The sequence below is a fragment of the Cibotium barometz genome, chromosome 41, assembly GCF_041138505.1.
Source record: "Cibotium barometz isolate CiBa-2024 chromosome 41, ASM4113850v1, whole genome shotgun sequence".
NCBI classification, from domain to species: domain Eukaryota; kingdom Viridiplantae; phylum Streptophyta; class Polypodiopsida; order Cyatheales; family Cibotiaceae; genus Cibotium; species Cibotium barometz.
Genome location: NC_141086.1, coordinates 18,700,395 through 18,772,483, shown reverse-complemented (window position 1 = coordinate 18,772,483; position 72,089 = coordinate 18,700,395). Strand labels below are relative to the sequence as shown.

The 72,089-nt window shown below is 37.2% G+C and overlaps 1 long non-coding RNA gene and 1 pseudogene across 1 annotated transcript; both read right to left on the bottom strand.

The window, feature by feature from the left end:
* Positions 1-21,626: 21,626 nt before the first annotated feature.
* Positions 21,627-23,050, bottom strand: LOC147614740 (uncharacterized). Its single transcript, XR_015262963.1, has 3 exons — positions 22,803-23,050; positions 22,607-22,708; positions 21,627-22,058 (listed from the first exon to the last, which is right to left on the bottom strand). It is a non-coding gene; the product is annotated as an uncharacterized LOC147614740 (long non-coding RNA).
* A 23,637-nt stretch (positions 23,051-46,687) lies between these two features.
* Positions 46,688-47,450, bottom strand: LOC147614739 (uncharacterized; annotated as a pseudogene).
* Between the last annotated feature and the right edge of the window lie 24,639 nt (positions 47,451-72,089).

The window sequence follows — 72,089 nt, the reverse complement described above, 5'->3', positions numbered from 1 at the left end:
AGAACATACCCAAGCTTCAATGGGGAGCTTGGCTTAGTAAGCCAAGCTCTTTGTGAGCTTGAAAAATGGCGTTTTCTGAGGCGGGCTGCTGCAGTTCGCCGCCCCTCTTCTGGTGCTCTTTGGTGTGCTTGAAAAGTTGCTTTCACTCCCAATTGACTTGGAGACTCAATGCCCTTTGCTCATGTTGAGATTCCATGGCTAGGGTTTGCAAGAAAGCTCCCAAACAGAAAAACGTTTTTGATTAACAACTGCTAATCAAGATTAGTGAATTTTTCCCAATTTGGTCCACTCATTCAAAAAAATTAGGTCCATGTGCTCAGATTTGAACCACAAACTCTACCTTAGCCATATCCCCTTCCCCCATGAATCAAATGAAGCAGAAATTTCACGAAATGAGAAGAAGAAAAGAAAAATTAAAAATCATAGATCAAAAGCCATTGAAAGAAAGTAACAGGGGTGGGTTAGTCCCTCACCAAGGGAGTGGCTCATGAAGGAGTCACCACTTAGCATCTCACGGGAGAAGCTCACCATTGATTCTTGGAACAGATAACATTATCATGAATGACCCATAATCCCATTTACATTGGTATTTATACTCCACCCAAGAGTTCACACCTACTTACTAGTTGTCCATGGCCTTGGGCCCATAATGCTTTCTTACATATACACATGTAGATATAAATATATATATATACATATATATATATAGATGTACATATAGATATATATATATATATACATATGTACATGTACATATATATATATATATATATACATATGTACATGTACATATATATATATATATATATATATATATATATGTGTGTGTGTGTGTGTATAAAGGAGCTTGTGACACACAAGAAAATAATGTTGCACCAACATGTGGAAGAAGGATACACTACAAGGCGGAAGAATATTATAACACATAGTGACACAATTCCACAGAGATATATCTTTCTTGATTGTGCACCTTACAGAAACTTTCTAAGGATCCAATTAAATTGTGAATAGTACCTAGCTTCTATTTTAACATATTTTTATTAAATTTATTTTATTAAATAAATAATTAACATGATTCTCTATCAAGTACTTTTAGTTTACAAATTATATAGATTATTGATCTATATAATTGTTGAGTCAACCATCAATTATCAACAATATTACCAACTTATTACTTTAATCAATCAATAAAAAACTCAAATAGCGAGCAATTAATCCTTGTATTAAAAGAAACCTGAGTACACTTTTTTCATCTTTTTTCAATAATATTTTTTTCTAAAATCAAAAAATTGATTAAAATTTTATTCAAATTATTATACTAGCTTTTTAACTATATAATCAAGAATAACTCATAAACCTTACATAATATTTTTAGTCGTTGAGTAAGACTTTAGTATTACTTAAACATTAATTAAAGCTTTTAATTACTAAATTAATAGCTCTTTATCATTATGATTCTAAAAATTCTTTGAAATTTAGCGAAATAGTAATTGCAATGGCATGAATGATACTACAAACTACATATTTTGCAACATAAGCTCTCGAATTTTACTTTTGTTGAAAATTATGTAATTGGTAGTACAAAGAAACCATCAAATTATAATTTCACTAATTTACTAAGAACTTTCACAATCAATATGATAAGGGACTAATAATCGAGCAATAAAAAACTAAAATTAGTAAATAAAAAGCTAATATTTCTCCACCAATCAATATAAAAATTAACAATTAGTTTTAATTTTAAAGATATTATGCTAGTTAACTTTCTCAATTTAGAGTGGATGCTTGTCAACTTTCTTAATTTTAGAAAAGAAATACTTCCAAATGAAAATGATAAAGAAAGTGAACAAAGGTCTTTTTTAGTCCAAGGATTAATCACTCACTAATTGAGTTTTTTAGTAATTTAATCAAGAAATAGCTTAACAATGATATTATTGATTATTTGGTGATTTTATCCAAGAATTAAGTGGATAAATGTTATACTTAGTAGTAAATTAAAATAAAATTATTACTTAAAACTAACTCGTTAATTATTAATTAATTCTTCATTACTCTCAATTAAGTAATAAAATAATAAATCATAAGTGTAAATATATTACTAACAGAAAATCTTAGAAACTTGTATTTTCTCTCTTCAAAAGTCCTTGCGTAATATCATTAATATTAGACTAAATAAGAAAGATAAATCTCATATAATCTCTAAATTCTAATGCAATTAATATATACCTAGAACATGTCTAAATTAACCTTATAAAAAAGCAATTTATAACCTCATGCTAGTCATCCACCAGACAATAAACCCCATCAACTCTATCATGCATAGTATGGACTAGATACTACGACATCCCCATTAATGTCATCAATGCCCAATATTGGGTATAGAACTTGGTATCAATATATACGCTCCCACACACACACACCCCATGCGCGCACACACATAAGAGCATACATTCATATAAAGGTCTGTGTACTTAGTTTCTCTCAGAGCTTCGGAGATACACGGAAGACTCAGCCACTAAAGATTATAACAAATAGAAGAAATTATAACAACAACAAAAAAAATTTGATAAGACATATACACCACTAAAAATAGAAAGAATTAACACCATATCAACTAGGTGCAACTTTGCAATGAACTAGCAATGATCACTCAAGGCATGGAGTGATAATATGGATGTAGAAGCACCATCCATGAGCAAGGCGAAGGACAAGATTGCTGTGAAAGCTTGTTAGCTTGTAATTTGGATTAGTATGTGTTAATATATATATATATATCGACAACCACTTGGCCTACCTCTACCTGTATCTGAGTAGTAGAAGGCCTTCTCATTTGAATTTCCAAACGATAAACCTCTCCCAATATTCATGTCCTCAATGAATAAGAAGAGAAATAAATTATTAAAAATCAAGAAAGTTATCTTGAACTCCAATGGAGGTCTAAAGCTAGCTATATTCTTTTCCAAGACCATACAAGGTCACGAACACCATATCATCATCATTCATTGGTGATCTAATAGAGACAAGGGCATCTACAAGTCTTGAGTAATCATCCTCTAGTCACATTAGGTAGTATATATATATATATTTATATATACATATGCATATGCATATGTATACATATGCATATGTATATATATATATACATATACATATATATATATATATATACATATATATATATATATATACATGTATACATATATATGTATACATATATATACATATATATATATACATATACATGTATATGTATACATATACATATATATATATACATGTATATATATACATGCATATGTATACATATATATATATGTATACATATATGTATATATATATATATATATATGTATACATATGTACATGTATATATATATATATATATATATATATATATATATATATATATATATATATATATATATATATACATATATATGTTTACATATGCATATATGTACATGTCTGTATATATATATTTATATATATATATATATATATATATATATATATATATATATATATATATACATGTATACATATGCATATATGTATATGTATGTATACATGTATATACATATACATGTATACATATTCATATATGTACATGTATATATGTATGTATATATACATGTATATACAATATATACATATATACATGTATATATATTAATATATATATACATGTATATATTAATATATATGTATTTATATATTTATATTTTTATATTTATATATATATATATATATGTACATTTATATAGATACATATATATACGCGTATATATATATATATATATATATATATATATATATATATATATATATATATATATATATATATATATATATATATATTACATGCGTATATATATATATATATATTACATGCGTATATATATATATATATATATATATATATATATATATACATATACATATATATATACATGTGTGTGTATATATATATATACATACATATACATATGTATATATATACATATACTTATGTATATAGATACATATATACATAGATATATACATATGTATATACATACATATATACATATGCATATATATACATATATACACATAATTATATACACATAATTATTTTCAAATCAAAAAATTATTTTTCAATAATTATTTTTTCTAAAATCCAAAAATTTGATTTAATTTCACTCGCGATTATGATACTAACTTTTTAACCATACAATCAAGAATAACTCATAAACCTTACATGATTTTTATATTCGTAGACTAGGAATTTAGTATTTCTTAGATATTAATTAAAGTTTTTCATTACTAAACTAATAGCTCTTTATCATTATGATTCTAAAAAATTCTTTGAAATTTAGAGAAATAGTAATTGCAATGGCATGGATTATACTACAAATCACATAATTTACAACATAAGCTTTTCAATTTTACTGGCACAATATCAACTGGCCGCAACTCGGACGAAAACTTCACAATGTGAAATCTGTATGTCCGCTAATACGACTGAATTATATACCTAGATAAATCCAACACATATATATATTGGTAGACATATGTGTGTAGAATGTATATATGTATATACAAAATGTATGTATATATATATATATATATCAGAAGACACCAGCTTCCAAGAATGCTAAAAAGAAGAAGCAGGAGGCCACAAGGCTAAGTCAAGAAAAGGATTCACATAAACAAAGTGGTAGAAAAAGCTTGGCCAAGTAGTAGGAAACCTCATGCAAGCCTAGTTGCAGGAACAAGGCCAAGTAGCAGCAAAGCTTGGGATCTCCAAAGTAACTACACCACAAGGGAAACAACACAAGCACAAAATCGGGTGGTCGAAATGCTCCCAGGTGAATCTATAGCCACTAGTGTGAAGAAGAGTGGGGTTGCTTGCTATCTTGCTTAAGAAGGCGGAGACGCTGCCAGGGACCAACAACAACATAGATATGCAGCAATCAAACAAGTCTTAGATATGCAGCAGGAGCAGCAGGTAGAGAAGCACACAAAACTGCGTGAATCATTTTACTAGAAGGGATGACAAAACAAAACAAGTCTTAGATTCTGAAGGCGATGATGCGCACTAGTGCCACAATCTAAACCAAAATGGGCAAAAGTCCATGAAAGCTACAAGTCCACCGAGAGGCTAATCATATGAGATCTATCGACAGAGCATTTTCAAGCGCAAAAGCGTCTGGCAGGTGAATCCCATAAAACACCTCAGCGAGAAATCATGAGCAAGTCCGAGACGACAAAACCAACCAGCTCCACTATTGCAAAGAGCTTAGAGAAACAGTGTCGCTCCCTCCTGCCCAATCTAGCCCTAGTAGTTCCTTAGATTGAAGAAATCAGAACTAGCTAAGAAGGTCTCAGGCCACACCCATCACGGTCACCTTTTCAGACCACAGGACGTTTGATACACTCTCTCTCCCTCTCTCTCTCTCTCTCTCTCTCTCTCTCTCTCTCCCCCTCACACACACACACACACACAATTTCATCCTCCAAGGATATGATATGATGACGCAGAAGCATCTCTCTCTTACACACACACTCTCTCTCTCTCTCTCTCTCTCTCTCTCTCTCTCTCTCTCTCTCTCTCAGCTTCAGAAGGATCATGAAGATATGGATCAATGCATCAAACCACATCAAATGCATCATCCTAGGCATTAGAGACAAGCATCCAACACACTTGAGCGGTCACCCTAGATAGGCACCTCGGGTGCCAGATCAAGGACATTCTCTATTTATGGGAGTACTCTACCACATGACATGGACATAGATAGTATGCCATATATGATGACACATGACTCCACACCATCAATGGCTTTGAGTGCCTTTATACAAGCAAAGGCATTGATATACTTTGTTATGCTTGAGTGTGCATTTTCTTTCCACATCCTAACTTTTATTCTCATGGGTTGTTACATATAGTACGTTTAGTCTCAAACACCCTTTGGGTTTTTCGTAGACCTATATATATGCATACATATATATACACACAAATATGTGTGTGCCTCAAACAAGATTTATATCTAGTGATGTTTGTCTTCTTCTTTTTCCTTTTCTTTGCTTATAATATGTTAATCTCCTTTTCTTTGTTAGTACTCATTTATGATAGCTCTTCAAGTGTTAACTTTCCCTTTTATGTTTGGTTTCTTCTCACCCTTGGTAAATGATGCCACCGCAGAAGACTAGCTCAAACTCTTTAAAATTCAAAGGCTTTGCAAATGATGATGAATAAATTGAAAAGAATGGTGACAATAGAGACCTCACAACAATCAATCTTGAAAAAACTTAGATTACCGTCTTCCACATCAAATCGGGTTGCATCTAGCCTATCTTTCTCATATAGGGAGAGCCGAAGGGGAGATTATTTCATCTTATGTTGTGTACCGCACGATTACTATTGTAGGATCGATTTTTTCCATGAGACTAGCTACCTGATGTACACTTGGCAAGAGCATATACATATCTAGTCACCATAGAGAGACAATGTTTCCAAGCCTATTTCCAAGAACCCTACAACACCTGATGACTATTGGATACCTTGGTGTGCCTAGCAGCGATAATTGGGGCTCCCTTCTAGGGACCTAATCTTAGTGAGGCAACCTAGAAGAGCATTAAGAGACTCCAAGTGATGATGCACTCTTATGTACCCCTCTACAATGTTTTGCCTTCCTCTACATCCCTACACACATTTTCTACTCCTCTAGTCTTCTCTCCAACTGTTCACACCTCTACCCCTTCTATATCTTCTACATCTCTACACACCAACTTCCCTCCTCAATGACTTCTATACACCTCTTCACACATTATGTACCTCTACATCTCTACACACCAATTTCACTCCTCTATAACTTCTATACACCTCTTTACACATGATGTACCTCTACATATCTACATACCAATTGCACTTCTCTACAACTTTGCAATGATGGCAAATAAACCAACATATTGTTTATGGATTTAACATTAAACATAATTACGATATTAATACCAACACACATCGAACCGACTTGATGACAAGGATTATTTTGATAAGTAATAATAAATCCAAATTCTCTAATTTTCTAAGTAAATATATGATGATGATATCCTAATCTAGATTGATCTATTATATGAGCAGAAGCATCAATTTGCCATTGAGAAAATTAAAAAAATCTAATTTTTTGAATTGTTGGGTTCCAGATTTTATTCATTCTGCACCCTGCTATTCAAATTATTACCTGACCATATAGTCACGTAACTGAACCTCATCGTTATTCACGAGTCTTGGCATTGGCACCAACACAGCTAGAACATGTTGTGCTCGTCGAGGCTGAGGCCGAGAGATCCAAAAGAACAATCATGATCCTAGAAAGGATACGAATCATCTGGAGAATGGTGGAGAGGAGGCTACTAAGTAAGAGAGAGAATTTCTTTACTGAAATGTGCTACAACACTTTGCACAACATGCCAGTTGACGGAATGGGAAAATTTCCAACCTATAGAGTTTCCATAGCATTTTGCATAAACTTTGCACATCTTTCTAGCTCTCTTTCCAGCACATGAACAAAGCTTTGAAGTTCTTTAGCCTTTGTCTCTAGAAGCTTATCTCTACTTTCCATTAAATTGGTATATTCTTCATGATTCACTTCCAGATTCTAGATCTCCTCTTTATATTCATCCAGCTTGTCAAATTCTTCTTTTAACTCTTTGGATCCAACAGATTTCTTTTCAAGAGCATTAACCCTCTCAATATCTTGAGCTCACTGGTCTTTAAGTTTCTACATCTCTTTTTTCCAATTCTTGATTTGCTAACTTTAAAGGTGTCACTTTATTTTTTAACTGCTCTGCATTATGATGATAAGTTTTAGCCTATTCTTTATAAATAGTACACTCTCTTTGAGCCCGGCTAAGCTGTTCATCCTACTCATGACAAGGATGCAGCTCAATACAGTGAATTAAAAAGGATTTCTAGTGTTTCAAGAGATTCAACCAACAATACTCACACATGGCTCCCAATGCAAGATTGCAAGAACACAGTAGTAGAGTAAGCTTTCCATAGCTTGTCGTAGTATATCGTGACGTTGAATAGAGGTGTCTTAAGATCATCCCCTTCCAACAAATTACAATTCTAGAAGGAAAGCCCATCTTCAAAACGTTATCCTTTCTACCCTGCTGACCTTTTGCCAGACAGACGTTGATCCACCATGTTGCAATTCTGGAAGATAGCTAGTGCGTTGTTATCTCCATCATCAGCACATCAAAGCGAGCTTCCCCTCAAACCTCATGCGATGGATTTGAATTTAATCTTTCTAATGGCTTTGTCTAGTGGTGCAACACTCCCTTATCCAACCACGTGACATTGAAACTAGTGTTGATATCCAAAACTATTGTCAACTTTTCCAATTCCACCATGGCTTTAGAGAGAGTTTGCGAGTTGTGAGAGCTGTGTGAGGGGAAACAAAAAAGAGCAAAAAGGCAATGAACTTTGTGGAAGCACTTGGCAAGAATGCAAATATGTTTGTGTGTAAGTGCCCTTGTTCGTGAGAAAGGTCACGACAACGGATATTTTAAAAATTGACCAAAATAGGGTTTCAATCCGAACCCATTAACTAGCTTCCAGAGTTTCACACTATATAGTGATGTCAGCTCAAATGTGCCCATACCAAATTTTACGGATATGCAGTAAGGTCTAATCCACTTTGGCTTGAGCTTACCCAGATGCGGACACATTCTAGAATTGAATAATAAAACTGGATCACACACATCAAAAATCTTGAACTTTGTATTTTGGTCCACAAAGAACTTCCAATGCCTCTGGATGACGTGAGCATTCCAAATACTCTGGAGTCTCTACTTCCCCAACGCCGATAACTGCTCCAAACGATGCGTGGCTGATTCCTTCGGAGAAACTCTGAGTCACTGCTAACCAAAAACTAGATGAATTCCATCAACATAACTGCTTCCAGAACATACACTAATGAAAGAGGAGTGTGACATGTTGCCACTTTATAAGCTGTCCAAAATTCCCATAGTGTCGAATATAACCTATGAACCCAATGTATTCGATTTTGATTAACTATTTTCTTCAAGATTTTATATAACACTTGGTTTGTGGATTCAACGTGACCATTTTCCTATGAATAATAAATTATATATTTTTTGTGAATTATCATATGATACTCTGACACTCTTAATGACCGCATTCAAGAAATGTCCACCTTGATCACTGACCAGTTCAATTACAACCAAATCTGGTCATTATCATCTTATACAAGAATTCTACTACAAGTAGCCTTGTTATCTCAGATAGATTTGGCTTCAACCCACTTTGTGCGTAATCAGTAGCCTCTAACATGTATTTATTTCTGGTTCTTTGAGCTAGGGGCTTGAAAGGTCCTACAAAATCCAGTCTCCATTTCAGAATTGCTTCCAACGACAATATCATATTTTGCATCATTATATCCGTAGCATTCGCTTATCATATTTTGCATCATTAATTGCAACATCTATGCATCCACAAAAACATGAAATAACCTCTCCCAATCCAGAGATTACACTATTCGTGCTGCTGCTAACATCATTGTGAGATGCCGGAATGCTTGCTCACATTTATCATTCCATATGTTTTGAGCATTCTTCTTTGTGAGCATGTACAGTAGTGGACATGCCACATGTGCTAAATAACGAATGAGCCTTGTGTGCCATTTAATTTTTCCAAGAAACCTACTCAATTCTTTCATGTTGCACAGAGCTTAAAGCTTGACTATGACGATCACTTTCTAGGGATCCACCACTTATCCTTCCTCTGAATTTAACTTCTTCTGCAAACCCCGAACAAACCATTCTCCCATAAGCATCTCAGTTGGTCAATCCGCCGACGAGACCACACAACTCTGAAGAGTTTTAAAATTTATCTTCTATCGGCAACGTTTTCTACTGCAAGCAACATAGTTTCTCCATCACTTGCAAGTAACATAGTTTCTCCATCACTTGCATAAGGATGTCTTACCCTTCCGGAATCAGTGCAGAAATGCATCATACAACTCCTCATATGTTGAAAATGCATTGGAGCCATACTGCACATGCCAATTAGACGCGCCTACCCATCAAAAGTACCACTAAATGTATTACGCTTCTGAGCAAATATAACTGTAAGCAACATGCGATTAGCCAACCACAAATTTTACCATGTGTGTATCCGAATCCTCCTCCTCCTCCATACCATGGAGCTTTGGATATTTGAGCGATACTCATTGAGCCATCACGTGTAATGATAAAGGTAATGATGTACCTACAAGACCGCCTGGGCCAAGAAAATCGTCCCAAGAGCAACTGGAGTCGAAGCCTTCGGATGATGTGTCAAGGATAGATCCACACTTAGTCTGATTGTTAGACAACAGAGAAGACACTCTACACACTCACACAAACACACGCACACCCAATCGTACAAGAGCTCAAAGAGCGAGGGAGACGAAGTTGCGAAGCTAGAAGGTACTCCATGATAATGATCACAAATGTGGAGTACAAGAGTACTATAGCTTAACACACGAGTGTGTTCACATGAGAAAAAAGGTAAAAAGTGTCGGTGTGTATGAAACTCGCGGCGGGTGCCCGGGGGACTAGGACCTTTGACACACTTGTTGATACCATCAATGCATATTAAAACATTTAAACATCTTGGAGTCCACCAGACCCCTTTCAGACTAGGAAATGTCCAGGCTGGTGACATCCTCCCCAGCTTCTTAAAAGTTGTCCGCAACTTTAAGCTTCAAGCCATATATTCAAGATATAATCATGTCCCATCGATTGGGCGAGACGAGACAATCTCAAAAATCCAATATAACTGAAGAATCCATGTCCCAAAGAAATGGGCGAGACTAAATAAGTCTCGCCCATTTATCTTGGGCGAGACTAAATAAGTCTCGCCCATTATGGAGACTAAATAAGTCTCCATAATACCAATATCAAAATCATGTCCCAAGATAAATGGGCGAGACAAAAACAGTCCCATAAGTCCAGATATCATAATCATGTCCCAAGATAAATGGGCGAGACAAATCAGTCCCATAAGTCCAAATATCATAATCCATGTCCCAAGTAAATGGGCGAGATAAAACAATCCCATAAGTCCACATATCATAATCCATGTCCCAAGTAAATGGGCGAGACAAAATAAGTCTCCTGCCAACAAGACATCGGTCCACATGACCCTTGGCATAGACATAAGTCCCGTCATGTCCACTTTACCACTTGCACTCCGTGTTGGTACTCTGACCACACACCTTGGATGAGAGGTGGACTCAAGTAACAAGATAAAACAATCACTCGTAGGCATAGATAACCTGGTGTTCCATAAGCATTTCTGCTACCAATAGTTTGTAGGCATTTCGGCCACCAACTCACACTACCCTCTCAAGTGCCCATGTTCCCTTCCATCTGCTCTCTATTGTTCCACCCACACATGGTAGAAACAATCTTCAAGAGAGCACGTAGGACAAGAGAACACTACACAGGGTATGTTGTGCTTGTCACTACTCTTTGAAGTGCCCATGTTCCCTTCCATCTGCTCTCTATTGTTCCACCCTCACATGGTAGAAACAATCTTCAAGAGAGCATGTAGGACAAGAGAACACTACACAGGGTATGTGAATCATGAGTTCCATAAGTCCAATGCATCCCAAATAAAGGGAGCCAAAAGGAATAATCCATCCCAATAAAAGGGAGTCATAAACATAATCCATAAACCTGAGGATGGATCCAAACCCCTAGAAAAGAAGTCCAAGAATCCATAGACCTGTATACCATAATCCTTGTATACCATAACTCTTACCACATACTCTGTGCTAACCACACACCTTGGAGTAGAGGTGGACTTTATCCATGAAAGCATCATATCCATGAGATATCCAAAGATTTCTTCTCTATAAACTCGGACAGATTCGTCCATAGAAATTGCTTGTGAAGCCCAATATCTATACAAATCTCGTCCAAGAAAGAAATCTCCATGGATATAATCCATCCCAATAAAGGGAGCCATGAAAAGAATTCATCCCATTAAAGGGAGCCATAAACAATGTTTCCCTGAAACCATCTCAAGGTAAACAACAACACCTTTCTCCTTGCATAGCTATACAAGGGTTAGTGAACATCAAAAACACTTCATAGCAAAAGCACTAATTTTGCAAACTCAAAGTATACTTAGCTTTTCTTTGCCAAGTTGGTCATGAAGCCAGAAGAAATATCTCGTCACCATATCCTTAAGATATCCTAAGATATATCTCCATATAGCTTGCCTGTAAGCTTGATAATATAATCCACAATATCCATATGGAAAGAGTGCTAAACGTGTGAACGTAAAGCCAACTCCATACTTCCAAGATAAATTTTGTGAATTCATAAATCCTTAGACCAAGCTGTCTATTGCTCATGCTGTTGCTTCATAGGCTCTGAAGTGGCTGGCCATGCTTAATAGCAATGATGGTAAGTGTGGATGATGGTAAGTGTGGTCCCCACTCGAGATCTTTTCTCTTCCTTATTGATAGAAGGAAGCCTCCACTTCCAAGAAAGCCTATGCTCTGATACCAATGAAACTCGCGGCGGGTGCCCGAGGGACTAGGGCCTTTGACACACTTGTTGATACCATCAATGCATATTAAAACATTTAAATATCCTGGAGTCCACCAGACCCCTTTCAGACTAGGAAATGTCCAGGCTAGTGACAGTGCATGACTGTTCATAATAGCGAATTCCAAGACTAACAAACCTCTCTGAAGTGAATGGTGTGAACATATAAAGGGTGTAGCAGATTACCCTAGTAGAGGTAATATGTTCAAAGCTTTTCGGAAAGCCTTAAACTTTTCCCTGAAAAGGGACTTGGTAAACCCATCTGCCACATTGGCCTGTGTAGGCACACAAGTCAAGGCAATCTCTTGGAGCCTTTCCTTGTCATAATGATAATGCACCTCAATGTGCTTTGTTCGCGCATAAAATACCGGATTCTGTGCGACTCCTTATGCGCTCTAACTATCAGTGAAAGTGGTGGTAGAAGACGGATGTCTAACACCAAGATCTACCAATAGACGGCGGAGCCATACACACTCCACAATAGCTGTGAATGTTGGTGATCCCCTTGATTGCAAGCATAGAGAGTACTCTCAATCAAACTATTCTAGAACAGACAAAAGAGCAAGTATGTATGAATCTTTTGATACCAAGCATGTGGAGCCTGTTTCAAGCCACAGAGTGCTTTACACAATCAGCATACCTTATGCTTTGCATGTATCTCAAGCCAAGAGGCTGAGATACATAAACCTCTTCCTGCAAATTACCATTCAAAAAAGCAATTTAGACATCCAACTGATGTACATTTCAACCTTTATGCGCAGCCAATGCAACAAGAGTGCGAATAGTCGTCATACGTGAACAACGAGCCTTCTCATCATAGTCAATCCCTTTTCTCTGGGCATACCCTTTGGCGACTAGACGAGCCTTGTAACAATCAATGGAGCATTCAAGCTTCTGTTTCAATTTATACACCCATTTTATGCCGATAGCACGCTTGCCGGCAGCCAAGTCACGTAACTCCCATGTAGCATTTTTCTCAATTGAATCCTACTCCGAATGAATGGCTGAAATCTGATTGTCATCCTCCAATGAATCAAAATGAGAAGGTTAGTTCTCATTACATGCAATAGCAAAAAGAACTGTGTCAAGAAAATGAGATGCATGTCGAGGCAGCTCGTGTCCAACCTCGCATAAGTGGAGTCAGCTTCCTGTCCCGTAAGGTGGCACGGAGCCAGCGAGCGAAAAACACAGTTAGGTGCATCACCCAAGGCATCCAGATCAAAGTGTGGCGAATCTCGAGATGGGGAATGTCAGACTGCCGAATCTACTAACTATCCGTAGCAGCATAAGGTTGATTCCAAGCCAAAGCAAGCTTAGCTGATACAGCACCTGTACCAAATAATGACAGCAATGTATCAAAGACGTGTGGGGCATCAATTGATGGCTGCAACCGTGACATGAAAGCATAGGTTGAGATGCATATTCATCAAAGATGACATATTTGGATACAATAAGCTTCCGAGTGGACGAAACATAGAGCCTATATCCCTTGTTTGTCACTGCTATACCACACAAAAATACATTTCATTGCCTTTGCTACAAGTTTATGTCCATGTTGTGCTTGTACATGCATGTAAGCCAGACATCCGAAAACACAAATATGAGTGATTATAGGGATTCTGCCATTCCAAGCCTCATAAGATGTCATAGATTTCAAAGCTTTAATCAGACAGCGATTCAACACATAGTTGGCGCACATTATCGCTCCAAGCCAAAATCTAGAAGACAAATCCTTGCTTTTAAGCCATTTTCATAAGCATTCGATTTCGACGTTCGACCACGCCATTCTACTGTAGTGTAAAAGGAGTAGTACACTAATGAGAAATGCAATGGGAATGCAAAAAAGTTGTAAACTCATGTGACAAGTATTCCCTCCTCAATCGGTCTGCAATGTCAAGACTTATCTTTCAAAACATACACCCAATAGAAACTAGTGTAATCTTCAATGAAAGTCGTGAAATACAGATGTCCACCGAAAGATAATGCCCTCATAGGGCCACAAAGATCACTATGTACAAGCTACAATGGCCGAGTACCTCACACAGTGCCATCTTTTCGAAAAGGACTGATAGTGCATCTTTTCCAATGTACATCCCTCACATACACGCTTGTGTGGAATCTACATAGGTGGCAACTCATGAACCATAGCCTGACGTTATAACCGCCTAAGAGAATGAAAATTCAGGTGACCAAACCCAGCATGCCATGGCTCAGTGTCACACATAACAACTGATGTGGAAGCAATCAAAGCATCAGTAGGAGAATCGCTACTCCCGTCATAAATGTCAAGCTTGTATAGACCATTGCGCAATGTACTAGATAGCAGAAGCACATCGAAATCAATTCTATCATAAATGGAGCAGCAATCATCAAAAAACTGGATTTTGAGACCAAGGTTTGCAAGTCCTGAGACAGAAATTAGATTCTTGCAAATGCCAGGTACATACAAGGTGTCAACAAGAGTATATGTGGCTCCACTGCATGATGTTAGTTCCACATTGCCAATGCCTTTAATGACATAGGATGCATTATTAGCACACAAAACTGTATCACCTAATGGAGCATCTCTCAAGGTGGCAAACACCTGTTTTCACTAAGTGATGTGCTTTGTAGCACCCGAATCAAATAACCAATCAACATCCGACAATGACAAACAAGACAGATAAATCACCACATTTGATTGTTAAGGCATCACTGATGTTTTTGAACATTTTACACAAAAAAGAAATGGGCAAACTCAAGTATATTTGACAATAAGTAGCTTAAAGTGACTCAAGAGTTTCTCAAATGTCTGCTCAAAAGATGCACGCAAAATCAATGGACGCAAAATCTACAAGTTAAAATCTATTGACGTGAAAACAGCAAGTCAGAAGCTAACGTGGCATCAGCAGGTTAGCAGGTTAGCAGGCCAGAAGCTAACATGGCGAAAGCAATTCAACAAATGTGGCACCAGCAGATCAGAAGTAGATCGGAAGCTGACATGGCGTCAGCAAGTTAAAAATCGACATAGAATCAACAAGTCGGAAGCTAAAGGCAAGATCGTCAGGTAAGAGTCAACTGTCGAATAGACGCGGAACTGACTCACGGATGGATGCTAAATCAGTTTTGGCGAGCAAAATTTGAATCAGTTGACAGACAGAAATCGACAGACGGAATCAAGATCGACCGACGAAATCAACTATCAGAAGCTGAAACCCAAACGTCGGATGCCAAAGGTTGTAGCGGAATGTTGAATTCGTTCAAAGTCGAAATACCGAACACAAAGTGCCGAAGTAAAAAGCCAACTCTTGAAAATCGACTGTTGAATGGATAAACCAAGCCAACAAAGTAAAGCCGACCAAAGAAGTAAACCTGAACAACTGCTGAATGCGAAATATTGAAGCCTGGAAGACTGATCTACTGATGCAAAAACCACAATCAAATACTAAGCCGAGGCCTAAAAGTTGACGTCGAATACATTAAAGTTGACATCGAATGCTTTAATGCAAAATACCCCACGCCGACGACGAGCTAAATGCGAAATGCCGAGTGCCGACCACTGACTTAATGCGGAATACTGAAGTCTAATGCATTAATGTGGAATGCCTGAAGCGAAATGGCTGAATGCAGAAAGTCAAACGCTGTGAACGGCTGACTAGGCAAAGCCGACTCACATAATTAATGGACGCAAAAGTTCGATGCCGAGAGCTGAAAGCCGAACGTTGAATACTAATTTGTTGACCATGCCAAGCTAATGAATATAGTTGATTGGCTGACCAAGAAGAATCAACGAACTCAAACAATAGCAACAACAATAGCAAAAAAACAGTGAATACTATAATCCGATGTCAATCTTCTGAAAGCTATAGTGCTTGTGTGCGGGGTTGCGCAGAGTGTACGGCAACAGAAAGAGAAGCTGACCAATGTACAGTAGAAAGCAAAAACCCTAGAACTGTGTGAAAAGTACGATAACTTACCCAAAAGTTGTGCGACGGCGAAGACAAAAGGATGTATAGCGCGATGAGACTGAAGAAGACTAGCAATGTACACTTGCTTCACCTCTGCAAAGACTAACGCTGAGGAGCTGTTGGCTTCACAACCAAGCTCTGAAAAACACCATGCTGATAACATTGCTTTGATACCAATGTTGGATGAGAAAGAAGATGCTCTGCACACACGCGCACATACACAGTAGTCGTACAAGAGCTCAAAGAGTAAAGGGAGACGAAGCTGCGAAGCTGGAACGTACTCAATGTTAATTGACCCTTGGCCTCCCCCTTGAGCCCCTTAAACAAGCCACCTTCACTATGCCTCCCCATTGACCCCCTTAAGCAAACTGCCTTCACAATGAGCCACTTTGCTTTTTTTTAGTCCCCCCTTCCCCACATTGTTTACATATCTTTGCAAACCTACACACATCTTCTATAAATCTTTGCACACCTTTTGTGTCCCTAACCATCATTGCATGCCTCCTCACACCTATACACCTCCAAAAATCTTCTATACACCTCTAAAAATCTTACATATCCCTCTAAAATGTTTTGCCCTCCTTCTCAGACCTATACACATTTTCTACTCATGTAGTCTTTGTTCACACCTCTACACCACCTTCTATACATCTTTTCACACATTATGTACCTCTACATCTCTACACCAATTACACTCCTCTATAATGTTGCATATCTCCACACCTTTTACACACATCACTACACCATTTAACACCCTTTTTCCACCTTCAATAATCGTATACACTAGTGCTCATCTTTTTCACTCCTTTACATTTAAGTTCACCCGATACACTAGTGCTTGTCTTCTTCGCTCCTTTACATTTAAGTTCACCACTTTTTGTTAATAATTACAATAACTTTATAAGAGATATCTCTTTCCTTTCTTCGCCTCACCTTTGAACCTCTTCCTGCCTTCCTTGCATATGCCTATACACATTTTCACACCTTTTGAACACCTTTACACATCTACACTTGTTTGCTCTCAACTACACCTTCCATGCACCTTTATCACCCTCCACTTATTCACACATTTCATACAAAATAGTAAACCTCATTACACCTTTTGCATCTCTACATATCCTTCACTTCCTTCGACAATTATGTACCGCTCTCTTTATCCACCACAAGCCCTCGCTTCTGCACACCTCTTCCTCCTCTACAAACCTCTGCACCTCTACATACCTCTTTCATCTCACCTCCCACCTCTATCCTCAATTCCTACATTTATGTGTACTCTCTTTAATACTCACTTAATCTCGACTCTTTCTTCTATATAGCTATACATAATTTGCTTCTACATCTCTGCTCTTTTCTCTATATATACCTAGATGAATCCAAGAACATGCCCAAATTCACCTTTTAGTAGGAACATGCATGTTATATACTCATGGTAATCCATTAATCAACATTGCTTCTATTCCCAGTGCTCTCTAACACTAAATCTCCAAGCCACAAAGGCCACCTAGCTCCATTACAACTATAGAAACAAAGCCAACTGTGAAGCATCAACAATCTAATGATCTTGACTCCCCAAGAAAAGGAATGTCAAGAAAACGTCAAAGAAAGCATCAAAGAGAGTCGAAGAAAGGAATTGAGTTGGTAGAATCTTCCACTCAAACTAGCACACACAAGAGCACACCTTCTACCCATTATTATCCATGCGTGTCACCTACATATTTCACTACGAGTATCACATTTTTTTCACCTTGCATCTCGTGGTGTTACGTCTCGAGGCTAACCAAGGTTAAGACCTTTAGGTTAGGTTAACCTTAGCTTAGGGATAAGACATATTAAGTGACTTAAGCTTTGATACCAAAGTAATTAGGATAGATCTCAAAGTGATTAATTAAAAACTTTATTAAATAAACATTTAAGCACAATGCTAAATTACCACAACCAACACCACCACCACCACTCTCTAGACCAAAGATGCCTCAGTTAACCACAACCCCCCCCACCCCTTCAAGCAACCAAGGGATATTTAAATACAAAGCTTGCGGGTGCCCAACAAACCATAATATTTGCAATCCACCTACCGGACCACTTGGACAATTTCGACACTCTTTACAGAGTCCAAGGCCAACGGATTTGGCCATAGTGTTTTCAAAGGACTTCCACAAGCTCTCCAAAATTTGCAACTTGTCTTTAAGAGTCCTCCACAAGGTTATGGGCACAGTCTTGATCTCAATAAACTATAAAATAGTCGTTGAGCAAGAGAGCTGCCATGCACAGTTGGCTTGGCTACCTCTACAACAAAGTCGTGTAAGAGGCCTGCCATGCACAGTTGACTACCTCCACAGTGATCGTGTGAAGGGTTGGACGAGCCAAAACAATGAACAAAATGTGATCGACTTCTCCAAGAGATGAAGGGAGAGCCATCCCTTTCAAAACGTGGAGAGAGCAGATCATGACAACAACACATCCCCCATTCCCATATACAAGACATTAAAACTATAGACATATTCTACACTCTAACCACAAACGTATATTTTTACAATACTGGTGTTGATATCCCCTACCTTGAATGCAACTTCCAGCCTGCAATTCAGCCATACCAAAATCCACGAGATCTCTATTTGTTCAACTATGTGGATGTCTATTCATTTTCCATTTCTTTCACTAACTTAAAGTTCACCTACATGAAAAAAGGAGGTATAGCAACTGCATTTGAAGGCCCATTTTTTTTAACCCCTATGTACTCTTTAACTATCCCATCTGTAAATTTTTACTCCGTTCGTCCTTCTGGCTGTGGTAGCTGAGAAAATAGATTAATGGGACCATGTAAACATGCTGATTGGCAGTGTCCTCCAAAGGGCTTGTTTCTTCTACCAAAGCTTTTATCTACTGTGCCAGGGCTAAAATAATGACACACCTTGCTATAAAGCAAACCAGCTCCTACTCAGTCTCATGCATGATAGCCTAGAGGCCTAGATTAAGTCCATGTCAGGGGAGATCTCAATGTTCTTAATCTTCTAGAGTAAGATCTTTTCCTTCATATGTTTAATTGAGATTATTTAAACACTTTCTATCAATTTTGCAAGAGGCAATTTTCATCCCTTTGAGACGAGTTTGAAGGACCAAGGCAAACCTGACAAACGAACATCCAGTTGGATCTTCTATCTAGATCTATTCATGCAGATTAACCTTGGGACTAGTCGTGTCCAACAATCTTGAGCACATGATATCTGCAAATCACAAAGACTTATTATATCAAATACATGCCTTCAGAAGGATACAAAGGTACTGAGGGAACATGGGCAAGATTCTACCCCCGCACCACCACCACGGCCCCGCACCACCACGATACCACCACCTCCTAAAAAAGCCCTCCACTCAACATCCTGGGTGTTGCAAAGAGAACAACATTCCAGATCATTCATTTGCGACCAGTGGAAAATAGATATTATAATCAAGACAAAAATAAATAAAAAGACCTTCAAATCACAGATCTTTCAATTTTTCACTAAAAGAAAACTCTTGTACAATCACACAAGTGTCTTTAGGCAGCAATGACCTGTTATTGTAAAGTGCAAGGGAGAAAAAATAAGCCTACAATAGTCTGAGAAATTTCTTTGTGACAAGTGACTGATTTACTTGGCCATAATTTATGGCGGTCCCCCTCTTTATTAGAGATCCAAACGACTTCTATGTTCTGAATGTGTGGTGGCACAGGCTTCAATATTCTCATGAAAATCAAGGCGCGAATTTGAGCTCTCTCAGGGTGTTATCGATCCTCGACACATTCCTTGCAGGAAAACAAATTGTACTTTGGAATATTCATGGGATAGATAATGCCATGTCTGTCACGTAGGTTTCCAACTCACTCCGCACTAGACTCAATTAGGGAGTTTGACAGCCAAGTAGATTTCTAAGGCCAGATGCACAAAGGCATTAAGGAAATTCAAATAATAACAGATGCGGAATCTATACAATAATTTTAACTCAAGTAACACAAATCATCGGCTCCGATATCAGGCTATATGCTCACCTTGCTGTTTTAAAAAATGATTAGTAAATTAAAGATGAAAAAACTAAAAGCCTCTCCCAACAAAAAAAGCGCCCACTGCCATGACTACTCAATATCTATATTTGAACTGAGTATTAGGATCTAGATGAATAGTAGCCTTGAGATTCATACAGAGTCATCCAAGAGGATGCAAGGCTCCGAAGTACATAGATTTAAAAACAATGCCGCTTTCAAAACAATTAAGAAAGCTTCTAGCTTGTATTTCTTTTCAAAAGAAATAAAAACACTAAAAAGGTCCCACTTATAGCATGCATAGACAGATGAATAGAAGCCTTGAGATTCTACTCCCAAGTCATCCAAGAGGATGCAAGGCTTCAAAGTACATACATTTAAAAACAATGCCGCTTTCAAAACAATTAAGAAAGCTTCTAGATTATATTTCTTTTCAAAAGAAAGAACACCACAAAAAAAGATGCCACTTATAGCATGCATAGACAAAATTCCCCACACATATTCACAACAGCCAAGAGAACACAGTAAATTGCAATGTTTGCTCCGCAATGTTGGCTCCTTTCTATCCATTACCACATTTAAAAAATCTTTCTTTGAACTTCCATCTGCTTACATAACTTCATGCTTATGAAAGATCCCACTGACACATGCTAATATTCCGTATTGGCATTTATATATAGGATGCATTCATTACAATTTATTAGAGCTATAAGCATTATACAATGTCTACAATTAGCCTACCTAGATGTTTGGAAAGCCAAATGTGTTAATTAGCACTACTAATGATTGTGAGGAAAGAAATAAAAAGGCTCACCCACTTTTTGTAATCCTGGTTGGGTCCTCTAGAATTACAAATGACTTGGGGACACCACAGAGAGAGCTCGGGAGACATGTTCACTATCCTACACTCTGTTCTACCAGAGGATGGAGTCATTGGATCTTCTTATCACACAAACAAGAACCTTGTATCATCCACATGACTACTTATATAGTACTCTCATATTGGTTCCTTGTATCATCCACATGACTCTACTTATATTGTATCATCCACATGACTACTTATATTGTACTCTCATTGACAAGTGTACACTAGTTTCTTTTTTTCTTTTTTGAAGTTCAATCCATGACTCGATATTTTTCAAAAGACGATATTGTAACTTAGTTTGTTAAAATCTCACTCTCTCTCTCTTGCTACTGTAGGCATTTATATCACCAAGATAAACATCATGGCTACCTTACAGCACAATGCGACCATACGACAAGCTCCATATCACTCCCATGAAGGGAGAAGGCTTTGTATTTCCCTCCAATGAAGGGAGGAGGCTTTGTTTTTTTGTTTCTTACAGCTTTGTAATAATTTCGTGGAGGTCCCATGGGTCGTTTATCGGCTCCCAGAGGACGATAATACATTCTTCTTCTTCTTCTTCTCATGCATGAGAGAGAGAGAGAGAGAGAGTACGCGAACATGTGAAAACAGATATACACTGCAAGCGTCCACACATTGTAGAAGGGAAAACCGTCAAAAAACACGTGATAGATTCTCTCTCTCTCTCTCTCTCTCTCGCAGGTACAATGTTGTTACTTTTACTAGTACTATACATTACATGGCGGTTTAAAATTCCCTCTCCAATTGGAAATTTTGTTTTATCCAAATAAGAAAACAATATAAGAACTTGGGCTCCAAATTCCCAAAAAATACACCATTATAGGTAGGTTGCACCTAAAATCATCTCAAGTGCCGTTGACATGGTCACTAAACCTTTCTTTTTTATTAAGCTCCCATTAAAATAGGAAATCATATATGTATGTATGCATGCATGCATGTATTGTATGTGAGAATATATGTGTGTATGAGGATAGGTATGTATGTATGAATGTATACATCTGTATGTATGTATGTATACATGTGTATGTATGTATATGTATGTATGTATGTATGTATGCGTATCTGTATATGTATGTCTGCATGTACGTATACGTGTGTGTGTGTGTGTATGTATGTACGTACCAAAAAAGGGACAAGAAAACTTACTCTGTGGCAAGCGATCAACTTGAACTGCTTCCAAAAGCCTGTCAGGAGTCATATTGGAGTCTCATGCACTGCTTGAGCCCACTTTGGCACAGCTACAAGTGACTTGTATTCAAAAAAGAGGAAACAGAGAGTTTGGAAACCGATCTGGAGAAAAACTTGAACATCACAAACAAGAGGAGGGAGGGCACGAGAATACATGTCCAGGATCGGAGCTGAAGATGCACTCGCAGCAGAGAAACGACAGAAACCCTAATTTGCAGAGAGAACCCCATGCTGCGATTGGGGAGGCCTTTGCCCTGAAAAGCGTGGCCGCCATCGTCATCCTCATCTGACAGAGGCGATAGCAGTTCGCCCAACATTTAGGGTTTGCAGGTTGAGAATAAAACGCAATCGGGATTTCGGCTTAGGTTTTGTTATTATATGACACACACCCTCAACAAGGGTAAAGTCTCACAAGTTGCAAATAAAAATATAAATAAAAAGGACACTGCTTGGTACAAATAAAAATCTAGCATTACCAAAAAAAAAAATTTGAAAAAAAGGTTTAAAAAATGCACGCGAATATTTCCATTCCCAAATGGAACTAGCCTTTGGTTTGGAAGGGCACAAGTAGGTGACCCTTGCTTGTTGCTCGAGCATGAAGTTTTTGCTTATAGGTATATGATATACATATGTATCTGCATATACAAGTGTACGACTGCGTGCGTGTGTATGCACATATGCGTGTATTTGTATATGCTTGTCTATATTTGTATGCACGTGTGCATATGCGTGTATTCGTGTGTGTGTGTGTGTGTGTGTGCATATGTGTCTGTGTGATTCTCTCACATAGACACATATATGTGTGTGTGTGTGTTTCACATGCATTCTCTCTATGTCTATCACGTGCACAGACACAACCCTCTCTCATACGTATGTGTCACTATGTGTACGCGTACGTATGTGTGTATAAATGTGTAAACTATAGACTTGAATCAAATTGACAAGATTGAGCATAAAATAAAATATGAGATAGAGTAAACATCACCATCTACACATTATTGGGTGCACAGACACAACCCTCTTTTATACATGTGTCACTATGTGTACACATACGTATGTGTGTATAAATGTGTAAACTATAGACTTGAATCAAATTTGACAAGATTGAGCATAAAATATGAGATAGAGTCAACATCACCATCCACACACTATTGGGTGCAATCTCGCCCCTCATGCGCGTAGCTCCCACTTCCATGACATGAGTGCATTGAGAATTATATTCAAAATATAGCCCAAGGAGCTAATAATAGTTATGCGTACAAAATTGAGCTTGCTTTTCTACTTTTACAAAAATAGCTCAAGCAATAGAGCTTGTTCACACACTGAGTATAAATAATCAAAATTATTCTAACATATGTGCTAATAATATATCAACGCCACGCAAAAACGTGCATAAATAATATGTACAATCATTTGGCACATGGCCAACAAAATAACATGAAATAATAATATTTCTGAGATAATATTGACAAGATCCTCCAGTGCGACACACACATTGTTCATCACCTATCTCACAAACGTAAACACATTAGTTGTTCCAATTAATTACCGTAACCATAATTAATTCTAATATGGAACGTTGATAGGCACAAACACAACATACAGTCACCACTTGTGTGTTCTCTTTTGGCAAGAGCATGCCACTCTTCATGAGTGTCCACAGTGTGGTTCATTGAGATATAGGCAAGATGTCCAAGGACAAAGGGTCTTAAGTACGCACTAACCTATGCACATGTCTTGACATTATTTGATTTCCTTAGAAAATTCTTCTCGCATGGCGTGTATTACCACTTGTTACACTTCAATTAGCATAGTACATCAGTTACATAAACCACTTGTTACACTTCAATTAGCATGGCACATCAATGTGTGCGAATATTTCCATTCCCAAATGGAACTAGCAGGGCACAAGTAGGTGACCCTTGCTTGTTGCTCTGCGGCATTAAGTTTATACGTATACGTATATACATACGTATCTGCGTATACAAGTTTTTACTATATATATGTCTTTAGTTTTCTTATTTATACTTATGTACTATATATATAGTACATAAGTATATAAATGTTATATATGTGTGTGTGTGTGTGTGTGTGTAACATTATATTATAATATATTTGTATAAATTTAGTTTATTTATTTAATATCCTTACTTATTATATGTTTACATATTGTTATTATATATACTTTATACTTATTTATTGTATATCTTTGTATTGTATTATTTATTTAAACACTACACTCCTCTCTCTCTCTCTCTCTCTCTCCCTCCCCTTCCCCTTCCCCCCCTCTCTCTCTCTCTCTCCCCTCCCCCATCACACCCCCTTCTCTCTTTCCCCTACCCCAACACTTGGCCTTATATGTGTTATATAAATGTGACATATATATGTTATATTTATATAACATATATATGTCTATTTATAAATGTAAATAAAAATACACACACATACATATATATTTATATTTTATTGAAATCTACTTTTACTTACTCTCTCTCTCTCTCTCTCTCTCTCTCTCTCTCTCTCTCTCTCTCTCTCTCTCTCACACACACACACACACACACACACACACCTGTACACACCCCCACATACAATAATGCAAGCACACACTCTCTCATCCCACATACAATAATGCAAGCATACACTCTCTCACACATAGAAATTCTCTCTCTCTCTCTCTCTCTCTCTCTCTCTCTCTCTCTCTCTCTCTCACGCACACACACACACACACACACACATACACACTCTCCCATGGTACACATACACACACACTCTCTCTCTTTCTTACACACACTCTCCCACGGTACATATCTCTTCCTCACACACACACACACATACACACACCCTCTCTCTCTCTCTCTCTTCCCCCCCTCACACACATACACGAAAATAAATTTAGACACACATACCTATACATAAATATATATGCGTATTTATAAATATAAATAAATTTATATATACACATGTACACAAATCACTTTATTTCATTAAATTTTAATGGATGGGGATACGTGGTGTGGTGTGCTCACTCTTAAATAAATTCATCTTACATGTAATCTCTCTCTCTCTCTCTCTCTCTCTCTCTCTCTCTCTCTCTCTCTCACACACACACACACACACACACACTTATACACTCACACATGCACTAATGTAAACATACACTCTCTCTCACATAGAAATTCTATGTCACTCTCTCCCACATAAAAATTATCTCTCTCTCACACACACGCGCGCACACAAAATTGCTTGCATTCTTATGTTTATAGACACATTCCCACACATGTATGTTGATTTACACATGCACTCATTCACATAAGCACAAATTTGTATTTCAAGATAATTAATTTGGCCATACTTACTTAGTTCTATAAGTATATATATATATATATATATATATATATATATATATATATATATATATATATATATATATATATATATATATGGTTAGTTGCTTGATCATGCATAAAGACACATTCCCACACACATGGGTACATTTACACATGCACTTTTACACACATGTATGAATTTGCTTTTCAAGATAATTAATCTGTCCTTCCTTACTTAGGTTTACAATCGATTTCAAAATTGTACTTACATTCTATCTTTTTTATTAAAACAATGTATTATTACACACACACACACACACTAACCTTCAAAATTATAATTAGGTTGTTCACACATATTTCCACACATACACACACACATTCACTAAATTGCAAACCAAGTAAATAAGTCTACCTATATTAAGCATGATTGTCATTCAGTCGTGCCTTAGTGCTTGTCTCACTTTTTTCATTTATAATACCTAGTCTCACATAAACCAATTAACTATGTTTATACTCTCCTTTGTTTTTTTAATAAGAAATTAAAGAATGATATACATTAAAATCAAATCTGAAGTGTTTTCGACGGTCCTTCATAGTTTCTGGCGCTTCTGACATCTGTGAGACCTTCACGGTGGAAGCATTCATGGCACTTAGATAATAATGCATTTATTTAGCATTATCTCGGGTTAATTAAACTTGCTATAATCATCTCATGATCTACTATTTAAATGGACTATGTGCGTGTCATTTTCATTCTTGCATTGGCCACTGGTTATGTATATGTGTAATTATTGCAATACATAAGCTAGTTTTTCTTACTAATCTAATGGCAAGATCCTTAATTGTGACGCAGGTACTAAAGCAATACAGTTTCTGAAGGCGAAATTTGTAATATTATTTTTCATATGGAAGAGCACGATTCTCTATTTTGTTGAGCTTATAGTTTTATATTTAATACCTTTGTTAATTTTTTTCTAATGCGCTTAACATTTCCATGTTACTAACCATGTCTTATTCTTAATAGTTATTATTACTGATGGTTACTAGTTATTATTACTGATGGTTACTAGTTAATTTAAAGATAAGCATATAACTTTTTTCTAAAGGTCTTTTTTCTCTACATGCTATTATATATTTAGCTCAAACTTTGTTAAAAAGTTTTTACTATTATTCAACTAACACAAATGCTAACCTTTTCGTATTGTAATACTAATGTTTATGGTCCTGTTTCTTTACATTTGTTAACATGCTTTTTTTTTTAAAAATTCATTGTTCAACTAACCCTTTGCTAACCATTATTCAACTAACCCTTTGCTAACCATTGTTCAACTAACCCTAATTGCTAACCATGTATACACTCTCTTACTTATTCTAAGTTAGTCAAGTTTATTTTGATTTCCATGTACACACTTAACCATTCAAGCTTTTGTCAATCTCAATACCACATTTAAAATATTTTTTATTTTTTACACACATTCATACACCTTTTCACACACAAAAGACACACACACTCACACATACACAGTATGATACACCTTACACACACACACACACACACACAAATACACTCATTCATTTCTTACTAACATAAAATTGCTTTTTTCTCTCTATACACATTTACTAATTGTGTGTTACTCACACTTGCACATATATAACACAAACTATTTAATATATTAGTCATTTAAACACTCACATTGACGTAATCATTCTTGAGTTATTACCTTTTAGAAATACTTATTTGAGCACATATTCTCACACTTACTCAATTACACACTCTCTCTCTCTCTCTCTCTCTCTCTCTCTCTCTCTCTCTCTCTCTCTCTCTCTCTCTCTCTCTCTCTCTCTCTCTCTCTCACACACACACACACACACACACACACACACACACACATTGTATTATCTCAATTGTCTTCTTTCTATTGTCTTGCATAGGAAGCTATGCTTCTTTCATAGGATGTTATGCTTCTTACATTTCGTAAAAACATTGTTTATACATATGTGCTCAAGGACATTATTGGACTAAGCAATATGTATTAATTGAAAGAGAGCTTTATATATTTCTTTTGTTGATGATAGGCATAAAGGCTTCCTTTACTATTAAAATGTGACCTCTATAACATGAGGGAAGACATGGTGACACATGTCTTCCCAACTAAACAATTTAATGTTCTAACTTGAGTTTTTTGCTGGATGGTGGAAGGTATAATCTCTTCCACTCATTTTCTTTGTAAATGGTGGCCTGTATGTATGTCAAGGGCAAGCAATTATTAGTCACTCTTCAATGTTTCTTTGCCCATATGCATTACTTTGCTTGAGCTAAAATTTGGTGTAGTGTAATTGTAACCATTAATTGAACAATTCATTTTTGTTTCTCTGATATTCAAATTGCCTTTGATTCCAAAGATTGTGTTTATGTAAATGGGATGGTAAAACTAAAACACACACAAAAGGTTTCCCTTTTAGTCTTTGGCTGGACTAACATAGACTAATCTTTGATGATGTTGGTTGTTCGTTATTTTTCCAGATAGAAAATGGATTGATTCACTTATTAAATTTGGATGAGGTGCTCCCAACTTATCTTTCATTGAACCACCTTTTGTTGCCATTCAAACTATGTTAGCTTGCTATAAAGAACCCAAATTTCATAAGCTTATAAAACTGATGCTGAGATTGTGGCATGTACTAATGATCAACCCTCTATTTTTGACACTGCTTCTTTGAATGATTGGGTTGCTTTACTCTTCAGTTTTAATAATGGCTATAGTAGTGATGCTTTTCTTGCTCTAAGAAAGTTTATTTGTCATCTCCCTGATATTGTTAGTCAAGATGGTAAAGATATTGAAACTTACATCAATACTTTACCTCTGGTTGTTAATAAACTTTTAGCCTTTAACAATCTTCCTTCTTTACCTTTGCCTTTTTCTGAGATTGAATCCCCATCTAATCATCTCATTAATCTTGAACTCCTTGATGAGGAGGAACGTCTTGCTTTCTCTTCCTTTTCAAATACTTTTAGATCCTCTTCCTTAGATAGCCCTCTTGACCCAATTGCAAAATTCATGTCCTTTATCCCTCTTTTTCCTATTAGACAAATTGAGCTAGACTCTGAAAGGCTTTCTCACAAATTGTAGTCTAGAGAAACTCAACGTCAACGTGATCCTTTTTCTATTAACACTCTTATTTTAATCTGTGGACTTAATCCTTCATGTGTTGACCAATGTAAGACTGCTACTTTACAAGCTAGACACTTTATAAGTACTAATCTCGATTTTGACTTAACACTTTTTGCTTTGAAGGCTGTGGATCATTCAAAATACAATAATTGAGCTATCTTTTTTTTGGACAAAATCTCCTAATATTGAATCAGCCCCAAAAAATGCTAAATTTATTAAATCTTATTGGAATATCTTTTGACCTTATACAAAATGTCACTGTAGCTTCAATGGATCTAGCTCAAAATGTTCAACCTGCCGCCACTATTATTTGGGTCGATCATTTGTTTTGATATGTTCTGAACAATGTTGATTCTTTTTTAAAATTTAACTCTGCTGCAACATAATTTTATGCTTTTTTATCTTGGATTTCTTCCTTTCCGCTAGAAGTTTGTACTGGTCTTGTTACTTTTTACTTTTTTCAAGATTTATTACTAGAGGTTGCAAAGAACCTTGATCTAAACCTTCCTCTCACTCCTTATTATGCTGGCACTCCTACTGCTATTCTAATTGAACAAATCCTTAAGCCAGTCACTTCTTTTGAGCCAAAAGAAAAAAACCTTTGCTAAACGATCTTTTTCAACTCCTTCATCTGCAAATTTCTCCAAGGAGTCAACTTAGAAGAGGAGATGGCATGGATCTAGAAGCTCTCTTTCCTCGGTCAACCTCGTTGAACTACTAAAAAACTCAACTTTTAAATGGAAGAGGTTCATTCACTCTCTATTAAATCAAATGGACTTTTTCATTTGGAAAAAATTTGTGTTAAAAAGTTTTGATTTATGCATTTAACGTTTATAAATAAAGCATTTGACTTTATTACTCCTCAATTCATTTTTAGAGAAACTCTAATTCACTTCGATCCCTCTTTATTTAATTCTTTTAATTCAATAAATTTTGGGTGTAAATTTACAAAAAACCTTAAATCCTACCATTATAAACCAAAAGAAGTTTTTAATGAAAATTTTGATATTAATGAAAATTGTATATGTTATTTTTCTAAACAATTTGCTCCCTTCATTATAAATTTTGATAAATTTGGTTCTCATGTTTTAAAAGTTGACATCAATATTTGTAATCATGCCTTTCTTAGAGATAATTTGAGTAAAGGTCTTAATCATATTCCATCTATTATGTTAAATCCTTTTTTAGCCTTTGATGAATTATGGAATGGATGGTTAAATGTTTGTCAAATACTTTAGATAATCCCTTCCAGTGACCATACATTCTTCATTAAAAACTTTTTTAAAAAAATTTTGAGAGAAAATTTCCTAGACATAGATCTAATAAAAAGCCATGGTTTCTAACTTCTAAAATTATGGATGAAATTACTTGGCTTACTCATCATTTGTTTATTTGTGGTTTAGATAAATCTACCCAAACTCCTTCATTCTTGTGTAAAAAAATAATTAGATTGGTAGCCTTAGATAGGTTAAATTCTCATGAATTTATTGATAGTACTCTTAATATAAATGATATTATATTGAATTATCAATCTAAATTAAACCACGTAAATGTTCATGTCTCTCTTTCTTTTAACTTCCCATATTTAACGAGAATGTATAAAATTCATAAGAATTCATTTCATTGGTTAACTAATGCTCATAATTGTTAGATTTAGGGCGGGAGAGTGAATGAGCCATTCATGAGATGAAAGAGAGTTGATAACATTCATATCATTGATCCTATTCAAATGAACAACTACATGAGGCATAAATAGCCTTGAGAGATACATCCCATATGACTGGATACATGAGTGGATTGACATCATTGCTTATGTCATTTGGGAGCTACACACAACCTTAGGCTTGTACATATCCTATGCCCCTTTTGATATATGGCTAAGGGACAATGTTGGGCTTATATTTTAACACCCTCTCAATAGGTTTTGCCTAACAACATGCCTCCTTTAAACAATGAGATAGAGGCCCCCCATAACATAAGGGCGTGTGCTCTCTTCTCTACAACATCAAGGTGTGGAAAAATGGGTGTACACAACAATGATTGGACCACATTTGTGACAAGGTCCATCGTACAACAAGTGTCCCCATAACAATAAAAAGGCTTTAACCAAAACAAGAGTGAACAACATTTTACAATGCGTAGGATTCATCTTCCTTACAAAAACTCTTCACTTTTATAAAGTGACTTTCTTCAACAACAAGGTTGGCCTTGTCTTTCTTCTTGTCTTTGTAGTAGCACTTGTGAGGTGGATGGTTGGCCTTGTCTTTCTTCTTGTCTTTGTAGTAGCACTTGTGAGGTGGATGGTTGTTCTTTCTGCAATGCACACAAGGGTTGTTGGTGAAGCAATCTTTGGTGTGATGATTGTCTTTCCCACATGTAGCACATTTCTTCTTGTTGTTGAAGTTGGTGGTGACGCATAGGCGCCTCCTTGAAGCTCGATGGTGTACTTCTTCTCTCCTTCCTGTAAGGAGTGAATCACACTTTCCAAGGAAGGAATGGGTTCCTTCTCTTTAAGCACAGTGACAATTTGATCAAAGGTTGGAGATATGCTTTTTAACAAGATGGCAATGGCATCGTCTTCAGGTACAGCTCATTTGACATACACAAGTTGAGTCATTAGACTTTTGAGCCTATTGACAAGAGAAGCTACATCTTCATTTCCTTCCATTGCAAGCCCACAGAGTTGGATTTTGAGGCTAATCTTGGAGTGTTTAGCCTTGGCTCCAAAGATTTTCTCTAAAGTATCCCAAGCCTTGCATGCTGTGTCTGCTTCATCTATGTAATGAATGTAGTTATCATCAAGTGCAGTGATAATCATGCTTAATGCTTGCTCATCCCTAGCTTGGTTTGCAACAGTGATAGCCCTAGTAGCACCAGATGTTTCTTCCCCCCGTTCCAAACTAGGTTTAACTAGACTCTCTTCATGAGATGACCTTTGACTTTAGTTTGCCAGGTATGGAAACCTTGGCCATTGAACTTATCAGGGCATTTAGAATGAGAGGCCATAACAAAATTGGATGCCATAGGAATGAAGAAAGAAATTAATTTGTGTTCTTCTCACCTCCCCAAAAAAGGGCTCATGAGAGCACTTGCAAATGTTGATGAAGTTGGAGTGTTGATGTAGCCCTTCAAGTGTTGATGAAGCTTTTGAAAGATTGATGGAGTGCTTCAAGTGCTGATGTAGAAGAGCTTCCTTAGAGAAAATAATCTTTCTTGAAGAAATAGGGCCAAGCAAGTGTTTAATTAACACTTGATTAGTATTAAAAAACACTAAAATGAAGTTTTGGAATGAGCTTTCATGGAAAGCTTCATATCCCGCCTGGTTTTTTTTTTTTGATGTAGCAACCGCGTCGTAGCTCCTTTGGGCTAAGGACTGAGGTAAAGGGCCTTTAGATACAGGGCTTCAAAAGCCCTAAGGCAATGGCAGCAGAGGGAGCCACTACTACAGAGCGCATTTGCAGTACGACCAGCAAGCTAGGAAAAACAATGCACCGGCTTGCTATTCTGCTAATGCCGCGACTGCTGTTCTCGTACGCCAATCATTGACTGTACGAAACGGTGAGCCTAGCGTAATGAGCAACTCTCTAGTTGAAATCACACCCTAAAGCGGCCTGGATTTGCTACTGGGAGTCCTCCACCACTGGCAGGGGGTTGGTGAAAAAAGGTGAGATCCACTATTCAAGGGGAAGAATATCACCCTATTTTTCCTAGGATTTTGCTTTGATACCATGTTAGATTTAGGGCGGGAGAGTGAATGAGCCATTCATGATGAAAGAGAGTTGATAACATTCATATCATTGATCCTATTCAAATGAACAACTACATGAGGCATAAATAGCCTTGAGAGATACATCCCATATGACTGGATACATGAGTGGATTGACATCATTGCTTATGTCATTGGGAACTACACACAACCTTAGGCTTGTACATATCCTATGCCTCTTTTGATATATGGCTAAGGGACAATGTTGGGCTTATATTTTAACATAATTGCATTTTTTCTTCCCTCACTAACTTGATTTTCTCTGGCTTATCGGTACTTAAAAAGGCAATGATTACATACACTGATTTATTACATCATAAACATTTTACCTTCTCTCAAGTGAAGACTAATGCTTTTGGCTTGTTGATAATCATTTTGATTTTCTCCTTAATGTACCTTACAAAATCAATGATATTGCAACATTTGACATAACTTCTTGTTATGAAGCTATTCCACATCATGGTCAAGATAGTATAATTGAAGCTTTGTAAATACTTTGTAAGTGAAGCTTCATTTTGTAATTTCTTGTTATGATGAAGCTATTCCACATCATGGTCAAGATAGTATAATTGAAGCTTTGTAAATACTTTGTAAGTTTGCTCGTAGTCTAGGAGTCACGGCGTAGATACACCAAAGGGTCATACATTCAAGATATGAAGCAATAGTGTCCAAAACTACAACTTGGACGGGCGCTCGTAATGATGTGACGAAGTATTTATGGCGATTTAAGAGCATGTGACAGCAAGATAGGATGAAGTCCTAAGTGATGTACTTCATGGATATATTATGAGAGTAGTCATTGTAATAGCATTAGGCCTTTTACGAGCCTAAAGTGCCCGGCAGACCATAGTTTAAGTGAGTGTGAACACTTATGGCCATGTACATGATTGAATTTCTCTCATAATACAAGGGACCCTCCCATTGTGCAATTGAGTCTTGCTCTTGCTAATCTCTCTCCCTAATGCATGCTAGGGTGTGTGTGTGAGTGAAGTGAGGTGAGAGAAGGGACGAGGACCCGTAGTGCAACGCGGTGGTGTGACAACGCTCGTGGGAGGCGCAGTGGAATCGCTTCTCAAGGAGTTGTAGAGCTTGGAGACCTCAAGGGTTACGAGCTCGGCCATTGGAAAGATCCTCACACGACAGTTGCGGTTCACCAGGTAATCTCTTTTTGGATCTGTTTCAAGGAGGGTTAGGGTGAGCCATAACATTTTTTGCACCGCTGCCGGGAAGCCATTCCTTGGCTTTTTCCATCGTTTTGCCTCTAATCTATGCATTACCCATTGCCCATTATCTTGATTAATGGTTTCCCATGAAAAAGATGTGGATTTGATGGTGATTTATGTGAGATTTGGTGTAGAATAGCTAGCTCTCTTTTTTATTTTTTGAAAAGAATGCTTTTTACTTAATTTTTAGATTAAATTATTTTTTTTTGTGGTTTTTATGTTCTTAGGGCTTGCACATAGTTTGTATTAGGCTAGTTGTATCCATTGCATCAAACAATGCAATAGAATGTAATTTTTAGTGAATGTTAGCTCTCTTTAATGTTAAACAAAGAACTAAGATCATTAATTTTAGTTTAATTGTGTGTTTGTTGTTGAAATTATTTGGATTAGAGTGTTAGCAAGCATTAGGAGTAGCTTAATCTTTCAAAAAAAATTATAAAACCATAAAAAAACCCTTGAATTTGACTAATTTCTCTTCATGGATTGGTTTTTGTCATTAAGGGTGATTAATCTTATTTAAGAGGCTAAAAATTCAAAAAATGTGTTAATTGGGATCGAAACTGATCATATGAGTAGTCGAAATTGGTGTTTTTGAGTGTTTTGAGAGCATCATCTAGATACATCAAAACACCTAATCATATCAAAATTTTCATCAATTAGAGAAAGTTGACTCTCTTTGCTTAATTTTACCTTAAAAGAGGAGATCATATAATTAAGAGTCTAATTAATCTCCTATTTTAGATTAATTTACATAATTGTTGATGCACAAAGATTAGCATTCCCTTGCTCTATCCAATTATGTGCTCAACTGTGTGAATTAATTAGGGATTAGTGGTTAATTAGAGTCCTTGATTAGTATAAAAGAGAAAAAGATTAGTGAAAAGATTAATCTTGGATTAACCCTTAATCATATTTTTACATAACTCATCAAGGCTAATGAGCATTCAATGAGTAGATGTTCATGAGTTGTCAAATTATCCATTTTGGGAGTCATTTATGAAGAGTGTAAAAGGTTGACTTTTTTGATTCCCACTTACCTTTTTGGGAAAATGCCCATATCCTTTTCATTTTAAATTAAAAAATATTCTCCCCCCCCAAAAAGAAAAATTTATATTTTCCACTAGACTAAAAAAAATTCGAATTTAATATTCTGTGAAGTCCAGTTCACAGCGTGAAATTTTTTTCACGCCCAAAAGTTTCATGGCGTGAAAAAAAAAATCGAATTTAATATTCCGTGAAGTTCGGTTCATGGCGTGAAATTTTTTTACAATTTCACGAAAGTAGAGTTCACGTGCCTCAAAAAAAAATTCAAAATTTATAAAACTTGTGAAGTGCGTCGACGTGAAAAGGGGTCCGTCGCGGCTGAAAAAAAAGGACTCTGGAAAACACCCCTGTTTGGAGGCCTGTATCTCCTAAATCGTATATCTGATGAAGGCGCTCTAGGGCTCATCGGAAAGCTTTCATCAAGCTCTTCGACTTTGGACTAGGTTATCCGAAGTCAAAATCGACCATTTTGGTCTCTGATCAGCAACCTCGAAATTCGACCCAAAAATCGAGGTAAAATAGTCCAAAAACCACGAAAAATCACAAAAACCGCACACGAAAACGACGACGAGCCATGTTCGGGCTACTTTTTGAGGGTCTAAATGACAAAATCACGGACGACTCAGGCAAACAAAGTTATAGTACTCCAAAAATACTACAACTCCCTCATACAGAGTTTTTCAAAATTCCTTTTGGAACACCCTCAAAAATGTGCTGCGAAACACGGAAAAAATTCTCAAATTTTTTCCCCGTCTTGAGACAGTGATGGAAAATAGGTTTTAGAACCTCCTCTTCCATCTGGAAAGTTACTAGCATACGTTTTTTCCGAAAAAGTATCTCAAAGGTCGTTCACGTGCGTATAGTGCCTAAGCTAATTAGGGCAAACGGACACCCGTTTGATCCAACGAAGAGTACGCCAAGCCTCTTGAGGTTGTAACGGGTTGTGGGAGAATATAAAAAGCAAAAAGAAAAAACTATGTTTACTTATTAAGCCGCATTTAGGTACTTTGACATGGCCACGATAGAGGGATTGCTAGGGATCACACAAGGACTGAACCCAATGTGGCTGACATCTTCGAGCCATTGAGATCTATGCCGCAAATTCACCTCCCAATACCATTGGCCATGCCTATAACAAGCGTGTCATTAGGTTTTACACCCCCTATCACTTCGATCCCACTGGGCTTTGGTCCCTTACCTAACATTCCCGCAAATCCTATAAGTACCAACCCTTTCCTGAATGTCCACACCCTGGACATATTAACTAGCCTAGGAAGGGGGGTGGCCCAAGGACTCAGTAAGTCTCTTCCAACAAGAGTACTCACATACGGCCTTAGTGATTCATACAAAAATACCTACGTATAAATTTTTAAAATTATGGGCAAATACGATGGAACAACAGACCCTGTGTAATTCATTCAAATGTTTGAACAGAGATGTGAAGCCTTTGGAAATCCCAACTGCCCCACTAAGGTACATACGTTGAACTTATGCTTAGAGGGAAAAGCTAGTCGATGGTTCATCGCATTGATGCCGCGATCAAGACCAACTTCAAAACCTTGAAATCAACCTTTATACATGGCTTTTCCAAACAAGGTGATCGGTGGAGTGCAGCAACAAAACTCTATTCAATTGAGCGTCAACCAAATGAATCTATTAGAGATTTTATCCTTCGGATAAAACTCTTGGACTCATGTTATAAGTCATGGGAAAAATTAAACGATGTTCAATCGAAGAGATGTTTCATGATGGGCTTGAAGAATAACAGCTTACATAACTTGATCATTGTATCCAATCCGGAAACATTCGATCAATGTTGTAAAGAAGCAATACGTTTAGATGACAACATGCTAGAAGATGATCATGCTATGAGGTGTTTCTCATCTAAACCAAGTGAAGCAATGGCAAAAGAAAGATCAATCTTGGAATTGACATTCCCAGAATTTTATGCAGCCTTGCTTAAAACCCTACAGCTAACATCTCTAAGAGAGGATGAAAACCTTCAAAACCAGACATCCTTAATGCCTCTAAAAGTGAGGAACGAAATGCCTTGTGTTGAGTGCAATCACTACGACCATACCAATCCTCACTGTGTATACAAGGCACTTGTTCTTCTATACTACATATATTGTAAAACCTTTGACCATGATATTAAAAAATGTCCCACCTCATCCATAATGGACTCAAAACCTCCATCTCCCGTGCACCAAATAGAAATAGTCCAAAGGAAAGAAACTGTTCAGGAAGCAGTTAATCAAAAACTTCAGTGTTTCTATTGTCGTGGACCTCACAAGGTGGCAGACTGCACAGTTTGGAATACTTCCATGTCCATAGTCACTGACAGCTTGCGACCAATGTGTGAACAATGTGGCATTGAACACATGTTCCAAGATTGCCCAAGATGAGTTGCGTCAATGCAATTCGTCTCACAAATACAACTCTTAACATCTTAAGTGTACAGAACGGGCAATTGTCCACGGTGCCCTTGAATGTGCTTACACGTTTACAAGCTAAGACACGAGAAACAGTCAAAAGGAACGCAAAAGACAATACCTCAACTTGGGTAGAAGAACATGCTTTAAAGTAGAACCCAAATGAAAAAGCAAAACCTTCTAAACCCAAGAAAAACAAGGGACAACAAACTATCGAAACCAAGGTCGAATTAAAAGATAGGGAAAAGGAGCTCGTAGAGGACATAAACCCAAAAGGGGACATAAACACAAAAGAGCCAAAAGCTATACATGATGCAGAAGCATCCACCTCAAAGACCACCACACAAACTCGACACCCATATGTGCGACACAGGATACAAAAACCTAAAAGAAAATTTGATCTCGTCGCATGGGTAAACATAATGAAAAACTGACAAACCAAAGAAAGTCAGAGAATGAAACAAGTTCTAGTACATCACTAAGTGAAGATGAAACAACTCTTCACTCAATGCACCACATAGACCAATCAAGAAACTAGAACCCACCCAACCACCCCAAATGGATAATAATGATCACATGACATATGTGGAACACAAAAAGCAAGCTCAGGAGAGCATGCTTAGCTTGGTTGAATGTCTTACAGGGTCATCGGTTGTGATTGAGCCTCATAATGCCAATCCTAAAACAACAACCAAAATACAAAGCCCAGAGGAGTACCGCTTCCCCTTTCAAGAGAAAGACATACTCTCTATAGAAGAGTCATTTGAAACAGATTTTACAAACTATACGCTTGAGAAAGCACGTGAGGAATTCGATAATTTCCTTACAAGATTAAAACAATCTCTCAAAACCTCATTCAGAGGAATGCTCTTCTCTCATAATAAAGCCAACATCACATCAGCACTTGCACCTTTATTTAAGGGTTCAACCTGGGTTATACCAAGACATAAAGAACTCCATAAAACAGGACTGTGAGGATTCTCAAGTTTCCAAACAGATCTCATTAAGAATTGTCAGAGAGCCTAGTGTGTCAGTGTACGGATTGGGTACTCTTGAAAAAGCTGAGACCTATACAGAGGACGAAAGTGAATGGGAATATGAAACATATTCTCACACTTACTCAATTACACACTCACACACTCTTTCTCTTTTTTTCTCTCTCTTTCTCTATCTCTATCTATTTCTCTATCTCTCTCTATCACACACACACACACGCACACACACACACACACACACATTGTATTATCTCAATTGTCTTCTTTCTATTGCTTGCATAGGAAGCTATGCTTCTTTCATAGGATGTTATGCTTCTTACATTTCGTAAAAACATTATTTACACATATGTGCTCAAGGACATTATTGGACTAAGCAATATGTATTAATTGAAAGAGAGCTTTTTATATTCCTTTTGTTGATAGGCATAAAGGCTTCCTTTACTATTAAAATGTGACCTCTATAACATGAGGGAAGAGGTGGTGACACCTGTCTTCCCAACTAAACAATTTAATGTTTTAACTTGAGTTGTTTGTTGGATGGTAGCAGGTATAATCTCCCCCCCCCCCTCTCTCTCTCTCTCTCTCTCACACACACACACACACACACACACACAAACACGCACGCACGCATGCGTGCGCGTGCACTCTCTCTCTCTCACACACACGCATGCATACACACACACACACACACACAAACACAAACACACACACACACACACACACACACTCTCTCCCTCTTCTCACCTCTCTCTCTCTCTCTCTCTCTCTCTCTCTCTCACACACACACATACACACACACACACACACACACACACACACACCCTCCACATGCACATGTGTAAGTAACCCCAAAATTTCTCGATGAATACATATGATCATAACCTCATCAAATTTTCATAATTTCTTACATCCAGGAGGATCACTACTTCTTTCACTTTCTTTCACCAACTTACATTCAGCATACTCTAATCAACTTTTCAGCACAAATAGACCACACAAATACAAATTTAAAATAACTCTTGCCTTCCCTTAAATAATAAATTTGTAAGCTACCCTCCTCATTCACATAATGTCATTGTAGCCCTGATATTTTAACAATGTTGGCACTTAAGTTCCCAAGCCTTTGAATAAAAATGAGCTCCCTACTACTAACCTCGTGAAGGCTCTAAACATGCTATACAATCATTTATTTCCTCTCCATAATTAACCTTGATTTACATATGGCCGTTTGTAATTTTGTGTAATGCTCCAAATATTGGACTTGAAATAATTTTTAGAAACTTCATATCTTTAGAGTTTAGAATGTATATATGAGTCTAGGATCTCATTTGAAATAATTTTTGGAAAATTCATACCTTTAGAGTTTAGAATGTATATACGAGTCTAGGATCTCAATTATATGTTTTTTAAAATAATAAGAATTGTTTTTTGTGTCCAAGAGTGATTTTTACTATTTTGTGAGTTATTTTTTGAGTAGTTTAGATATATAGAAGAAAGTTTGCATGAGAGATTTGCAAGATAATTTGGATAGAAAATTTTTACTAAAGCACTGATTCACCTATCTATATGCCCAAACTTATCCTCTAAACTTGTACACACGTTATTTATAACTCATTATTTGCATAGTTTTTTATGCTATATTTTTGCTAGTGAGTTTTGGGAGTGAAGATTTTGGCATAAATCCCTCAAGAAAAAAAAAGTACAAACTTCAAAAGGCTATAGAAGTTGTCTTGAGAGAAATTTCCCAATTCCTTACTATTTGGGAGATACACGCTCCTAAACAAGGCCATTTTCCTAGTGATGAAAAAAAAGAGATGTATATTTTTACGTGAGCCTCTCCTTTAGTGGTGGTGGACACACTTGCATGGGCGTCAGGCTATTAAGGGTAGCGTGTACACTTTTTGAAGTGAAAGATTTCAAGGAGGTTGTTTTTAGTAGTTTTCGAGCTTCTTCATGTGGAGATTATTGGGATTATAGTTTTTGGGATTTCTTAATTACATGCTAGATTACGATTAGCGGATTTCTTCAAAGATTTCATGATATTATTTAATTCAATCAAACCTCTATGGAGGAAAATTTAAGGTAGTGCAAGTACGATTATGGGTGAGTGAGAGAGAGAGAGAGAGAGAGAGAGAGAGAGAGAGAGAGAGAGAGAGAGAGCTCAAGAGTGGGCGAGAGATTCGAGCTCCTCCATGGAGTGCGGTTTTCACTATTTTGTATTTCTCTCATAATCAAAGTTTCATGGTGATTATCTATAGAGTGAGGAGGCCCCATTGGATGTGAGTGACAATGCAAGTGAGGAGGCCCCATTGGATGTGATAATTCTATATTTCAATTTGTGCAATTTTTGTGTGATTGTGATCTTGGGTAAATGTGTGCCTTAGATTTTGGAGCTAAAAAAAGTAACTTTTTTACAAATTACAAATTGATACTTTTGTCTCAAAAAAGCCTCTTCAAGTGTAATTATTTCTCCAAGCATGTTTTCTATAAATTTTTATAAGAAATCCATCCTCTCTAGAAAATTTACTCCTCCTTTCTAATTGGACTTATCATATAAAAATATTAGTTTTAGCAAGGTTATCAGTATCAAATGAAAATGCAAACTCCCTAGATAAGAATTTTCTCACTCCTTGAGAAAATTCTTAAATATCTAAAAAAAACGAGTCTCTTTCCATATCGCAACATTGTCCACTTTAAAAGCATTAATCTAATCCTCACAATTTTAAGGAGAGCAATTTATTGTAAATACATCTTCAATAGAAATATTTCCAAGTCTTATAAATAAATATTAGTAATTGATATTTTTCCTAGAAACAAATTATAATATCAAGAGAGAAGAATGCTAAACAAAATATAAATGGGAAAACATAATGAATTGTTTATAGAGACTAGCATATTGATTGTTTGAAAGTTCTCATAACCTGTAAAGTAAGCTCCAAATAAAATTTTACAAGGTTGTAAATAAAAAGATATTTTATTGTGGTGTTTATAAGCATGATATGTTAATAAATATGTGTCACTTTTTTTGTGTGAGAAATACACATGCACAACATGATAATATAGAAGTTAAACACCTCAAATATGTACATATTGAATCATTTTATATTCTTTTGTTGGGGTAATTGACAACAACTAAAGCCTAGGATCCACTAGATGACTATACTAAAACGCAAATGAAGTATCATTGAATCACTAGCTATAAAGGATTTCATTTGAGTACTCTAAATCCACTATAGTTCATGAGTACTCTAAATTTACTATAGTGATTTATGGTGATTAGATTAAGAATTTTTATTACTTCTTGATACTTCAAGATACTCGCTATCTGACTTAGTAACACTTCCTATACTTTTTGCAAGATACTTCAAGATACTCGCTATTTGACTTAGTAACACATGCTATACTTTTTGCATGATGAAAAAAATATAAATTCTAAGTTTAATTTTAAGTGAATATTTGTTAAAGAATAGTTTTGATGAACTTATGCATGCCCACTTATCGAGAATTGCCACTACAAAAGCATCACACTTTTATGAAGGGTATCAAGTTGTTTTGCAAAGTTTGAGGAGGTATGAGAAGCTTATCATGTGTAAATCTATCCATAACTTACAAAGCTTACAACATTCATCCTACACAAATATGTTAATAAATCCTAATGTTTCTACTTCTTAAATACTATTTGCATTGTGCAAGAGGACAACTCTACGAGATTTGCATTGTGTAAGAGGACAATTCTATGAGATTTATTTAATACATTTGCAAGAAAAAGTAAGTGATGCACACCTAGATTTTGTGTGCAGGTTATGCAAAGCCTTGTATGGCTTGAAGTAGGCACCCAGAGCATGGTCAAACAGGATCAAGGAGTATCTTGTTACCATTGGATTTCAGATATCCAATGCAAATTTTTTACTTTTATGCAAAAGACAGATAGATGGATCATGCTATTAGTCATATATGTGGATGACTTGATTATCACTGGTGATAATGATGCTGACATACATGATGTCAGGAGGCTTTTATAGTAGAAATTTGAGATGAAGGATTTGGGTGAGTTGTAGTATTTCTTCTTGGGCATAGATGTGGTGAGACCACCTCATGGCATTTTATTATTGTAGAGGTCGTATGGCTTGGACATGTTGTCCAAGAATGGTATGACAAGGAAGAACAAGAAGAGGCTAAGGCAAGGGCAACCAAATCCAAATCTAAAGAAAAATAAAATGGGCTAACACTCCAAATAAACATGGCTACTCAAACCTTGATAGAAGAAGAGGACCTTGAGATAGAGCGTGCTCGACTCAAAGTTGGACTCTGTATGGAAGGGAAAACAACTAATCTTCTTGCAATGATTGACTCAGGAGCAAGTCACAACTTACTCTCGTACGAAACATGGGTGAAGCTGAAGAAGCGAGAGTTGGAGTCAACATCAGCCAAAGTTAAAAGTGTGCATGCAAGAATAACAGGGGTCTTGGGAAGTTTAAAGGTTAATGTTTCCACTAGAAATAACCCTTGGCCGTGTAAGGTTTTTGTCATGCTTGTAGGTTCCTTGAAGAGGAAATGTTGCTTGGATGAAGTTGAATCTTAACTATAGGTTACAAAGTAAATTGGGAGCAAAGGAATGTACACTTGTCTTTCGGGGGCTGTAGATATACATTACCACTATGGATTGCCTTCGAATCTAGTAACAATCTAAAATCTAAGCAACTATAGCCACTTAAGATGTTACTATGTCTTCTTGCACTAGAAGCACCATAAGTACCCCAGAGCAAAGAGGCCAGAGTATCAAACAAAAACAAGAATCGTGCCTCAGCAAAGCTCTAAGAACCAGTAGCCTCATGCTCATCAATATTGGGTTCCCAAATAATTGTTAAAGGCACATGGATACTATGAAGGGAATAGAAAGATATGGGTACCCAAAAAACAAAACTCTGAAGTAAACCCATCCATACAAAAACCTCCTCATCAACCCCAATCACCCAAACTAAAAAAGGATGTAGGAAGAGTATTCTAGAATGTAATTGTGCTTTAAAAAACTTTAATAATGACATGGTTACTTTTTAAAGGAGCACTAAATAAAGAAAGACCAAGACAAAAACTTTTAATGGAAGAGAACATCTTAAGAAACCAAATAACAAGAACAAAATTGTGGATTTTAGAATCAATTCTCGAACTTAATAAAACAAAGAAATTTCATACTGCTTTGCTAAAAAGAATGATGTAACGATCTAAGGAGCTAAATTGACTTGTAGTTGGATGGAATCTTTGCACCTCTTCCCAGTCTTTACAATTGAGGCTCTCAATCATTATTCTTTGCATGTGGAGGAATTTAAACCTTTGACAAAAAGTAGTATGGTGGATTTAGTGACTTTTTGGTCGAAGCCCGTACTGTAACCATGATCTTCTTCTTGCCTTTCTGTAATGTTATCTAGTTAGTAGCCTTTCTGTAATGTTATCTAGTTAGTAGCCCAATTATTCTTTATCTTCCTTGTCATAGCATCGGATATGCTCCAGCAATTTCCTCCATCTATACATCTCGCGATCTAGATCTGTACTCCACAGATCATCCCCTAAGTGCTTGACACGCCTTTGATCCACCATCTTAACCAAGAAAGGATTAGGCTCTAACTCCATGAGCCCCAATTCCTTGTGCACAATGTGTCTGAGATAATATCTACTCCAGACCCTCCGAACTGAGAAAGGAGCAAGTTCTAACTCCATGAGCCCCAATTCCTTGCGCATAATGTGTCTGAGATAATATTTACTCCAAACCCTCCATCCAGTAAAATGACGGGAGTGAGTGTGACTATTACTTCAGGAATTATTGTGTCTTAATTTGGTTTAGCCACGTTACTATGCTAGCTTTTGGTTATGTGTATTCACTATATCCGTTTATACCACTGGATCCACCAGTATACTTAAGAGCTCCTTCTAATAATTTGATACCAAGCTCAACAAACTCATCGAGTGTTATATTGATTTTCATCTATTTTAAATCTTCCCATAAATCACACTATAAATCTTCCCATAAATCACACTATAATGTTTTCTACCCTTTGTCTAGCATTGATTTAATAGCACCGCTAACTTTGCTTTGCCTTCACGAAGTCTTGATTTGGCATGCTTTGTTCCCTAGTACCGCGGAAGTTTCTTGTACTTTCAGTGTTGCTTTCAAAGTTTCCTCCGTAGCAATCACTACCATCAGAGCATCAACTAGATAGGGTGGGACTGGCTCCCTTTTTTGGGCCTCCCCTACCATCCGTGTCACCTACTATCGTATCTCTTGTTGGTCGTGCCATCATGTAGGTAATTTTTCTTTCAGGTGGGAAATTCCCCCAAACTTTGTAAAATTGTTGTTGCTTGTGGGACCATATCACCACCAAGATAGCTAGGTTTTCTTCCTTTTCATTGTTGAAATCTTGAGTAATGAGTACTACCATGTTTGCCACCGGCTAGGTGCTATTATATGGTGTTGTGCTAGCTATATCTCTTGTTGGTTTTTGATCCATATAGGGAATTCTACCTTGCAGTGTCCCTATCGTCAGCAGTAAAAACACTGATATCTCTACAGTGATAGATTCCCCTGCCTTGACCAAATGGTTGGCGAGGAGCTGGGGCTACTATGGCTCGCTGCCACCACCGATTGCATTGGTACAATCGACTAAGGTATAATGGTTTGGATAGGCACCACATTCTATGGTTGGTTATTCATACAATTTGGAGGTTGCCTTCCAGAGCGGCGATTATAATAGCATTGCTCAGTTGAATGGTTAGTCAAGTTACAAATGGCACAAAAGCACGTTACCGTGCAATCTTCCTTCCAATGTCCAGGCTTAGAACATTTTCCACACCAAACCTTGAGTCAACTTCTAGATCTAGATGACCCCACACTTCCCTAGGCCACTTTGGCCAAAGTTGCTATAAGATGTTCTTCGACTGTCATGCTAGCTTTTCGGCCTCTTCGGTGCTTGTGCTTCTCATCTTTGTTTAGGAAATCATATGATTTGTCATCAGAAGTGGAATTCACCCCACTATCATAACAATGCAGATTTTGACTCTTGTGATTTCTTCTTACTTTTACATTTCTTCTTTTGTATGTAAGTCTGCCACCGCCGCTAGTGCCCGTTTAGAATGTATTGGCGCCTCCACCAGCTCATCAAAGCCGATATTGGCTAAATTTATTGGAGCCAGTGCTTGACATAACTTTGGCTGTAAGCCATGTAGTACAAACCATTCGTCATTGGTAACCTCATTAGATGTGCGGTTGGCTGCATCCTCCCATCTGTGGAGAATGCAAAATTTTGCTACATAATCCTCCATCGGTAACCTTTTCTCTCGAAGTTACTGAAGCTTACAGCACCTCCAAAGACATCTTGGTAGTGCAATACCATTGAAGAAATGCATCACATAATGCTACATAATTGAACAGCAAGTCATGAAAAATGTTCACAAAATCGTGCAAACGACTACTCAAGTCCATTTTGCTAAAAAACATAAAAAAGGGACTACTTTTTAGAGATTGTTTAAAATAAATCACTTTTTATGTGGGTGGGCTTTAAAAAATTAATAAATATTGCTATCTTTTCAGACATTTTAGAATGCATTTGATCACTTAAATCAAGATAACTCTCAAAAAAAGACTTGATTTGGACCAAACCAAAACTATCACATTCCATGAAAATTTGAGTACAAAAAACATTACAATAATTGTAGAAAACAAATACTTCTCCTTGAAACTAAGAGAGATCTTTGACCTTTTGCTTTAATATTGTACAGTTATCTTGCACAAGTGACTAGATTTTTTTAAAATCAAACCCATACACAAGGATTTCTACATCCACTAGATTGAGCGTGTCCACACGGTGACAACTTCTTGCTCTCTTCCCCTTTCTGCTTTATTTCAGCAACTCAGGATCGTACTTGCCTTTCAATGGATCTTCTCCAATTTTTTGATACCAATGTACTTCCATAGCATTTAATACCTCATGCTCTTTGAAAACCTTTGTGAATTTTGCAAGCTAAAATGGATTATCATTTTCATCATTGGTAGCAGGGACTGCGATCATTGTGCCCTCACTTAGCTCATTTACATTTCCTTCCCACATTTCTTTCTCTTGTTGTCAACGCTTTTTGCTCTTCCTGGTACCAAATACATTTCCCTTATTTCTCCATGAACAAGAGATAATAACTTTGTTGAAATTGGCGCATCACTAACACCAACAACTACATCATTGTCACTCCTTTCACTAAGGCCACTCTCGTGCCACACAAATGCATGTTGTAGCTAAAATGTGTCATCCCTAAACTCTTCAACCAACTTCTCTTGCTTTGTAAAAAAACTCTCCCACCATGCCACTAAGCTCGCTGGAAAATACACATGTGTAGCATGTATTGTCTCCTTGATCTCGTTCAAGCATTGCAGAAAATTAATAGAGCGATTTTCTTTCTCAGCTTTTTGTGTCTTGCTTGTGTAGAGAGAAGCATGTACTTCGCTCGTTTAATTTCACGATAAGGAGCAAATAGTAAGAACTTCAAACCCTCTGCCAGCAACCAATCTTCAGAGTTTGAGTAATTTTTGGACCACATGAGAGTATGTTCCTCCCTTTGCTTAATTCTAAATTGATGCTGAAAACTATGATCATTGGGCTTTGCAAATGATGGCATGTTAGTGGCCACGTGGTTGCAAAGCATGTTAGTGGCCACATGGTTGCAAAGCATCTAAAATCATATGTTTCTTCCATGATTTTGATGGAGGGCTTGGGAACATATGCATCCTCTAACAACGTGCAGATCTGTGGAATGTCAAATGCACTTTTCTTTGCCAATTTGATTGAGAACCTAATAAACATCTGGTCAATTTGGTCATGTGTGTGTCGCACCAGCAAAAACCCAAGCTTGACTTTCTTGAATATCTTCTTTTGTACCAGCATATTCAAGTACGCAAGGAGAACTCGGTTTTTGTTTTCTCTGCTAGTGTTATCCAGTTGTAAGCAGAGAAAAGGTGGTAGTTTGCCTTGCCATTCTTCGATGATGTTTTGAATGATGGTGATTGTCAAATTAGGATCATTATGAATGTTAGGAAAATTAACAAAGATCCTTGATGACATGACACCATTGAAAACTAAGGCTCCTACAACATGGAGTTGGATAAAATTTTCCTCCTTGAGATTCTTAGGAGGACACATAAAATGAGGTAACATGGTTTTCTTTTGATCCATGCCATCAATGACAAGGCCTAAATATTTAAAAAGGGCAGATCTAATCGTTAAAATGGCTGACGGAACATCTTCAAGGCCCATTGGACTTCTGGAGAATGTGAAACTCAAACTCTTTACGTTTCGCTACCATCATACATTTGTGGTAATGGACTTCCTGCGCCAACTTGACTCATATGACATAATATTGGGGAGACCCTTCATGAGGGAATCCCAATTGGTGCATGATTGGGCACTAGATCATGTGTATGTGCGTAGGGATTCGTAAATTTTAAAGATAGATATGAGAACATGAAAAGCACATCCCATGGAAAGAAAATTGTTTGGTAATGATTCGGTCACAACGGAGCAGACATCATCTGTACAAATATGCCAAACCACACCGGAAAATTCCAAGGAAGAAGAGGAAATGGAAATGTATGCACCACTTCCTCCTCTGGACTTCAGTGAAAATTGGATACATGTGCTAGCTACCATAGATGTGAAGCAACCCAGGGGGACCCAATATGTGGAATTTGGAAATGTCCCTATGACCTCTGTCTGTATGGATAAGTGGCAAATCATTGATGAAGAATCAAAAGAGGAAGCCTCTAGCATAGAAGGGATCGTAACACGAGAAAGAAGCCGAACTGTTGCGGGATTACCCCTAGTTTGCGAGATGAGGACATCTCGCGTTTTTCAAGTGGGAGAGAATGTAAGATTCCTCCCCAGCCCCTCAAGTTGTCCAGTATCTTTCCCTGTAATCAAATCCCTCTTCACAAATATAAAAGATCTTGTTTCTACCTGTTTTTACCTAGAGAGAGAAAATGTTCTAGAGAGAGGTTATTTAGATTTTAGATATTTTTGGATGGAAAAATATCTCTTCTTATTAAAATAAATTCCCCCGAAACAGAAGTTCAAAAAGATTTTCAGAAGGTGCATTAGAAATCAAAAGGCCTTATCCTAGGGGTCCAGATTTTCGAAAAATTTTAAATTAAGGTTCTGAGGGGCCAATCAGATTCATCCAAATGTATGGAGGAGATAAATAGAAGAAATAAAGAAAATCCCTCCAAAAATGAGTAAATACTCACATAAGATGAAATTATGTATTATAATTGTAGGCTATGCTGAGGAAACTAAGGGTCAAATTCTGAATGAAGCCCATGACAGCCTTATTGCAGGACATCCAGGTTTCATCAAAACCTACATGTCTATGAAGAAAAGCTTCTTTTGGCCTGGTCTAAAAAAGGATGTACTTAATCATGTACGTCAATGTTTGACCTGTCAGAAAGTCAAGGCCGAGAGAGTAAAAATGCATGGGAAGTTACATCCATTAGACATCCCTCAGATGAAGTGGGAATGTATCAGTATGGATTTTATTACTGGATTACCTTCAGTGCAATTAGGTTACAACTCCATCTTCGTGGTAGTTGATAGACTAACCAAAGTTGCCCATCTGATTCCAGTAAAAGAAACCTACATTGCAGTGGATGTGGCCAGAGTGTTCCTCAAGGAAATCTTCAGGTTGCATGGCCTACCCAGGAGAATAGTAAGTGATCGAGATCCCAAGTTCACGTCAAGATTCTAGACTGCATTTTTCGAAGCAGTAGGAACCTTCTTGGATCTCAACACAGCTTACCACTCGGAGACCGATGGTCAAACTGAAAGGGTGAACCAAGTAATCGAAGATATACTTCGGTCATGCTGTGGGCAGGGAACCCAAGAAGTGGCTAAGTTATCTGCACCTAGTCGAATTCGCCTACAACGCTTCTTATCACAATTGGGATGAGCCCTTTCAAAGCTCTATATGGACAAGATTGCTCAACTCCATTAACTTGGTCCGACCCATTGATTAGGGTCGAGATGTCCAGACAGATGTGCTTGATGACATGGAGCAGCAGATGCAGTCAATTCACAAAGATATAAAAGCTGCCCAGGATAGAGAGAAGCAGTATGCAGATAAGAAGAGGACAGATAGAAAATTCAAAGAAGCAGATATGGTCTTCATTCGAGTATGCCCCAAAAGAAGTTCTCTGTCTCTTGGGAAGTACAAGAAGTTATCCCCCAGATATTGTGGACCATATCTGATCACAAAGAAAGTAGGTGACTTAGCCTACGAGCTTCTTCTGCCTCCTCATCTCAAAGTACATAATGTATTTCATGTCAGCCTTCTTAAAAAGTATATACCAAGCCCGAATCATGTGCTTGATGATGAAATCTTAACTTCTTCAACCAAAGGGCAGATGGAACTCCAACCTGAAGAAATCCTTGATGTTCGAGAAAAGGTTCTCAGGAAAAGAATTCTGAGAGAGAATTGTTGGTCAAATGGAAGTTCTATCCTTTTGAAGATGCCACCTAGGAGAAAGAAGCCGAACTGTTGCGGGATTGCTCCCAGTTTGCGAGATGAGGACATCTCACATTTTTCAAGTGGGAGAGAATGTAAGATTCCTCCCTAGCCCCTCAAGATGTAGATCTTGTTTCTACCTGTTTTTACCTAGAGAGAGAAAATATTCTAGAGAGAGGTTATTCAGATTTTAGATATTTTTGGATGGAAAAATATCTCTTCTTATTAAAATAAATTCCCCCGAAATAGAAGTTCAAAAAGATTTTCAGAAGGTGCATTAGAAATCAATTATAATCTGTTCAAAAGGCCTAATCCTAGGGGTCCAGATTTTCAAAAAATTTTAAATTAAGGTTCTGAGGGGCCAATCAGATTCATCCAAATGTAGGGAGGAGATAAATAGAAGAAATAAAGAAAATCCCCCCAAAATTGAGTAAATACTCACATAAGATGAAGAGCGGACTAAGCACCAAAGAAAAAACTAAAAAAAATGATTTTTAGACACCTCAAGAGTGGGGATTCCCCCTCATGAAGGAGGTGCCTATTTCACATGTGTGGTGGAGTTTTAAATTCTCAAATATTGAGATATTTTATCTCTCCTCTCTTAAATTCAAGTCTAGTTCCAAAAAGTAAGCTAAACTGACCCAATGGTCAAAAATTGACCAAACTGATCTGGAAAATTCTAGAATCAGTTTGCTTGGTTAGAAGCTCACTTTTTCCTATAAATAGAAGCCTCCCCCTTTGTAGAAACTTAATAGTGTTTTATGCACTGTTACTCTACTCCTCCCCAGACCCAAAAACTGTGAATTTCTTAATAATTCATTAGTTTTTGACCATTCCCTCTTCTAAAGAATTGGTGGCCACTCTTATTGCAAACAAGAGTAGATCCCTCAAACCATCAAGCCAAAGGAAAGCTCTTAGAAATTCATGTAAGCTAGAAATCCTACTTTTTCTTTATTGTTTTTTAATGGTTTTCTAATTTTTGTTTTCTTTGAAATGTAAAATGATGCTATGCCTTGTTGGAAAGGCTTTCCCCCTCTCTCATTCTTAAATTCAGCCTTTCTTTATCCTAGATAAGTAATCTAATTGTTGGAATTAAATTTTTCATATTATTTCTCTTTTAAAAGTGAAATTTGATTAGTTTAGAAAGCTTTAAACCATTTGGGGATAATTTTTAAGTGACTTAAGGATAGGAAAATTTGAAAAATGGTCAGCCATACAAAGGAGGTTATGGTAAAATTTTCTTAAATTTTGTGAAATAAGTTTTATCTTTTATTATTCAAAAAGAGTAATCCCCACCGTTTGTGTATTCTAAAAGTGTTATTTTCATTCTAGGCATAGAAAAATGCATAGTAGAAATATTTTTATTATAAAAGCGTTATTTCCATTAAAATTAAATTCTATGCATAGAAAGATGCATATTGGTTATTTTTTTTATAAAAGAGTGATTTTCATTAGATTTAAATTCTATGCATAGAAAGATGCATATTGGATATTGTTTTAATTATAAAAGTGTTACTTTCACCAATATTGATTTTATGCATAAATAGATGCATAAAAGAATTTTATTATTATAAAAGTGTTACTTTCATTAATATTGATTTTTATGCATAAATAGATGCATAAAAGATTTTTTTTAATTATAAAAGTGTTACTTTCATCAATATTGATTTTTTATGCATAAATAGATGCATAAAAGAATTTTTTTATTATAAAAGTGTTACTTTCATCAATATTGATTTTTATGCATAAATAGATGCATAAAAGAATTTTTTTATTATAAAAGTGTCACTTTCATCAATATTGATTTTTATGCATAAATAGATGCATAAATAAAATTTTTTATTATAAAAGTGTTACTTTCATCAATATTGATTTTTATGCATAAATAGATGCATAAAAGAATTTTTTTAATTATAAAAGTGTTACTTTCATCAATATTGATTTTTATGCATAAAGAGATGCATCAAAGAATTTTCTTATTATAAAAGTGTTACTTTCATCAAAATTTATTTTTATGCATAAATAGATGCATAAAAGAAATTTTTTATTATAAAAGTGTTAGTTTCATCAAAATTGATTTTTATGCATAAATAGATGCATAAAAAGATTTTCTTTTATATAAAAGTGTTATTTTCATAGAAGTTGGATTTTATGCATAAATAGATGCATACAGAATTTTTTTTAATATCAAAATGAGAGTTCTCTTTAATCATTGTTTAAATCCCATGAATATTGGTAAATGAATAAGTAAATACTCTGTGAAGGAAAATTCTACTGTTTCATATTCTCTAGAATGGTAATGAGAAAATTCAGAAGATCTATCAAAGTCAGAATTTTAGATAAATGATTAATTTATTCCTCATAGGAATACGTGTTTAGTTTTGAATTCAGTTAAGCAAAATACTCAATGAATGAAATTCAGTAAAGTAGTAATTGAAATATTACCCTTTGAGAAAGATAGTTCAGGGAGAACCTTTCCAGACTCGAACCCTGAATCAGACTATGACCACGACTTAATCTCCTTCGTCAGTTTCAAGAAAAGACGATGTGACAAGTTCAGGAAAATTCAATCAAATCACCCATCGAATCTGAAATTAAATTGAGACCTTTGATTTTGATCTGAGGATCAAGATTACAGAATTCGAGGAATTCTGCTTGGGAATCGAGACTGTGATCTAGAAGTCTTGGGATACGGAATTAAGATATACTCATTGTATTCAAAAGAAAATCAAAACTGAAAACTTGCATAGAAATCCTGTTTTCTTAAAGGACTGTCTTACGCTGGAGAGAGCATTTGGTATATGTGTTTTTCTAAGGGAAGTTCGGTTGCAACGTGGCGGGGAGTGTTCAAAGGACGGCTCACGCGGCAAAAGCCTGGGTATGGTGAAAAATGGTGTGCTTCCGGTACGATGGGCGAGGGCCGACGAAGCGGTCCCTGAGTGAAGTGCCAGGACACCTAAGGAGGGTCCTGGAGGGTTCTGACCAGGCAATGCACGGGCTCGTGGTGCTTAGGACACCCATGCGAATGTCGTGAAAATTATATATATGTATGATGACGAGAAAATTATTGTAATCTATTACTGGATCTCGTTGCTGACCTGTTGGTCTCAACAACGGAGAGTCCAGAGTGATACTGTTTTGTGAGAAACAAGGATTGAATGGAAATTTTGAGTTATGACATCTGTAACCAATAATTGTTTGTCAATGGATTGTTTTAAAAGTTAAAGTTTAAAGAGGAGTGTGTGCGTATCTGTATTCTAAAGCAAAAGTTAAGAAAGGCATTCAATTATGGGTGGTGAGTACTTGTCTGGTTCTACCAATTCCAGTGCGGTGGCTAAAACCCATGGGCCGGATGGGGTTAGTAGGCTGGAATCAGTAGAGTTTTAATAATAAAATTGATCAATAGGAATACGCTTAGAACTCGAGTAGTTAATTAAAAGCCTGAAGACTTCTCTGATGAATAGATCAACGGCTGTGCCTGATTCAATTAGGAAAAAAGCATTGATTCCTTCAAGTTAAGTCTGTGTAGTAATAGTTTCCCTTCTATGTGATTTAATCAGATGATGAAGGTTAGCGTTAAGAAAATAAAAATGGTGGAATCGTCCCCGTTTTTTGGGAAGGGGAAATTTTCTCGGTTTCGGTTTTCGGAATGACCACCAGCTTAGTCTCGTACCCGGACATTCGAGGGCGAGGCCCCGAGTGAGAAACCTTGTCTCGCGCATGAGGAAGCTACTTCCGCTGCTACCATCCGAGAATCCGGTGCGCAGAGGGGGCAGTGGGATCTCACAGGTTTACAAAGGCCCAAGTTCTATTTATAGGAGAGGGAGGCTCTAACCAAGACCAACTGATTTCTAGAATTTTCCAGATTTAGTTTGGTTGAATTTGGACTAGATTTGGACCTAGTTTGGTTCCTTTTTTATTCGGTTTGATCCAAGAGAGAGGAGAGATAAAAATATCACATTATTTTTGAGTTTAAAACTCATTCAAGCATGTGAAGTAGGCGCCTCCTTGAAGGGACTCCCCTTCCTTACACATGTGTCAAAATGGAATCATTATACCCAAAATATCTCATTTTTTAAGTAATACTCATAGTTTCTTACTAATAAACCTTGTACATAGTCAACTCTTCATCTTATGTGGGCATTTACTCATTTTTGGGTATTTTTCTTTTACAAATTGGATTTATCTCCTCCCCACACATGGATTGATCTTATTGGCCCATAGGAACCTTAATTGGACCATAATCCAAAAATTTCTGAAAATCTAGACCCTTAGGCTAAGGTCCTTTATACCTATTTCTAATTAATTCCAGTTGCACATTGGAAAGTTCTTTTTGAATTTCTATTTCAAGGGAATTCATTTTAGACACTAGGAGGATTTTTATATCCAAAAATATCTCAATTTTGGATTATCTCTCTCTAGATATTTTCTCTCTCTAGGTTAAAACAGGGTAAAACAGAATCTTTCTTTTATTTCAGAGAGGGGAATAATTATAAGATCAAAAGGGGAGGTTCTTACACCTGTATTAAGAGACTAAGGTTATGTAGAAGGGGAAGAGAAGGGTGTGAGTGTGAATGGTCTTAAGGTCCACTAGCTCACCTATTTAAAGGTGGAGCCATGAGGCAATTTGTAATTGAGCAAGGCCTAGTTGTATGCATAAACAACTTAATAAGCAAGATATTGTTCTTGTATTTTGTGAGTCTCTTTCCTCCACACACTTGATCTATCATGAGCACCACGTTTTCTCAACATGGTATCTAGAGCTTGGCTGATTAGAACCACTTGTGGTGTAGAATAGGTCAAAAATCTTCACTTTTTCTTATCTTCTCTTGTGTGGAGCTCAACCCTTTGCTGGTGGAGGCCTTCTACTAGCTTGTAGAGGCAAGATCTCATGGAGATTTCAACTAATGAAGTGAAGTAGACTCCTGGGCATTTCAATTCGTACGGCCAATTTGAAGTGAAGAAGACTCCACGCTGCGGCATTACCTTCTGTGTGCGCTGGCGCCGTTTTCTGCTGTAGCTTGCGGTCGTACAACCGTTGCCCGCCTGTGAGCCATTATAGGCTATGGGGCTTGAGGGCTTTGGTAGCCCACTCAATGAGGAGTCTACAGCTCAAGTTTGAGCTTCAACAAGGCACGGACGCGCCGGCTACAGAGAAAAAACCAGGTGCCCTTCTTCATCTCCATGCAAGCTTTCCATTAAAGCTTGATAAGTGTGTTTTTCTTGCTCAAATCACCTCCTCCCTTGCTCTAATCACTCAAGCGATGTTTTGAATGAGTGTTGCTGATCCTTCACCTTGATTTTGAAGAGTGGCCAACCACATGAGGTATCCATAAACCTCATTCTCATCAAGCTCCATCATCAACATCAACTTTCAAGCTTTCAAAGCTTTTTAAAATGTGCTTTTAAGCACTAATAGTGTTGTTTAACACTAATTAAGCTGTTAATCCAGTAAAGGAAGGTTATTATAAAGTGTTCTTAAACACTAAGAGTATTATTAAACACTAATGGTGAATCTAATCACCAAAATAAGCATCATTAGATACTAAAAATATGCTCTTAAGTACTAATCATGTATTTTAAACACTAATGGTGGTCTTAATCACCAAACAAAGTGTTGCTTAACACTAATGTGGTTTTAACCATCAAAGGAGGAGGTCTTTAACACTAAGGAGGCTCTTCTTCATCAACATTGGAGGCCGGGCACACAACATAAGTGCCACATTACAAGTCTTTATCGTCAATCCGTCTCTTCCAAGGAGAAATGGTGCAACCATGAGCCATTGTCTTCATCCCATAAGCCAAAGAGGTTGAAGATTTTTGGTTTTTCATCATCAAACTCAGATTTTTGAGTGGTTTAAAGTTGGGCACATGTACATTAAGTGCTCATCTTTAATGGTTTTGTGTATCACCCTTGAGGCTCTTGTTTGTAAGAGGCATAGGCATGTCATAAGCCATATGCTCTCATTTTCCAAGCCCAAGGCATGTTATTCCGCTGCATATTCAACTTTTTCATCTTCTAAGATGAGTTGTAAGGTTGAGCATAGCATCACTAAGTGCTCTACCTTGTTGTTTGTCATGATTTTAAACATCTCTTGGCATTGTCTTTGTAAGAGGCATTGGCAACATTATGAGCCATGCCCTCTCCTTCTTGAGCCAAGGATGATGTACTTTATTGGTTTGAGCATTTACCTCAACCACTTACTCACTCTCATTAAGCTTGAATCTTCAAACCCTAATGGGTATCATGTAACCAACATGCACAAAAGAAGTTGTAATTGTGGAGTAGACACTGCCCTTGACCAATTCATAAGGCAAGTGGTAAGACCCTCCCTTTCCCTTTCCCATATAAATCTACCTCATAACCATTACTCTAAGAAGGAAGGCCCTAATTGCCCATGGAGGAGGTATGGTATTCAAGGAAGCATCAAGCATGTTGAAGGAACATCTATAAGCAAACCACTTAAGCAAGGGTGGCAGCCTTGTTTTGATCATTGTGTGAGAATGGTCAAGGTGGAAAGCATGTGGAAGCAATGGCATGTATGTCTAAAGCATGTCAACTACAAGAAGTCAAGCAAGCACAAAGAGTGGGGTGCACCATCATTGAGGTGTACATCTTCATCGACAACAAATAAAGACTTAGATGGCATCATTGTATTAGCCTCTAAGGCTCTAGGAACATATTTGTAAATCCTAGATAACCACACCTATATTCCAAACCTTGTACGCCTAATGTTGTGGTTTTTGTTTAGCTTAATGCTTTTTAACCAAAATTCAGGAATCATCTTTTTCCAATCAGAATCCAAATCAACTCATCAGTTCACAACCAGAATTTAAAAATCATATCAACCACATTCGAATTCATCATCTGGATAGCATTAATGCTTATAATTTCAAGTCTTAGATTTACTCGTATATACTGCCAGTAAAGAGCTGCAGTTATACCCTCGGTATATACGGGTAGTTCACGGTCCTTGGAATTATAAGGTAAATACCATCATGTCTAGGCCTCAAGCAAGTCAGGGATTCCATACAATTGTGGTACTTCCATCTGAAGACCCAATTATCAACTTATGAATTTCCGTCTGAATACCAATTTGTATGAATTTCATCACACAATTTCAACCTTTTACTATTATTTCATCACACAATTCTAACCTTTTACTGTTATTTCATCACACAATTATCAACTTACGAATTTCATCAACAATTCCAACCTTTTACTGTTATTTCATAAATTTTTGACATTTTTGGCTTCTCAGTTGATCCTCATTAGCCAATTTGCTCTGATACCAACTGTGAGATCCCTGTCCCCACCGCGCAACAATTTCAGGGGTGCTAGCAGCGGAAGTAGCACTTTTTGTGCGAGGCAGGGTCCCACACTCGGAGCCTCGCCCACAGATATCCGGACAAGAGACTAATCCATCGGTTTTTTCGAACCCGAAAAAACTTCCTTTGCCCAGAAAGCACGGGCGATTCCACCAAGATAATTTTTCCCTAACATAGTCAAAAGCCTTAACTAGCTGAGCTCATCTGACCGAACCTGTAAGTGCCATAGTCAGATCAGGGAAAAAGACTGTACTTGGATCATAGAGACCAACGCTTTTTTCCTCATTGAGAGGCTTTTGTCCAGGATTTACTTCATCTATCGAACTAAACAGAAATTGAGTCTCGATTTACGGATCCATCAGTCCAACCTAACCCCATCCAGTCCCAACCATAGTAGAGATGGGATCCAATTAGGAATTTGGTTAGGTTTTGTCCCGCGGCGGGTACCAGGGAAAAGAGTTCCCAGGCCCCCTATCCGGATGTTCATGCAAACATAAAACTAGTCACACCACTTACACACCCAATATGAAATTGCCTTTTTCTCAGCATCAGCTATCTTTAAAACAATCCTTTAATGAAACCCTTGTATCACTAATCACAATCCTCCAAAATATCCGGTTGAATCTTAATTTCCAATCATTCCTTCATCGGAGTATCTATGGCATCATTGGCAAGAACGCTCACCACCTGTTCACTCAGGGGCCTTTTCTATAGTTCCTAGCTCATAGTACCGGGCAGATAATGACTTATAAAAATCAAGATAGAATCCTCGTTGAAGATCAGCAAGATCAACCAACAGATCTATATAAGAGAGCTATGGACTCATCAGTTGAGGACCAGCAAGGTCAATCAAGCAGATCCATACTAGGTTTCAGAAAACAACTCTTACTCCTTGTTCCAAATATCTTCCATGATGCACGTGTGGGTATCTTCGGCGACCCAGAGCGCCCGAGCACCCTATGGTCAGCACCCTCTAGGATCCTTCGCAGGTCACCTAGCGCTTCACTCATAGGCCGCTTCCTTGGGTCCCTCATCCACCGTACCAGAAGCTCACCATTTAAATCAAACCGAGAAGACCTCGACCGACCTTGCTACGCGAGACGTCCTCCGTTGACTCTCCGTCAGCTATTGCAACTTTATTAGGTAGGTCTCCATGACCACATTCTCACGATAGTCAAAATGCTTCCCCAGCATTCTTGACATAAAACAGTCATTTACAAACAGTTCACAAATACAGTTTCTACAATGAACTCACATCTTTCCAGATTGTTCCACATCAATCCATATTACTTAACCCAAATCCAAATCATATGTGTATCCATTCTTGACCAGATACATCATTTTCCATCCCATCACATCAAATTCATTCACTTCACATAACATCCATTCCCATCTTTCTTAATTTACATTACGTCTCATCACATCCATTTCTCATTACATCTCATACGTTCACATCTTATATTATTCATTCACATTTTGATTCACATGACATCTCATCTCATCCATTCACTCATATTGACTTCATATCCATTCACATACATATTCGCATTCATTATTCCACATACACATCCACATTCGTACATCCACATTCACTTTTACATCCATACATCCATTTTCACATTCACATTCATACTTCCACATCCACACCCACATTCATACATCCACATCCACACCCACATTCATACTTCCACATCCACATCCACATCCACATCCACACCCACATTCATACATCCACATTCACATCCACATCCACATCTACATCCATACATCCACATCCATATCTACATCCATACATCTACATCCACATCCATACATCCACATCCACATCCACATCTACATCCACATTCATGCATCCACATCCACATCCATACATCCACTCTATACATCCACATCCACATCCACATCCACATCCACATTCACATTCGCACACCCAATTCCACATTCATATTCACACATCTACATCCACATCCTCATCTACATCTACATTCATACATCCACATCCACATCTGCATTCATACATCCACATTTATACATACACATCCGTATTCATACATCCATATCCACATTCATATCCATAGATCCACATCCACATCCTCATTCTTCGCACATCCAGATCCACATTTACATTCATACATCTATATCCACAACCATATTCATACATTCATTTCTACATTCCCATTCATATATCCACATACGCCTTAACATCTATTCTTTTACATCACATCCATTCTCGCCCTATCACAACCCATATACATCTTATCCCATCAGATACACTTCTTACCTCATCCCATACACATCTTATTTACACACCCAATATGAAATTGCCTTTTTCTCAGCATCAGCTATCTTTAAAACAATCCTTTAATGAAACCCTTGTATCACTAATCACAATCCTCCAAAATATCCGGTTGAATCTTAATTTCCAATCATTCCTTCATCGGAGTATCTATGGCATCATTAGCAAGAACACTCACCACCTGTTCACTCAGGAGCCTTTTCTATAGTTCCTAGCTCATAGTACCCGGCAGATAATGACTTATAAAAATCAAGATGGAATCCTCGTTGAAGATCAGCAAGATCAACCAACAGATCCATATAAGAGAGCCATGGACTCATCAGTTGAGGACCAGCAAGGTCAATCAAGCAGATCCATACTCGGTTTCAGAAAACAACTCTTACTCCTTGTTCCAAATATCTTCCATGATGCACGTGTGGGTATCTTCGGCGACCCAGAGCGCCCGAGCACCCTATGGTCAGCACCCTCTAGGATCCTTCGCAGGTCACCTAGCGCTTCACTCATAGGCCGCTTCCTTGGTCCCTCATCCACCGTACCGGAAGCTCACCATTTAAATCGAGGCTGGTCTCAAGACCTCGACCGACCTTGCTACGCGAGACGTCCTCCGTTGACTCTCCGTCAGCTATTGCAACTTTATCAGGTAGGTCTCCACGACCACATTCTCAAGATAGTCAAAATGCTTCCCCAGCATTCTTGACATAAAACAGTCATTTACAAACAGTTCACAAATACAGTTTCTACAATGAACTCACATCTTTCCAGATTGTTCCACATCAATCCATATTACTTAACCCAAATCCAAATCATATGTGTATCCATTCTTGACCAGATACATCATTTTCCATCCCATCACATCAAATTCATTCACTTTACATAACATCCATTCCCATCTTTCTTAATTTACATTACGTCTCATCACATCCATTTCTCATTACATCTCATTCGTTCACATCTTATATTATTCATTACATCTCATTCATTCACATCTTATATTATTCATTCACATTTTGATTCACATGACATCTCATCTCATCCATCCACATCCATACATCCACATCCACATCCACATCCATACATCCACATCCACATCCACATCTACATCTACATCCATACATCCATTTACATCTACATCTACATCCATACATCCATTTTCACATCCACATTCATACATCCACTCCATACATCCACATCCACATCCACATTCACATTCGCACATCCAATTCCACATTCATATTCACACATCTACCTCCACATCCTCATCTACATCTACATTCATACATCCACATCCACATTCATACATCCACATCCACATCTGCATTCATACATCCACATCCATACATACACATCCGTATTCATACATCCATATCCACATTCATATCCATAGATCCACATCCACATCCTCATTCGCACATCCAGATCCACATTTACATTCATACATCTATATCCACAACCATATCCATACATTCATTTCTACATTTCCATTCATATATCCACATACGCCTTCACATCTATTCTTTTACATCACATCCATTCTCGCCCTATCACAACCCATATACATCTTATCCCATCAGATACACTTCTTACCTCATCCCATACACATCTTATAACATCTTAACTCATCTTATCACATCCTAACTCATCCCATACGCATCTTATCACATCCTATCACATCTCATACACATCTTATCACATACACATCCTATCACATCTCATACACATCCTATCACATCTCATACACCTCTTATCACATCCTATCACATCTCATACACATCTTATCACATCCTATCACATCTCATACACATCTTATCACTTCCTATCACTTCCCATACACATCTTATCACATCCTATCACATCTCATACACCTCTTATCACATCCTATCACATCTCATACACATCTTATTAGGCATAAAGATAACTTTAGGAGGAATAACACTTTTATAATAATCCTTTTATGTATTTTACTGTGCATAAATTCCATTTTAATGAGAATAATACTTTCGAAATAAAAATAAATCTTTTATACATCCTTCTATGCATAAATTCAATTTTAATGAGAATAACTCTTTTGAAATAAAAATTAATTTCTTTATGCATCATTCTATGCGTAAAATAAAAATTGATAAGAATAACTCTTTTGGAATAAAATTCTTTATGCATCTATTTATGCATAAAATAAAAATTGATAAGAATAACACTTTTGGATTAAAATAAATTCTTTATGCATCTTTCCATGCATAAAATAAAAATTGATAAGAATAACTCTTTTGGAATAAAAATCTTTATGTATCTATTTATGCATAAAATAAAAATTGATAAGAATAACTCTTTTGGAATAAAATTCTTTATGCATCTATTTATGCATAAAATAAAAATTGATAAGAATAACACTTTTGGATTAAAATAAATTCTTTATGCATCTTTCCATGCATAAAATAAAAATTGATAAGAATAACTCTTTTGGAATAAAAATAAAATTCTTTATGCATCTATTTATGCATAAAATAAAAATTGATAAGAATAACACTTTTGGATTAAAATAAATTCTTTATGCATCTTTCCATGCATAAATCCAATTTAGTAGGAATTACACTTTTAGAATAAAAGAATTTCTCTTATGTATCTTCCCATGCATAAAAACTAAATCCGATGAAAAATAACTCTTTTAAAATAAAAACTTTCTTTTATGCATAAAATCCATTTATGATGAAAATCACACTTTTAATATAAAAAAATATATCTTTTATGCATATGTTGATATATACAAATCTTTTATGATGAAAATCACTCTTTTAATATAAAAGAATTTCTTTTATGCATCTAATTTATGCATAAAATCATTTATGATAAAAATCACACTTTTAATATAAAAAATATATCTTTTATGCATTTGTTTATGCATACAATTCATTTATGATGAAAAAGAATTTCTTTTATGCATCTAATTTATGCATAAAATCATTTATGATGAAAATCACTCTTGAATTAAAAATAAAATTCTTTATGCATCTTTCTATGCATAAAATAAGAATTGATGAAAATAATACTTTTTGGATTAATTTAAATTCTCTATGCATCTATCTATGCATAAATACAATTTAGTAGGAATTACACTTTTAGAATAAAAAGTAAAACTTATTTTTACACAATTTTAGAAAATTTAGCCATAACCTCCTTTGTATGATTGACCATTTTTCAATTTTTAATTTTCTAAAATCAACTAGAATTTCAGCAAGAGTATATAATTCATTCTAATGTAAGCAATTTCTACTTATTTAAGAAAATCATTATGAAAAACTTGATTCTATCCATTAATCATTCATCTAGGATAAAGAATGGTTGAATTTACTAAAGAAGAGAAGGGAATGCCTTTTTTCAATGAGACATAACATCATTTTCAATTTAGAGAAGACAAAAATCATAAAAAACCATAAAATTAAGCATAGATGGAAATTTATGTAATTCTTCACTACCATTCATCAATTAACTTCAATAGCATTCAAAAACCATTCCAATTAAGCTTCTCAAGCTTGAGAGGGGTTGAGAAGAGAGAAACATTGAGAATTTATGGAAAAAGATCAAAATTCACACTTTACCTTACAAATTGTTGATCACGGTAGAGGCTCCCAACCAATCAATTGGTTTGGTATGCTGATGGAGCCACCAATGGAGATTGAAGAAAGAGGGAAGCTCCAATTTCTTCAATTTGGAGAGAATTTTAGAGAATAGTAAAAATTATCATTATTTCAGTATAATTCTGGTATAGTAAAATTCTATTTTTTTACAAAGGCTCAAGTTCTATTTATAGGAGAGGGAGGCTCTAACCAAGAACAACTGATTTCTAGAATTTTCCAGATTCAGTTTGGTTGAATTTGGACTAGATTTGGACCTAGTTTGGTTCCTTTTTGATTCGGTTTGATCCAAGAGAGAGGAGAGATAAAAATATCACATTATTTTTGAGTTTAAAACTCATTCAAGCATGTGAAGTAGGAGCCTCCTTGAAGGGACTCCCCTTCCTTACACATGTGTCAAAATGGAATCATTATACCCAAAATATCTCATTTTTTTTAGTAATACTCATAGTTTTTTACTAATAAACCTTGTACATAGTCAACTCTTCATATTATATGGGCATTTACTCATTTTTGGGTATTTTCTTTTACAAATTGGATTTATCTCCTCCCCACACATGGATTGATCTTATTGGCCCATAGGAACCTTAATTGGACCATAATCTAATTTTTTTTTAAAATCTAGACCCTTAGGCTAAGGTCCTTTATACCTATTTCTAATTAATTCCAATTGCACATTGGAAAGTTCTTTTTGAATTTTTGTTTCAGGGGAATTCATTTTAGACACTAGGAGGATTTTATATCCAAAAATATCTCAATTTTGGACTACCTCTCTCTAGACATTTTCTCTCTCTAAGTCAAAATAGGTTAAAATAGAATCTTTCTTTTATTTCAGAGAGGGAAATAATTATAAGATTAGAAGGGGAGGTTCTTACACCTGCACACCACAAAAAACTGGAGGGAGGAATCTTACAATGTCTGACCTGTCGGGGTGGTAAGTTGTGCTGAGATCCAAGAAGGTTCCTACTGCTTTGAAATATGCAGTCCAGAATCTTGATGTGAACTTGGGATCTCGATCACTTACTATTCTCCTGGGGTAGGCCATGCAATATGAAGATTTCCTTGAGGAACACTGTGGCCACATCCACTGCAGTGTAGGTTTCTTTTACTGGAATCAGATGGGCAACTTTGGTTAGTCTATCAACTACCACGAAGATGGAGTTGTAACCTGATTGCACTGAAGGTAATCCAGTAATAAAATCCATACTGATACATTCCCACTTCATCTGGGGGATGTCTAATGGATGTAACTTCCCAGGCATTTTTACTCTCTCGGCCTTGACTTTCTGGACCGATGGTCAAACTGAAAGGGTGAACCAAGTAATCAAAGATATACTTTGGTCATGCTGTGTGTGGCAGGGAACCCAAGAAGTGGCTAAGCTATCTGCACCTAGTCGAATTCGCCTACAATGCTTCTTATCACCGAAGTATTGGGATGAGCCCTTTCAAAGCTCTGTATGGACAAGATTGCTTAACTCCATTAACTTGGTCCGACCCATTGATTAGGGTCGAGAAGCCCAGACAAATGCTTGAGATGACATGGAGTGGCAAATGCAGTCAATTCACAAAGATATAATAGCTACCCACAGGATAGACAGAAGCTGTATGCAGATAAGAAGAGGACAGACAAAAAATTCGAAGAAGCAGATATAGTCTTCATTCGAGTACGCCCCAAAAGCAGTTCTCTATCTCTTGGGAAGTACAAGAAGTTATCCCCTAGATATTGTGGACCATATCTGATCACAAAGAAAGTAGGTGACTTAGCCTACGAGCTTCTTCTACCTCCTCATCTCAAAGTACATAATGTATTTCATGTCAGCCTTCTTAAAAAGTATATACCAAGCCCGAATCATGTGCTTGATGATGAAATCTTAACTTCTTCAACCCAAGGGCAGATGGAACTCCAACCTGAAGAAATCCTTGATGTTCGAGAAAAGGTTCGTAGGAACAGAATTCTGAGAGTCAAATGGAAGTTCTATCCTTTTGAAGATGCCACCTAGGAGAAAGAAGCCGAACTGTTGCGGGATTACCCCCAATTTGCGAGATGAGAACATCTCGCGTTTTTCAAGTGGGAGAGAATGTAAGATTCCTCCCCAGCCCCTCAAGATGTCCAGTATCTTCTGCTATAATCAAATCCCTCTTCAAAAATATAAAAGATCTTGTTTCTACTTGTTTTTACCTAGAGAGAGAAAATGTTCTAGAGAGAGGTTATTCAGATTTTAGATATTTTTGGATGGGAAAATATCTCTTCTTATTAAAATAAATTCCCCCGAAACAGAAGTTCAAAAAGATTTTCAGAAGGTGCATTAGAAATCAATTATGATCTGTTCAAAAGGCCTTATCCTAGGGGTCCAGATTTTCGAAAAATTTTAAATTAAGGTTTTGAGGGGCCAATCAGATTCATCCAAATGTAGGGAGGAGATAAATAGAAGAAATAAAGAAAATCCCCCCAAAAATGAGTAAATACTCACATAAGATGAAGAGTGGACTAAGGACCAAAGGAAATACTAAAAAAATGATTTTTTGACCCCTCAAGAGTGGGGATTGAAAAGATGCAAGGGGAAAGAGAGCTTGAGCTCTTGCAAGCACACACACACTCACAAAACCCTAATAGAGAACACACAAGGTGAGAGGCTGAAAATCTTCTTCTTCTTTACTCAACACTCAACACACCATATACAAAGATAAGAGTACACATAATATGAAAGGTACTCAACCAATACATACGAGGGTTCTCTATAGTGTGAACCCAACTAAATGAGCTGGCGCTATAACTATTCCAGTCTCTAGAATGGCTGTCACACAGCCTGTCATCCCACTAGCCGCATATCACCCAAGATCTCACCAACCATGCCAGTGGTATACGTGTGGGGCCTATCCCCCCCCCAGGCGGGTCATCAGTGTCCACCGCCTCACTAGATGAGCTCGATATCTCAACACTCCCCCTCGAGCTCAACTCCATCTCATGTACACCAAGCGAAGCCCTGAATCTGCGGAGCTTCTCTGTACCCAATGCTTTGGTGAAGATGTCAGCTACCTGATCCTCTGTGGTGCTGACATAAACAAGGTCAAGATCTCCTGCCAAGACCTTCTCTAAATGGTAGTGGACCTCTATATGCTTCGTACGAGCATGAAAAACTGGGTTCTTGGCCAACTGTATACTGCTAATGTTGTCACAGAAAATGACAACTTGTCTATCCACTCATAGACCCAAATCTGCAAGTAGCTTTCTCAACCAAGCTACCTCACATGCTGCCATAGCAGCTCCTCTGTACTCGGCCTCTGTACTGGATAGAGCAACCGTAGGTTGCTTCTTGCTGCTCCAAGTCACAGCAGCACTCCCCAAAGAAAACATGAAGCCACTAGTAGATCTTCTATCTGAGATACTACCAGCCCAATCAGCATCTGTGTACCCATGTATACATATCTTTGTCCCAGTCTCATAGAATAGTCCACAATGCAAAGTAGACCTCACATACCTCAGTATGCGTCTCAATGCATCCAAATGCGGTTTCCGTGGAACCTGCATAAACTGACTCACCAACCCAACAGCATAGCTCAAATCTGGTCTGGTGATCGTCATGTATATCAAGCTTCCTACTATGCGCCTATACATAGTAGGATCCTCCAAAATCTCTCCTGAATCTGCACTCAACTTGCCATTCTGATCCAATGGCACTGAGATAGACTTACAGCCTGTCATACCATACTTGGACAATATGTCCAAGCCATACTGTCTCTGCAGTAATCCAATACCATGTGGTGACCTAATCACCTCAATGCCGAAGAAATATCTGAGCTCCCCCAGATCCTTCATCTCAAATTTCTGTCGCATCATGGTCCCCCGTAATGATCAAGTCATCTACATAGATGACAACAAGCACAACCCCTCTATCACCATGTCTCACATAGATAGAGAAATCTGTTGTCATCTACATAGATGACAACAAGCACAACCCCTCTATCACCATGTCTCACATACAGCGAGAAATCTGCATTGGCTACATGAAAGCCAATAGTGACAAGATATTCAGAAATCTTGTCAGACCATGCTCTTGGTGCTTGTTTTAAGCCATACAAGGCTTTCTTCAACCTGCAAACATGCTCGGGGTGACCCACATTCTCATAACCAGGTGGCTGCAACATATACACCTCTTCTTGCAAATCCCCATGCAAGAATGCATTCTTTACATCCATCTGATGTAAAGACTATTTCTTTAACGCAGCCACTGCTATCACAACTCTCACTGTTGCTATCTTGGCAACTGGGCTGAAAGTTTCCTCATAATCAATGCCATATGTCTGCGCATATCCTTTGGCTACCAATCTAGCCTTGTACCTGTTTATGCTTCCATCACTGTTATGTTTTACTTTGTACACCCACTTGCATCCAATGGCTTTCTTGCCTTCAGGCAATTGCACTAAATCCCAAGTCTTATTTCCATATAGTGCATTCATCTCCTCATCCATAGCTTTCTCCCAACACACATTTCCAACAGCCTCATCAATGCATGTGGGCTCAACAACCTGCACAACTTTTGCCATATATGCATAGTGATGTGCCACATAACCATCATAGGTAAATCTCTGCACAGGATTTTTCACTCTCCCTGATCTTCACAGCTTTTCATTCATGGCTTCCATAGCCTTCTTTACACCAGGTGTTCTCATAGCTGGGATCCCAAGCTCCTCATCAAGGCTCATCTCTGAGCCACTAGACTCTCCATCAACATGAGAATGCCCTGCAGAAATGTCAGGCATACCAAGGGGCTCAACCACTTTCTCTTTTCCTTTACGTGATGTACTTACTAATCACAATTTGCAGGGCTGGTATTATGACGCAGCCTGCCACTCCATGGTCTGGAAAGATTGTGATTGCTGACTTGCATTTTGTGCAACCACACTTACACTCACATCAGTCCCAATAGCTTCTTTTTCAGCAGCATACCAGCTGCTCATCTCATCAAAAACAACATCCCTGCTTACCCTCAACTCTTGTGTAGCAGGGTTATAACACCTGTATCCCTTTTGTAGGGAATATCCAATAAACACACATTTTTCAGCTTTTGGATCCAGCTTAGTTCTCAGCTCATCTGGCACATGCACATATGCAATGCATCCAAAAACTTTCAAATGAGACAAATCAGGTTTTCTGCCAGTAAACCTCTTCTCTGGAGTTACATCATGTATGGCTGCAGTTGGAGTCCTGTTCATGATGTATACTGCTGTAGAAACAGCCTCAGTCCAATAGCTATGCGGCATATTCTTCTCTTCCATCAATGCTCGCGCGCAATCTCAGCAATGTGCCTGTTTTTCTGCTGAGCAACTCCATTTTGCTGCGGAGTGTATCTGCATGTAAACTGTCTCCGAATACCATTCTTCTTCAAAAATTCAGAGAACTCATTGGAGAAGTACTCTCCCCCTCCATCTGACCTTAGGCACTTTACATATTTCCCTGTTTGCTTTTCAACCAAAACTCTGAAATTCTGAAAGTGAGTGAACACCTCACTCTTCTCCTCCATGAAATATACCCACACTTTCCTTGTGTGGTCATCAATGAATGTCACATAATACCTGCAGCATAATACCTGCAGCCTCCCATAGACATGGTCTTCGTAGGACCCCATACATCTGAATGCACAACATCTAGTGCATTTCTGCTCACATATTTGTTACGTGGAAATACATGCTTTGTTTGCTTTCCAAATTGGCATGCTTCACATATTCTCTGCATACCTTCCACTTTAAACTTTGGCAGCCCTGTCACAATTCCTTTAGTCTGCATAGACTTCATTCGGTGCACATTCACATGTCCAATTCTTTTATGCCAGATGTCTGTGTCTGCAACAATTCCTGAACCATTTGCAAACATCGCAACACTCATTTCGGGCATGTCTACATTCAACGTAAACATTCTGCCCACTCTGTTGCCTTTTGTAACCAACCTGCACTTGTCTTTGAAGTCTTTGACATAACAACCATCAGGGTTAAACCGAACCTGCAAACCCTGCTCAATCATCTGGCCAACTGAAACCAGATTCTTTGTTATGTTCGGTACATGAAGTACATCTGCAAGGTACTTCACTTTGCCATCCTACATAGACAATGGCACATCTCCAACATGGGCAATTGGATGAGCAGTGTCATCCCCTGTTTCCACAAAACCTGGTCTTTTCGGATTTTTCATCTCCTTGAACCACTCGGAACCTTAATTGGACCATAATCTAAAAATTTCTGAAAATCTAGACTCTTAGGCTAAGGTCCTTTATACTCATTTCCAATTAATTCCAACTGCACATTGGAAAGTGCTTTTTGAATTTCTGTTTCAGGGAAATTCATTTTAATAAGATGAGATATTTTTCTATCCAAAATATTCAAAATCTGAATATTCTCTCTCTAGAATATTTTCTCTCTCTATGCCAAAACAGGCAGAGACAAGATCTTTTATATTTCTGAAGAGGGGATTGATTAACAGGGGAAGATGCTGGACATCTTGAGAGGCTGGGGAGGAATCTTACATTCTCTCCCACTTGAAAAATGCGAGATGTCCTCATCTCGCAAACTAGGGGTAATTTCGCAAGATGCACGAATATGAGACTTAGAGAAAAATTTAATTAAGAGATTAACCACCAAGAAAAGTCTCAAAGAGAGGAAGATTCAAGATAAGAACAAGATTTCAACTTTATTCATTCTTGGAACATATACAGTAAAGATAGAAGAACTCTTTACACTTCCATAAGCCCGTCCATCATATGGTCACAAAAGCAGCACTCACAAGCTGCGCACGTATAAGGTAACTCATCTATGGGAATAATTCGGTTGGTTATTGCCGCACCTACCTCAGTGGTATGAGGTGATCTAACAAAAGGACCTCTGAGAGGCAAGCCAAAAATGGGGTAAAGGCATATCTTCTGATGAGGAAGAAAACACGCCAGTAAGAAGACCCGCTCAGAAAACCCAATATGCCTTGATCTCATCACGCAATAGTATCGGGGACCCAAACCCAAAGCTTCAATAACCATAGCCAAGCGAACATTGTTACAAAAGTGCTGCTTGCTGACCCCAGGGTGTTACCCTAGTTATGTCTTGATAGGTCCGCCATTTGGTCTGAGCTACAGAAGTTCCCAAGCGAGGGAAAAGTGAGCGCTCATACAGTTCTATAAAATCCTTCTTCACAGACTCGCTTGCGTCTTGAAGGTGAGAAATCATCATGGATAAAACCAATTCCTGCTGCCAAGCCATGACGGAGATTAAGAAGAAAGGAGATCGATGGAAGTAAGATTACTGCGAGCGCGGCAAGTAAAAGTTACGACTTATATAAAGGAAGGAGCTAGCGTAACTTAGAAGCCAACGGTATCTTGCCACTGAAGTTTTACCGTCTTTCCATGATTTGGATTTGGCACATTTTTCTATAGAAGGCATTAAGAATTTTGAGATGAGGAGATAAAAGAAGTTCGTAGGCTAAGTCACCTACTTTCTTTGGTCCACAATATCTGGGGGATAACTACTTATACTCCCCAAGAGATAAAGAACTTCTTTTGGTCCGTACTCAATGAAGACCATATCTGCTTCTCTTAATTCTCTGACTGTCCTCTTCTTATCTATATACTATTTCTCTGTCGATCCTGGGCAGCTTTTATATCTTTATGAATTGCCTGCATCTGTTGCTCTATGTCGCCAAGCATTTGACTGGTCATCTCGACCCTAATCAATGGGTCGGACCTAGTTTAAGCAATCTTGTCCGAGACGGCGGACACTGATTAGATTGGTATGAAGGAATTGGTCTCTGAATTTGGGTTCTAGACTTCCCTGTGCCCTTTTTATGGTAGGAGTCAGGCAGTCTTTTAACTGATGACCAAAACCTTGGCATCCAGAACACCGGTTCTCACTTCTGAACTCATCGTTCTGAATCCTTAAAACAGGTGGGCTCCTGAGAAGGTATTCTGGGAAAAATGTCTTCCCTTTTTAAACAAAATCTTTCTTTTATTTTAGAGAGGGAATAATTATAAGATCAGAAAGGGAGATTCTTACTCCTGCATACCTCTAAGGCTGGGGGAGGAATCTTACATTCTTCCCCACTTAAAAAGTGCGAGATGTCCTCATCTCGCAAAGTAGAGGACAACTCTTTTTCTTAAAGATCCAATTTATTCTAGGGTTCCTTATATTCTGGTCAACCCAATAGAATACGAGGATAATTATCCCTTAAATAGAACTCATCATTAAATAACAATTTATTCAAATCATATCATTCATATCTTTAACACGATAATGGTCCATTAGACCGAAAAATTTCTTTATGAACATTCCTCCACGGAAATTTCAGACAAGTAAGTTCTCAATTTGTCATCCCTTAACTTGATCTACCGTGTCAAGTATTAACAGTAGCAATTTGACAGCACAATCCACTAATCTCATAGTGATTTGCTGTAATCATTATCATCATTCCAGTTATGAATATCATCACAGGGACTCATCCCATTCATCCTCATTGAGGTTTCGCTCAGCTTATTACATTTCAACCAAATTTCAGGGATCATCATTTTTCAATCAGAATCCAAATCAATTCATCAGTTCTCAAACAGAATTAAAAATCATATCAACCACATTCGAAATCATCATCTGGATAGCATTAATGCTTATAATTTCAAGTCTTAGATTTACTCGTATATACTGCCGGTAAAGAGCTGTAGTTATAC